General features: G+C 45.3%; 3 pseudogenes; 1 reads left to right on the top strand and 2 right to left on the bottom strand.

Moving 5' to 3' along the window:
- The first annotated feature begins 18,884 nt into the window (after positions 1–18,884).
- Positions 18,885–20,719, top strand: LOC130857769 (cytochrome P450 4B1-like; annotated as a pseudogene).
- Positions 20,720–30,528: 9,809 nt separating this feature from the next.
- LOC130857704 (cytochrome P450 4A11-like) lies at positions 30,529–42,127 on the bottom strand (annotated as a pseudogene).
- A 4,050-nt stretch (positions 42,128–46,177) lies between these two features.
- LOC130837250 (cytochrome P450 4A11-like) lies at positions 46,178–58,526 on the bottom strand (annotated as a pseudogene).
- Positions 58,527–72,089: the final 13,563 nt, after the last annotated feature.

The raw sequence follows: 72,089 nt of genomic DNA, 5'->3' as shown, positions 1-72,089 counted from the left end.
CTAAATATTGGAATTCTAGCACTCACAGGCATACCATTCCTGACAGGCTTCTATTATAAATATAGGTCAACAGCAGTAAAGCCATTATTTCAAAACATCTTTATGTTAGGTAGATGAAGTAATCTTAATGGCAATAATAAACATTAGCTCTGCCCCCAAATGGGCTTGTTAAGGTAGCAGAGCCTGGAAATTGTATGACACTTAAACCTTTATATTCAGAGGTGCAACTCTTCTTCTTAACAATATGTTCATTATGAATCACTTGTTACTGGCTATTCTTATTTAATTAGCCATAGCATCCCTAATGTCAGTTGTACAAAAAGTTTTAGGGTATACCAGCTTCAAAAAGGACCTAGTATTATTGTCTTCTGGGGACTACTATAACTAGTTGCCAAAGCTGTAAAATTATGAAAGAATCATTATAACCATGAACTTCCTCTATATTAACATTTATCATTGCAACCACTCTATAGCTTGCCTTAATAGTAACAAGTTGAATTCCCTTACCCATACCAAAGCCATTAATTAATATAAAAGTAGGAATAAGATATGTTACAATAATGACAAATTTGCTGTGTACTCCAACCTAGGAAAGGATGAGTTTCAAATGCAAATTATACTTAAAGGACTGGTACATACATTAGAAGCAGCTACACAAGTTCATGTGAGGTAATTCCAGCAATCATTTTCTTATCAGTTACATTAATATGTGGGTCATGTACACTATCTTCACTACTAATTACCGAGAATATTTATGTTTCCCATCATGGCCACTTACCATAGTAAGATTTATTTCAACTGTGAAAGAAATGAATTGAGCTCCATTTGACTCAACTGAAGGAGAATCAGCTTGCATGTTCAATATGCAGTGGGACCATTTCCCTATTCTTCTTAGCTGAGTATGCTGATATCCTCTTGATCAATAATCCTATAAAGTTTCCATTTTTAAAGGTGAAGAGTAGTTGATTTACAATGTTGTGTTAGAGGCAGGAGTACAATAATGAGATTCAGCTCTACATACATATACATATTATATTTTAGATTCTTTTCTATTATAGGTTATTTAAAGATATTAAATATAGTTCCCTGTGCTATATAGTAGGACCTTGTTGTTTATCTGTTTTCTCCATATTTATGTGTGTTTGTTAAACCCAAACTCCTAATTTATCCCTCCCCCTCAAAATTCAAAAATTGTTTTAAATAAATTTATTTATTTATTTATTTTCTTGGCTGTGTTGTGTCTTTGTTGCTCCACACGGGCTTTCCCTAGTTGCGGCAAGAGGGGGCTACTCTTCCTTGTGGTGCACGGGCTTCTCATTGCGGTGGCCTCTCTTGTTGCAGAACAGGGGCTCTAGCCACGTGAGCTCAGTAGTTGCAGCACATGGGCTCAACAGTTGTGGCTCAAGGGCTCTAGAGCGCAGGCTGAATAGTTGTGGCACACAGGCTTAGTTGCTCCGCAGCTTGTGGTATCTTCCTGGGGCAGGCATCAAACCCGTGTCCCCTGCATTGACAGGCGGATTCTTACCTACTGCGCCACCTAGGAAGTCCCAAAATTCAATTTTTAGGAGCATTTCATAACCTCTGTATTCCAGAAATTTACACATTTGGTTTTACTTTTACACTTTAACAATTTTATTTCTATGAGTGCAAGCATCTTACCCACTATTTTGCTATGGCCAACTCACGCATATATTTTTCTTTTTCTTTTTTCCAGTAAATTTCTTTTATTTGAATGGTAAAACTTGAGGACAGCTTCGGGAGTAGTGCGAGGGACACAAATAGTGCTACAATCAGCTGCACACTGGTTTCAAGAACTTGACGAAATAGTACTATCAGCAATTTCAAAAATCATCTAATTGAATTAAAATAATATAGCTGCAGCAAAAACATACTCAAAAGAATGTGTTTTGCTTCCTTGCAGGGATGTCTTCGTCTTAACTGCAGAGGCATGATGATAAAATCTCACTGTGATTCAGCTTACAGAACACACACAAAAAATCTAGTTGATTGTTTTTCACAATCAGTATTAATGAAATGTTAAAACAAATTAGTTGTTTATTATTGTTTAGACCAAATTAACATATTGACTAAAGCATTCTTTTTTCAACTTATTTGGCATCTGTAGGCACAGACTCTGTAGTTTGATTGAGGTTATCAATATATTTCAATGAAATGTATTCTTTGAGATAGCATTACTTAATAAATTTTTATCTAAAATATAATTCAAAGGAGTCGACCAATCACTCTTTAGGAGGAATATGACATAAAAGAAAAAAGTGATATAAGAAAAAACTACTATTAGCTATTTTATCTTGGGCTTTCACGGGTTTGCTCATTGTATTCTCATTTTTTAAAAAAATCCAACAATTAAAGCATCATTTTAGTTGACATATGTACTTGTCACCGAGGAAGTCTTTTCTTCTGATGTCTAACCTGAGCCATATGGAACCAAACAAAACACCAAATAATCTGAAGGAGCATTACAAAGTCAGTTTCAAAGAATCCCTCTGGATTCATTTAGCTTCCAACAGTCTATATTTGACAGTTGACTAATGTGAGGTGTGTATTTTTTATTTTTTTTAATGGGAATATAATTGCGTTACACTCCTGTACCAGTTCTTGAGGTACACCAAGTTCAATCATCTGTATTTATACACATATCCTGTATACCTTCTCTCCCTCGACTCCCTCGCACCCTCCCTGTTCCGGTCCTCTAAGGCATCATCCATCCTCGACTTGAACTCCCTTTGTTATACAACAACTTCCCACTGGCTATCTATTTTACAGTTGGTAGTATATATATGTCTATGCTACTCTATCACTACGTCTCAGCTTCCCCTTCAACCCCCACCCCCCCAAAACCTCGAGTTCTCCAGTCCATTCTCTGCATCTGCGTCCTTGTTCTTGTCTTGTCACTGAGTTCATCAGTACCATTTTTAGATTCTGTATAAATGAGTTAGCATACAATATTTGTCTTTCTCTTTCTGACTTACTTCACTCTGTATGACAGATTGTAGTTCTATCCACCTCATTACATATAGCTCCATCTCATCCCTTTTTATAGCTGAGTAATATTCCATTGTATATATATGCCACATCTTCTGTAACCATTCATTTGTTGATGGGCATTTAGGTTGCTTCCATGTCCTGGCTATTGGAAATAGTGCTGCAATAAGCATTATGGTACATGTTTCTTTTGGGGTTATGGTTTCCCCTGGGTATATGCCCAGTAGTGGGATTACTGGATCATATGGTAGTTCTATTTGTAGTTTCTTGAGGAACCTCCAAGCTGTTTTCCATAGTGGCTGTACCAACTTACATTCCCACCAACAGTGCAGGAGAGTTCCCTTTTCTCCACAACCTTTCCAATATTTGTTGTTTCCAGATTTTGTGATGGTGGCCATTCTGACTGGTGTGAGGTGATACCTCATTGTGGCTTTGACATGCATTTCTCTGATGATGAGTGATGTTGAGCATCTTTTCATGTGTTTGTTGGCCATCTGTATGTCTTCTTTGGAGAAATGTCTATTTAGGTCTTCCGCCCATTTGTGGATTGGGTTATTTGCTTTGTTGGTATTAAGCTGCATGAGCTGCTTGTCTATTTTGGACTTTAATCCTTTGTCCGTTGTTTCATAGGCAACTATTTTTCCCCATTCTGAGGGTTGCCTTCTTGTCTTGTTTATGGTTTCTTTTGCTGTGCAAAAGCTTTTAACTTTCATGAGGTCCCATTTGTTTATTCTTGATTTTATTTCCATGATTCTAGGAGGTGGGTCAAAAAGATCTAGCTTTGATGTATGTCATAGAGTGTTCTGCCTATGTTTTCCTCTAGGAGTTTTATAGTGTCTGGCCTTACAGTTAAGTCTTTAATCCATTTGGAATTTATTTTTGTGTATGGTGTTAGGAAGTGTTCTAATTTCATTCTTTGACATGTTGCTGTCCAATGTTCCCAGCACCACTTATTGAAGAGGCTGTCTTTTTTCCATTGTATACTCGTGCCTCCTTTGTCAAAGATAAGGTGCCCATATGTGTTTGGGCTTACCTCTGAGTTCTCTATTCTATTCCATTGATCTTCCTTTCTATTTTTGTGCCAGTACTGTACTGTCTTGATCCCTGCGGCCTTGTAGGATAGTTTGAAGTCAGGAAGCCTGATTCCACCAACTCCATTTTTCCTTCTCATGATTGCTTTGGCTATTCGGGGTCTTTTGCGTTTCCATACAAATCGTAAGATTTCTTGCTGTAGTTCTGTGAAAAATGCCATTGGCAATTTGATTGGGATTGCATTGAATCTGTAAATTGCTTTGGGTAGTACAGTCATTTTCACGATGTTGATTCTTCCAATCCAAGAACATGCTATGTCCCTCCATCTCTTTGTGTTGTCTTTGATTTCTTTCATCAGTGTCTTAAATTTTTCTGCATACAGATCTTTTGCCTCCTTAGGCAGGTTTATTCCTAGGTATTTTATTCTTTTTGTTGCAATGGTAAATGGGAGAGTTTCCTTAATTTCTCTTTCTGCTCTTCCGTTGTTCGTGTATAGGAATGCAAGAGATTTCTGTGCATTAATTTTGTATCCTGCTACTTTACTAAACTCATCAATTAGTGCGAGCAGTTTTCTGGTAGAGTCTTTAGGGTTTTCTATGTATAACATCATGTCATCTGCACAGAATGACAACTTTATTTCTTCTTTTCCAATGTGGATTCCTTTTATTTCATTTTCATCTCTGATTGCTGTGGCTAAAATTTCCAAAACTATGCTGAATAATAATGGTGAGAGTGGACACCCTTGTCTTGTTCCTGTTCTTAGAGGGAATTCTTTCAGTTTTTCCCCATTGAGAACGATGTTGGCTTTTGGTTTCTCATATATGGCTTTTATTATGTTGAGGTAATTTCCTTCTATGCCCATTTTCTGGAGAGCTTTTATCATAAATGGATGTTAAATTTTGCCAAAAGCTTTTTCTGCATCTATTGAGATTATCATATGGATTTTATCCTTCAATTTGTTGATATGATGTATCACATTGATTGATTTGCATATATTGAAGAATCCTTACATCCCAGGGATAAACCCCACTTAATCATGGTGTATGTTTTTTTTATGTGCTGTTGGATTCTGTTAGCTAGTATTTTCTTGAGGATTTTTGCATCTATATTCATTAGTGACATTAGTCTGTAATTTTCTTTTTTTGTGACATCTTTGCCTGGTTTTGCTGTCAGGGTGATGGTGGCCTCATAGAATGTGTTTGGGAGTGTTCCTCCTTCTGCAATATTTTGGAAGAGTTTGAGAAGGATACATGTTAGCGCTTCTCGAAATGTTTGATAGAATTCACCTGCGAATCCATCTGGTCCTGGGCTTTTGTGTGTTGGGAGATCTTTAATCACTGCCTCAATTTCCGTCCTTGTGATTGGTTTGTTCATAGTTTCTATTTCTTCCTGGTTCAGTCTTGGAAGATTGTATTTTTCTAAGAATTCATCCATTTCTTCCAGGTTATCCAATTGATTGGCATATAGTTGCTTGTAGTAGTCTCTCATGATGTTTTGTATTTCTGAGGTGTCTGTTGTTACTTCTCCTTTTTCATTTCTAATTCTGTTGATTTGCATCTTCTCCCTTTTTTTCTTGATGAGTCCGGCTGGTGGTTTATCAATTTTGTTAATCTTCTCAAAGAACCAGCTTTTAGTTTTATTAATTGTTGCTATTGCTTCCTCCCTTTCTTTTTCACTTATTTCTGCTCTGATCTTTATGATTTCTTTCCTTCTGCTCACTTTAGGGTTTCTTAGTTCTTCTTTCTCTAATTATTTTAGGTTTAAGATTAGGTTGTTTATTCGATATTTTTCTTGTTTCTTGAGGTAGGACTGTATTGCTATAAACTGCCCTCTTAGAAATGCTTTTGCTGCGTGCCATAGGTTTTGGGTTGTTGTGTTTTCATTGTCATTTGTTTCTAGATATTTTTTGATTTCCTCTTTGATTTCTTTAATGATTTCTTGATTGTTTAATAGTGAAATGTTTAGTCGCCATGTGTTTGTATTTTTTGCAGTTTTTTTCCTGTAATTGATATCTAGTCTCATGGTGTTGTGGTCTGAGAAGATGCTTGATATGATTTCAATTTTCTTGAATTTGCCGAGGTTTGATTTGTGACCCAAGCTGTGATCTATCCTGGAAAATGTTCTGTGTGCCCTTGAGAAGAAAGTGTATTCTGTCGTTTTTGGATGGAATGTCCTATAAATATCCATTAAGTCGAGATGGTCTAATGTGTTATTTAAAGCTGTGTGTCTTTATTTATTTTCTGTTTGGAGGATCTGTCCATTGGTGTAAGTGGGGTGTTCAAGTCTCCCACTATTATTGTGTTGCTGTCGATTTCCCCTTTTATGGCTGTTAGCATTTGCCTTATGTATTCAGGTGCTCCTATGTTGGGGGCATAGATATTTACCATTGTGATATGTTCTTCTTGGATGGATCCCTTGATCATCATGCAGTGTCCTTCATTGTCTCTTGTAATAGTCTTTACTTTCAAGTCTAATTTGTCTGATATGAGTATTACTACTCCAGCTTTCTTTTGACTTCCATTTGCATGGAATATCTTTTTCTATCCCTTTACTTTCAGTCTATATGTATCCCTTGGTCTGAAGTGGGTTTTTTTTAGGTAGCATATAGAAGGGTCTTGTTTTTATATCCATTCAGCCAGTCTGTGTGTTTTGGTTGGAGCATTTAATCCATTTACATTTAAGGTGATTACTAACATGTGTGTTCCAATTACCATTTTCTTAATTGTTTTGGGTTTGTATTTGTAGGTGTTTTCCTTTTCTTGTGTTTCCTACTTAGAGAAGCTCCTTTAGCACTTGTTGTAAGGCTGGTTTGGTGGTGCTTCTTAACTTTTGCTTGTCTGTAAAGCTTTTGATTTCTCCATCGAATCCACATGAGATTCTTGCTGGGTAGAGTATTCTTGGCTGTAGGTTTCTCTCTTTCAGGACTTTCAGTATATCCTGCCATTCCCTTCTTGCCTGCAGAGTTTCTGTAGAAAGGTCAGCTGTTATCCTTATGGGTTTTCCCTTATATGTTATTTGTTGCTCTTCTCTTGCTGCTTTTAATATTTTTTCTTTGTATTTAATTGTCATTAGTTTGGTTAATATGTGCCTCAGTGTATTTCTCCTTGGGTTTATTCTGTATGGGACTCTCTGTGCTTCTTGGACTTGATTAATTATTTCCTTTCCCATGTTGGGGAAGTTTTCCACTATAACCTCTTGAAATATTTTCTCAGACCCTTTCTTGTTTTCTTCTTCTTCTGGGATGCCTATAATTCGAATGTTGGTATGCTTAATGTTATCACTGAGATCTCTGAGACTGTCTTCTAGTCTCTGCATTCTTTTTTCTTTTTCCTGCTCTATGGCAGTTATTTTCCCGATTCTATCTTCCAACTCACTTATTCTTTCTTCTGCCTCAGTCATTCTGCTGGTTATACCATCTAGAGTATTTTTAATTTCAGTTATTTTGTTTTCCATTGCTGTTTGTTTTTCTGAGTTCTTTTGAACTGTTTCTTGTACTTTCTCCATTTTGTTATTGAGGTTTTGTATCATTTTTACTAACATTACTCTCAATTCTTTTTCAGGCATTTCTCCTATTTCCTCTTCATTTATTTGGTCTTGTGGGTTTTTTTCCTGCTCCTTTGCCTGCATGGTGTTTCTTTGTTTCCTCATGGTTGTCCAAACTTCTGGGGTTGCTTGTCCCAGCGATAGAGGGGTTTATAGAAGACTATCCAAGCCCCAGACTAACGTTCGAGTGTTGGGTTACACAAGTACTAAGTGTAGGAAACACATACATGTATAAGACACACAATTACTGAATCCATTAGGACATAAAGCCCTGGAAAGACCTGACAAAAGAACCCCAGTATGCTATCAGATATTCAAAGAGAAACCCAACAGAAATTGAAAACCAAAACAGAACAAAACAGAAACAAAAGCAAAAATAAACAAGCAAACAAATAACACCTTACACATACAAACACTAATCCAGGGAGTTATTGTAAGCTAGGATCAAATATAAAAAAGAGCTAGAGTACAACCAGGCAGAATGGAGATTCTCAGAATGAAATTAGACAATTGTACTAAGAGCTAAGATAAAGACAAAAACCTAATATTAAATACCAAGACGGTGTGTCATCTGGAGAATAGAGCAAGGAGTCTGAGCAGATCGATAGTGTTGCTGCTAAGTATGTTAAGATAAAATAAACTAAAAATGGGTGGAAGACAGAGGAACAGAAGAGCGTAGTGTGACTGGAAATATGCAAATAAAAAGAAAGGAATAGAAATGTATAAAAGATAGAGATGAAAGGAAGGTAGGAGAGATATATAGTCCATACTACCAAAAACTTAGCTAGAAATAGAAGTATATAAAAAGGCAAAAAAATAAAAATAGAATAAAAAATAGAATTAAAAAAATGTGTTATAAAACTTGTAGATCCCTTAGGACTAAGATCGTAATTAATAAAGGGGGAAAAAAAAAAACCAGAACTGATTCCAGAATGCACCAGTTCAATAGAATTGATAATAATATTTCTCTTTCCTTAGAGTCTCAGCTGTAAGTGTCCTTCTACTCGCCTTGGGTTTTTTGTATTATTCTGTGACCAGCACAGCTTCCGTTGTTGTTCATCTGTAAGCGCTGGTGTGTGGGGAGGGAGAGGGTACAATAGTGGCTCCTTCCCCAGGGAGTGAGTGAGCAGTGGTGCACTGTTGTTTCAGTCGGGTTTGGAGGTGCCTGTTGCAGAGGGATGCTGGTGGCTCAGGTGTAAACAGAAACTCTCAGAGTTGGACCTCTCTCCAGGTTTTTTTTTTTTTTTTTTTCTTGGCAGCCTCCCTGCTGCTGGTGCTCCTAGCCTGCTCTCGGCTGCTTTCCGGCTCTTTATGCTAGGCCTGCCTGAGGGCCTGAAGGTACTTCTTATCCCTGAGTGCCTTAGGTGGCCCTCAGGGATCCCTCCACTGCCTGCTGCAGGCCCTGAAAGAGAGAGAGAGAGAGGCTATGCCGGCTGCTCCTCCGGCCCCGCCGCCCATGAGCCTGAAGCATCCAGCAGCCATCATGGCCGGGCAGCTCTCAGGGGCAGGCTCTCTTTGTCGCGGACCTCTTCCCTCCTGTCCTCTCAGCGTGTCACCTTACTGGCAACAATTTTTCTCACCCAGAACCAGCTCTCCAGTTCCCACGCTCCCGCTGCCGGACCCTCTGTTCAGCTGTGAATCGATGTCTCAGTCTGGGAACGCTGAGCAGTGGTGCGGACCCTCCGTGTTCTTTTCAATCCCTCCTGTCTACCACAGCTGAGCCGCTTCACCCTCTTTGAGCCATCGTAGATGCCTCCTTACCAGTTATGTTGGGATCCTTGTGGTCCTCTCTGGTGTCCGAGGTCATCTGCTGGTGTTCAGTTGGTTCTCTGTGGCAATTATTGCGTCTTTTGGTGCATTCCCAATGCATCTGTGGAGAGGGATGCATTCCACGTTCCACTACTTTGCCGCCATCTTTTCTCCTTGTATGCATTTCTTATGAAAGAATTTCCTGCCACAAACCTTAGCCATATGTATGTGACAGGTTTCAATCTCCATTACATTATCACTAAGCCACCACTAACATAAAAAAAGAGTTACTCTAGTTTTAAGCCAATGATAGTGGAGAAGATTTTGGACTTGAGTTAATGCTGTAATGTGTTGAGGCTTTTAGAATGCTGGGAAGGGGTCAGTGTGTTTTGCAAGGGGATGAACAAGAATGTTTGAGAGCCAGAGGGCCGACTGCAGTAGGCAGAAAAATGACCCCCAAAGATATCAGGTTCTCATCCTGAGAACATGTGGATGTTATATTATCTGGGAAAAGGGTCTTTGTAGATGTGATAACTTAAGAATGTCAAGCTGGAGACATTATCATGGGTTGTCAAGGTGGGCCCTAAATGCAGAAAGAGATTTGGCCAACACAGAGGAGAAGACCATGCATGCCAAGATGGAGAAGAGAAAGACTTGAAGATGTTGGTCTTGAAGACGGGGGTGATGAGCCACAAACCAAGAACTGCTGGCAGCAGTGGGGAACAGATTCTCCACTGGAGCCTTCAGATGCATAGCCCTGCTGACACTTTGGCTTTGGTCCAGGATGCTGACTTTGGGCTTCAGGCCTCCAGAGCTGTGAGAGATTAAATTTCTGTTGTTTTTGGTAACCATGGTTGTCATAATTTGTCACAGCAGCCCTAGGATTTTTGTACCAGAGCTGGGGTGTTGTAAGAAATACCTAAACTGGGAATGGCTTCAGAATTGAGTAGTATGTAGAGGCCGGAAGAATTTTGAGGCACATGATAAAAAAAGGCTAGACTGCCTTCAGCTCATTATTAGTAGACCTGTGGACAGAAAACATGCTTTGGTGAAAATTCAGAATGACGTGGAAGCATGGGAGAAAATGCTTATATAGTCTTAGAGAATACATATTTCATCATAACAGAATGTTGGTAGAGAGGTAAACATTAAAGGCACTTCTGATGATAGCTCAGAGGAAATGAGGAACATGTCACTGGAAATTAGAAAAAAGCAAACCTTGCTATCTAGTGGCAGGAGATTTAGCCAAGTTCTATCCTACACTTAGGTGGAAAGCAGGACTTACAGCAATGACCTTTGGTATTTAGCTGACAAGACTGCCAAGCAAAATGTTGAAAATATGGCCTGGTTTCTTCTTGCTGGTTGTAAAAAGATGTGAGAATAAAGAACTAAATCGAGAGCAATGTTGAACGAAAAGAAAGTGGTTCTTTATGGTCTGAGAAATTGCCAGCCTATCGAGATTGCAAAAATTATGCTAAAATTAAGAGAATCACTCTTAGGAAATCATGTTGTGCAGAGAAGTGCAAAGGTGTCCTTTGCTGGTTCTGAAGAAGTCCAACGTGTGACTCATGGATTCTCTCAAGAAACTCGGAAGGCAGGAATAGAGATGGGATTATTCAGGAAAGGTCTTTGGAGGACCTTCTTGTCTAAGGGTATTTATCCCTGTGACATACCTGGCAGATCTACAAGATTTATGCGAATGCTATATTAGCAGAGCTAGCTTGTACTGAAAGGGATTGCGAGAGGACACAAATGAAGGAAGGCTGCTGGACTCCAGATTCTACAGGAAAGAAACAAGCTGACAAAACTACTCAGCTGCAAATATGTGCGATCCTTCAAGAGAAAGGAAGCATGACTGTAGGTAAAAAACCTTAGTGTCAGAGGGCAGAGCCATGAGCCCAGAGGATGGAACCTCAAGCCACAAAGGATTATTTGCAGGCCTTGAAACGTACTGACATTTGCCCTGCTGAATTCTGAAATTGCTACAAGTCAGAGACTCCTCTCTTCTCTTGTCTTCCTTTTGGAATAGGATTGTCTATAACTGTTATTCAAGGCTTGTCCCCAATATATTTTGGGAACAGATAAGTTGTTTTTCCTTTCATTGGTCCAGATATTTAGGGGAATTTTATTCAAGGATGGCTTATATCCAGGGTCACACGCATACCAAAGGGAGATGATTTAGGTGATAAGACGGAGACTTTTTAATCTTCTAATTTTATTGTATTTTTAAGTATTTATTTATTTGTTCATTTATTTATTGGCTGCATTGGGTCTTTGTTGCTGGGCACAGGCTTTCTCTTGTGGTGATGAGCGGGGGGTTCTCTTTGCTGCGGCACGTGGACTTCCCATTGCAGTGGATTTCTTGTTGCAGAGCACAGACTCTAGGCATGTGGGCTCAGTTGTTGTGGCTCCTGGGCTCTAGAGCACAGGCTCAGTAGCTGTGGTGCACAGGCTTAGTTGCTTTGAGGCAGGTGGGATCTTCCTGGACCAGGGATTGAACACATGTCCCCTGCATTGGTAGGCAAATTCTTAACCACTGCACCACCAGCGAAGTCCCGAGACTGAGACTTTTGAGCAGGTGATATTTCTATCAGACGTTGTACTTGAGCTGATGGTATAAAGGATTGAGGTTAGGGGGATTATAAGATGGAGTGAATGTATTTTGCATGTGGAACAGACATGAATCTTTGGAAGACAGAGGGCAGACATTGGTGCACTGAGTAATGACTCCCACAGATGAGAGATTCTAGGACCCTGTAAATATTACCTTATTAGAAAAACTGGTCTGGGAAGATGTGATTACATTCAGAATTTTGAGATTGGGAGAGTATCCTGGATTATCAAGGTGGCTCCCAGAGGAACTCATTGAATCCTGATAAGAGGGAGGCAGAGGTACATTTGACACACATGGGAGATGTGAAGGCAGAGGGAAAAGAGATTTGAAGATGCTGCCGTAGAAGAATGGAGACTTGTGGCCATTAGCCGAGGGATTCCAGCAGCCACCAGACGCTGGAGAAGAGAGGGAATGAATTCACCCCAGAGATTCCAGAGACAGTGTGGCCCTGCCAATATCTTCCTCTTGGCCCAGTGATACTGATTTCACACGATGGCCCCAAGAACCATGAGATAGTAAATTTATATTGTTTTAAGCCACCAAGGTTCTCATACATTGCTAGAATTAGCCCAGGAAACTGATAGAGGTTGGATTACTAATCCTTTCTCTGAATATTTCATAGATTTATTCATTCAGTCAGTCATTCACTGACTCAAAGATTACTACCTCTTAAGTTCCCAGTTTCGTGCCTAAAGGCAGAAAAATAAATTAGTGCAATAAAATATGACACAAGATGTAGTGAAGGAACGAATAGTAGGCTTAGGCGAACTAGGAAAAGAGAAAATTAAAAAATAAAGAGGTCTTGGAGGATGGATAGAACACCAGTTGGCAAACACTAGAAAAATGTTAAAAGCATTGGCACATCCATGGTTGTCATACATAAAACAGCAGGGGATGGGGACACTGTCGACAACTCCACACTCCTCTCACATTTCTCATGATTATCTCCTTCCAGGTCAGGTCCAAGGCTCATAACGCAGAAAGTAAACCAATACGTATTTCAGGAAGAGTTCCTTGGAAGGCATCCTCCGAGGGGCCCCATTTCCTACAGATCTGCTCTCTCACCCAGTTACCCCAACACCCTCCCCCTCTGCCGTCCGAGTGACAGGTTATTCATTACACAACCCCTGAGGCCACAGCTCTCTTCGTTCTCCCCTGAACCCTGGGCTCTGTCTAAACGCCAGGGCACGTAAGCACTTACATTCATTCCTCTCCACTTTCCCCCAGTCCTGTGGTTGCCTTCCACCCCCCTCTGCCCCCCACGCAGGGACGCTTGGACTCTGACTCTTTGACTCTTTCCCTCACTTGGCTGATCTTCTTGCCCACAGCATAGGGGCAGTAAGGGAAAGAGCTTTGAAGTGGGAGAGCCTGGGTTTGAATTCGGGTTGTAACTCTTTCCTTCCCTCCCTCAGTTCTCAGCTGCTTCTATGTAGTTGGGCTCATGATACACAGTAGTAGCTAACTCTAGTGAGCACTGCCTACGTTCTAGGCACTAAGAAAAGAACACTATATGTTTTCTCCCACAACAATCCTACAAAACAGATTTTTTAAAAAAAATCCCCATAATCGAGGGAAGAAAACTACAGCACAAAGAGGTTAGCTGCTTGCCCAGGGTCACTCTTGGTAAGAGGCAGAGCCAGGATTCAAAGCCAGGAGGTCTGGTTGCAGAGACTTTGCTGTTAACCATGAATGTAAGGAGATGATTAGTGGGTTGAGCCTCTGGTCCACACATGACAGCCCTCTGATTTTCCAGGGGAGTTTCATGTTTGATCTGTTTCCCAGTGTTTCCAAGCAGCAGGAGAGTGTCTCAGGTGATCAAGTCCATGTACTGGTATAAATGCAAGCCTCATGGTCCAGGGCTGCTGTTGTGAGAAAGGGTTGGGCAAACCATGTGCTTAGATGTAGCAGTCATTGAAAATGATGTTTACAGAGAATTTTCAATGAGCTTATGACAAAGTGATCAAAGAAGACTGTACAATTGTCTGTAGCGTCTGAGCTAAACTCTTTAAAAGAGTTGTCAGCTGTGGTCAACATCTATTAAGCAGTAAACATTTTTCCTATTCGTTTGGGACCCACACGACCCAACCAAGGAAGGACTGCTTGAAGAGTGTCACGAGGCGCTCTCCGTCCTTGTACTTTCCATAGCCTGGACCAGAGGACTGTGCCTGCTGATGATGCCCAATAAATGCTTACTGATTTGAAGAACGGATGAAGGAGGGAGGAAGCACCACTTTGCACTGGTTAGATCATCATCTTCAACAGACTGGGGTCAGTCTGGGGAGTCATATTTTTAAAAGGAAATTAATATTTTTATTCCAGGACGCTTCCTGGCTCAGTCTATGGGCAACAGAAAGGCAGAAGAGGGGATGTAGTCAATTCCCAAGGCAGCAGCTTGAAGTTGTTACTGCTGTAGGGAGATCGCTCCAGGCACTTCCTGTTTTCTGCATTTGATAAAGTTGGGTTTGATGCTGATGCAATTTGTCATATCTTGTTTATTTTACTCTCCTACGACAACCAGGCAAGAGTCTTTTAAACCTATTTGCTTGCTGTTCCCATCTAGTGGAAGGCACAGAACTATTCTGTTTATTTTCCCCTGGGGTCAATCTATATCACCACTTTCTACCTGGAGTGAGATACAGAAGTGATTCTGAGACAGTGAGGTACCTTTCTTTGTACCCTGCACGATGCTGGCTGTAAAAGCAGGAAAGGTTTTAAAACTATCTCCTTGATGTTTGCGTAGTGCTTGTGCTTTCCAAAGCACAATCAGAACTACTCCTCAATTTACCAGGTGTTAGTAACCTTGTTTTGTGGACAAGAAAACAGGGCCAGAGATGTCAGTTGACTTTTCAAGACACAAAGCAAGTACGTGTCAGAGATAAGACCATTGCCTTAAATTTCCAGCTCCAAGTTTGCTACTACCTGACCCTCACTCATTTTGTAGCTACTTGCTGTGTGCTGGCATTGTGCTAAGTGCTTTCTCTGTGATGTCCCTCAGCCTTTCAATCCTCTGTCCTAGTGCACATACCACCCTCCTGATGACCTCGCCAACCTTATCTCAGGCCACTGTTCCCCCTGGTGGCAACTCCGGGGAGACACCACACTTTTTCCTACTCCAGACACTCTGTGTTTGCTGTTCCCTCTGCCTGGAGTCTCTTCCCTTACTCTTCACATGGTCAGCTCCTTATTCTCCTTCCGGTTTGACCGTGAGTGTCCTCTCAACGAGAGTCCATCCTGGGTGACACTATCTCAGCAGGGCCTCCCTGGTAGTCTCTCTCCCAGGGCTGTGTTTATTTCCTTCTTAGCAAATAAACTGCAAACATTTTACAACTGCCTGCAAACATTTAACTTCGTTGCTTACTTGTTTATTATGTCTTCCCCGCCTAGAATGAAAGGACAGCACCATGTTTATCTCATTGTCCTAAGGTGGGGATCTGCACATAGTAGGTCCTCAATTAAAAAAGGGGCACATGACAACAGGAGAGGAATGGAGGTGGTTCCTGTATTAAATAACAAGCTGGAATTCTCCTTCAAATGAAAAACTTTGGTGCTGAAATGGAATCTCTTTCTGGCTGTAGTGGAGATAGAGGGTTGGTGACAGGCACCAGATAGATGTAGGTTGGCCAGTTTGGGGTTGCTGAGCTCACCCAGGGGCAATAAGAGGGTGGCTTGGCCTAGAGCAGTGGCCATGGGACGGGAGAGGGGACTGAGCCCAGAGATGTGTAGGACTGGGTGACTGACTGGGAGAGGGGGTGCAGGAGGAGGGCGGGGCATTGACTGGGCCTTCCTGGACAGCCTCCTGTCTTCCCTACCGGCCTGGCTGGTGACACTGGGTTGCTGAGTGGCCTGGCCTCCTGTTGCCATTTCAGGTCCAGCAGAGAGGAAGCCTGGGCAAGGTGGTGTCCTGGTCCCACCAGTTCCCCTTTGCCCGCCGACTCTGGTTGGGACAGGTCCTTGGCTTCCTGAACATCTATGACCCTAACTAGGCAAAGCTGTGTACAGTCGAGGAGGTGAGGGCTCCTGGGAGAAGGTGGAGCTGCCTGAGAGCACAGGGTTCAGGCCACCATGTGGGGAGGGGTCCTGGGCCTGTCCCCTAAGTTTGGGCAGCTGAGGTCCCCACCCTATTCATCACCAAGCATCCTCCAGGACTCTCCAGTGCCCACTTCACCTGAGCTTCTCTGTCTCCTGCAGACCCCAAGGGCCCGGATGTGTGTGACTTCTTCTTCTAGTGGATTGGTGAGTGGGCACCTGCCTTCCCTGCCCGTGGTGCTGGGTGAGCAGGCGCCTTCCCTGCTCCATCCCTCCCTGCCCAGTGCCCACTTCCATAGTTATTCCATCCCCCGGACCACCTGGCCCGCAACAGCCCATCCTAAGCTTAGCTGCAGAAGGCTGCCTTGTGTGCTGGGTCCCTCTGCTGGCAGAACCTGACTACCCTTCTGGGTTCCTGGGTAGAGCAGGGGGCACTGAGAGACAAAGATTTGGAACCTGAGGATGCACAGAGCTGGGGCGGCCAGGGCAGTGGGTTCCCCCCCACCTGCCTTTGGATGGCTGTGTGCAGCCTCAAGACTCCTCTGATGAAGGAGAAAAGGCTGTTTCCCCAACTCCATCACTTAAAAACTTGCATTGTTTTCTGTTTTTCGGTTCCAGCTTGAACTCACTAACAGGACACAGGCTGACGCTCACCTCTCTTTGCGGAATGATCTCTGGGCATCTCCCTCGGGCCCCTCTCCCGTCTGTGCCCTGTGCAGCCCCCTCTCCCTGCCTCCTCCCCTCAGGCCTTGGAGTCCTGTCACCTTTCTCTCTAGGCTCCTGAACAGGGATAGGCACACAGCAGGGGCACAGAAAATGCTCAGTCGAGGGGAGAAACTTTAACTTCACTGAGGGGGACTGGCTGAGAATTGCAGGACCTGAGATACAGAGGATGTGGTTTTACTGGTCGGGCCATGGAAACCTCCCAGGGTGTCTGGCCCTGTGCCAGGTGCTGTTAGGGTTGCAGGTGCGGAGGGGGAGGAGCCAAGTTACTGCCCTTGGGGAGTTTTTAGAAGGACAAACTCACGGAACCAAAAAGCTAGAGGAAACCACAGAATGGGGTAAGAGTGAGTGGCCCTGTGGTGAGAGCAGACAAGTCAAAAGGGATGGGCCTGAGTTGGCTTCCTAAGGAGGCGTGACAGTCAGACAAGCAAAGGGAGAGAGCTGGGCACCCCAGGTTGGCAACCACGTGAACACAGCCTGGAGGCAGGGAGTTGAAACCTTTCTTTAATTTTCGTTTCATTCATTCTGTCTCAAAGCTGAAGCAACGTGAAGGACACATTCAATGAAATGTAGAACTCCAGTGACCAATGAGGACGGGGGAATAAACCCTAGAGTTGGGGGCTCTGTCATAAGGTGTTGCACAGTAGTTATAGTTGGACCACATTTGGGTCTGAGCTTCCTAGTGACAATAGATTCCTATATATACAAAATCACTCACCCTCCTCCCAGCTTGGCATTGTTTATGCATTTCTTTCTACATTCGACCAGTGTGCTGAGTGTGAGTCAAAAATTATCCGCACTCTGACTGTAGAATTTATTTTAATTAACTTTTAGAAAAGGCAGATGCATCATTTTCCAACATAATCGCCTTGCTTTTCAGTACACTTGTCCATCTGTCAACAAGCTTTTGTATTCTCTCATTAAAACGTGTTTTAGGCTGAGCTCTGAGCCACGAATGCACTGCTGGCACTTCTTCATCAAAATCTTTGTCCTCTTAGGGCTGTTTTCGGGGACCAAAGAGGTGAAAGTCTGATGGAGCAAGATCAGGACTATAGGGAGAATGTTTTAACACCTGAAACTTAAGTAATCCACGCTAGACAGGTTTCGAAAAGTGTGTGGGAGACGGGTACCAAAACAACTCACAAAAGAGCATGAACAGAAGCATTTGGGTGTCTGCAAACAAAATGTGGACCAATCCGCTCAGCAAGGTGAAAGTTTCTTAAAGAGGATCATTACTGGTGATGAGACATGGATTCTTCACTATGAGCCTGAGAGTAAACGGCAGAGTATGGAATGGAAACATCCTTAATCACCGACCAAGAAAAAGTTCAAAAGTCAACCATCATCTGGAAAATTGATGATTACAGTTTTCTGGGATTCTCAAGGGCCAGTATTGGAACTTCATCAGGAAAAATGTTCCACGATCAGTGGTGTTTGTTACAGTGAGATGCTTATTGAGGAGCTGAAGCCTGAACTTCAGATTAAACGCAGAGGACTGTTATCTAAGGGCGTTGTGATCGTCCACGACAGTGCACGTCTGCACACTTCTGCCCATACTGTCGACACTCTGCAAAAATGTCATTTTGAAGTGTTAAATCACCCTCCCTATAGTCCTGATCTTGCTCCATCAGACTTTCACCTGTTTGGTCCCCTGAAAGCAGCCCTACGAGGATGAAGATTCACTTCTGATGAAGACATGAAGAGAGTGGGGCATTCATGACCCAGCGCCCGGCCTAAAACATCTTTAAATGAGGGAATACAAAAGCTTGAGACAAATGGACAAAGTGTCTTGACAGGCAAGGAGATTATGTTGAAAAATGATGTATTTGTCTTTTCTAAAATTTAATTAAAATAAACTCTACATTCAGAGTGTGGATACTTTTTGACTCACCCTCATATATCAGCCCCTGTTCCTTTTGATGCCAGCTTCGCAGGGAAACCAAGCAGAACCAAGACACTGTCCCTCCTGGGGTTTCTGTGGGGCCCTGAGAGACACAGGAGTGACCTTGTCTTTGATGGCCCGGTGTACGTACACCCCTAGGATCCTGCGCTCTCCCTTCCTAGCAGTGAAGATGAGGGAGGGATGGATGGAGAAAAATGAAGCCAGACTCCTGGGTCTGAGTGGCCACCTCATGTGCAGTCTGGCCTGAACAGCTGGAGCACTCGTGTCCCTCTGGCTCTCGGGTGTGGGATGGTGGTGAAGGGAGGAGCTGGGGCTGGGCCTGCCTTCCCTCAGGACCTGATGCTCCCCAGCCCAGAAAGGCCTGGCTGTGTTGCCAGCAAGGATGATGTAGGGAAGATGACCTACCTGACCATGTGCATCAAGGAGAGCTTGCGGCTCTACCCGCCTGTGCCCCAGGTGTACCGCCAGCTCAGCAAGCCTGTCAGCTTTGAGGATGGTCGCTCTCTACCTGCAGGTGGGTGGGGTGGATTTCAGGGTGGAACCAGAGTCCTTGCGGGTGCTCTGTGTCCCCCTGCACCAGTGGGGAAGAGGCCAGGCTTTGTCTTTGGCCTTCATCCAAGTCCTAGCTCCACAATGTATGGGTAAATACTTCTACCTCTGAGAACTGCTCTCTGTCCTGTAAACTGGGGGTGAGAAAAGTCCCTGCCTTACAGGGTTGTTGTCAGGATTAGAGACAGTATTTGCCAGGGCTGTCATGTCCCACCATGCAGGATGTGCCCTGAATAACTTCAGGAGGCGTCATTCACTTAGATTGTGATGCTGTACAGTGTGCAACCTGTGCAACTGGGTGTGGCAGCTTTGTAAGGAGTGTTTAACTCTGGATCTGATGCACAGTGAGCACCAATGAATGGTGGCTGCTACTACTGATTGCATAAAATTGTGAATAACCACTTCCCTTGAGGGTCGGTTAATGGAAGGCAGAAAGTGTGTAATAGCCCTTCTTCTTCTACCTCATGGTGCGGTGGGTCAGTCCTCTCTCCCTTTTCCTTTCTACAAATGTCTGTGTCAGGTGCTGTGCTCCGTGCTGGGGCTACAGGAAGCAGGTGTGAGGATGCTCAAAAGCACGTTGCTGTGTTGAGGGTGGTCATGAACCCTCTGGCACTGGCAGTGCTCAGGGAGGGGCTGGTGCCCAGTTAGGGGGATGCTAGGGGATTCTGGCCTGTGAGGAGGCGGGCCTGGCTGCCCCAGGACCACCTGGTCACCAGGCCTCTGCTCCTCCCACAGGCAGCCTGATTTCTCTGCACATCTATGTCCTCCATAGGAACAGTGCAGTGTGGCCCGACCCTGAGGTACGCCATCCCAGGGCCCAGAGGTCAGATGAGGTGGGCAGCTGCGGGGTCAGCCTGCCCTAGGACCTGGCAGGTAGTTAAGCCAGGCCTGTCCCCTTAGGTCTTCGACCCCCTGTGCTTTTCCGCTGAGAATATGACCAGACCCCACCCTTTTGCTTTCATTCCCTTCTCTGCTGGTCCCAGGTAAGGAGAGCCTAACATCCCTGGTCCTCTGGGCTGGGGAGGTGAGGACGGAGGATGTCGTGGGGGAGGCATCATTTGGGGGAACTGTGGGATGAGGGGGACCATGCTGGGTGTGTAGTGACCCTGATGTGGGGGAAGTTCCAGCTATTAGCATGTTCTCGTCCATGGCAGTTGGGGTGGGTGCATCATTCCAAGAGAGACCCCTAAGCCACAACCCACAATATGAACCTACCTAGTCTGGGACCCTCACCATGCTCCCAACATCTTTCTTAGGCCCAGGTCAGTCAATCGATCAGCCAGTTATCCATCCAAAAAGAGTTCCTGGTTTCTGTGGGCCACTGGGAGCACTGGTTTTCATCCGTCTGGACACCCAATAGCCTGATGTCATTTTGTGTGGCTCCTCACAGGAACTGCATGGGGCAGCACTTTGCCATGCACGAGGTGAAGGCGGTCACAGCCCTCTGCTTGCTCTGTTTTGAGTTTGCCGCGGACCCCTAGAGGCCACCCATCCTGTTACCCCAGCTGATCCTGCGCTCCAAGAATGGCATCCACCTCCACCTGAAGCCACTGGGCTCAGGCTCTGGGAAGTAGCTCTGCTGAGAGTAGGGCCCCAGCCAGCCCAGGCTGTGGCCTCTCCCTGGGCGCTGCCCTCTCCAAGCCGGGCTGTAGAGTAGCTGTGTTCCCCTGTCTTCCGCAGACTTGTGGGTTAGAAGGGGAGTAGGCACCTGCACAGATAGTCACCTCCAAGGCAGCACCATGTAAACAAGTGTGTCTCTAAATGCTTATTATGCACGTGTTCCAGAGCTCACTCATTCATTCAACAAACATATGGTGAACACCTACGGGCTTCTAGATGCTCCAGTTATGACCCATAATTGTCCCTTTTCCTAAAATTTATACAGCATTGGCAGTGGAAGCTGTGCCTTGGGACTGGCGGTTATGACCAGGCACTCGCTCACTCCATGTGATGGAGAGATGGCTTTCGGGGCTTGCCCTTCACGGAGATCTGTTTCTTTGTTTAACTTTTCATGTATGTGTTTGGAATGTAACAGACATAAGGACAAGACGCTTAAACCAACAATACACAAGACAATGAATTTTTCATCCCTGGTAACCACTGCTGAGGTCAAGGAATATGGAGGATGGTTTCATGGGTGTATCTTCTGCCCTTCCTGAGACAGGTCTCTGTGGCACTCCTGCCATTGTCACCATCTGTGTCACAGTGACCCGGTGCACTGGACATGTGGGGTTTTGCTGGGGAAGGTGGCAGAGTGGCATTAGAGGGCGGCTTCCTGGAAGAGGTGGTGCCTGAATCAGGCCTTGAGGCAGGGAGAGGTATGAAAGTGCGAAGGGGGACTTTTGGAGAGGGACTCAGGCTGGGGCCGTGTGGGGAATTAGTGCTCCTTCCCCAGTAGTCCCTGTAGCAGCTACCTGAGGGCTGGGGGTACAGACACCTCTAGGGTTCAAGTCTAAGGCCATTAGTGGGCTCCAATCCAGGAAATGGACAACTGTGGCAGGGAGCGCACTGGATGCTTGGCGGAGGGGCAAGAGAGGGGAATTGTAGCCCTGAGAATAGGAGATGTGTTTCTGTTGCCCTGGGGATACACCATTCGGAGACACATCCTTCCTGTTAGTGATGCCTCCCCTCTGGGAAGAAGGTCACAGCCTTGGAAGCTTGGCCAGGGCCACATGCTCCCTCCTGCAAAGCCCTGTCGAGTTACAGATCTCCTTGCTCTCCTGAGACTGGGATGTCCGGGCCTCAGGCAGAGTGTCCCCCATGCCACCCACTTTCCCTCTGTCCTGGCCCTGGACAGACCTTTCTCTGCACAAGTGAAGAAATGGTTTCAATAGGCAGCACCAGGGTGCAGAGCGCAGGGTCATAACCGTGTGTGGCCCATGGGTGGCATCAAGTCTAAGCTGTGTCTACTTCCCTGATGTCTGGATCCTCAGGAGGCCAGTGAGGCAGGACGGAGGAGGCTGTTATCCCGCTTCAATACTAAGCGAAGGAACCTGCCCAGGTGCTCATCAACAAGGAGCTTGAGCTGAGGCCTGACTCTGGCCTCTTTGGACTAAGGCTCCATGGGCAGAACTGCCTCTCTCTCTGAGGACACGTGGGCGCTCTGGAGCCAGAGGGAAGGGGGAGGCTGCATGTGAGCGGGGAGCTGGGCCAAGCGGGCACCGAAGGGGAATTCCACTTAATCCTACCAGCTCGCACAACAGACCTGCTGCCTCCCAGCATCCAGGGAGTGTGTGCGTGTGTGTGAGCAGAGTGTGGAGTGTGCGAGGGGCACACGCAGGTGAGGCTGCACAGAGGTGGTGTCTATGTATGTGTCCTGGGGTGTGCACAGGAGTGTGGACACAGCTGGGGTCTTTCCTACTGCCTCGAGCTGGGAGGGTCCATTGTCACTCTCTCAGCTCCTGTAACATCCTGTGGTTAGAGCTCCCACCCATGGCTGGCCACCCAGAAGACCAAGTTCCCATCATCCCATGCTCTGAGAGTGACCAGCCAGAGCGCTTGTGCACCACCTGACGCCAGGGGACCTGCCAAGCTTCCTGTCCAGGACACTCCCAGCTACCTCTCCTGCCCCACCCCCGGTCAAGCACAGAGTGTCCACCTGGCCCCTTCTTGGAACACAATGAACTACTCCAGTGACCTAGGATCTGGGGTGAGGGGAGGGCGGGTGCCTAGTCCTGGCTGCAGGCAGTGGCAGGGGGAGATGCCCCTCCAGGAGGCACATGGCGGCATCGCAGCCCAGCACAGAGCTGAAGGGAGGTCTCCTCTGGCATCCGGGGCCCTGTGCTTAGGAAGGACAGGGGTGGGATGGGAGGAAGACCTCTTGTGCAGAAGCAGCAAGAGAGCAGCACTGGGTGCAGAGAGGCTGGTGGAGGAGTGCAAGGGGCCTGGCGCTGGTCAGGGCCCAGGGTCAGGAGGACCAGTCCACCTGTGGTCTCCAGGAGTGGCAGGGTTGAAGAAGCCCCTCCTTACTGAGATCCCCAGGCAGACATGCCCAGGACGGTATGAGGCTCTCCTGTGGGGTGGTGCAACCTGCTGATCCCAGCTTCGGGTCTGCCATCCTGTCCCAGCAGCCAAGCCTCGTGCCCAGCTGGTTCCTCCGAGACCCTCCTGCACAGCTTCCCATCTGTGGCCTCTGAGGAGCCTGCAGGCCCTGAGTGTGAGGAAGGGCTGTCAGGGGGCTGGTGACATGGCCAGGTTGGGCTCTTCTCAAATCTCATTTGGGGTGAAGGATTTGGTCCCCGAGGCCCTCGTGCCAGACCAAGTCTGTCAGTCTTTCCTGCTCAGCACAGGATGGGCTCTGGCTGGGCTCTTCTAAAGATATAGTGAGGAAGATACCATGGAATAGCAGGGAACCTCCTTCCCCGACAGGTGCCCGGTGTGAGCTTCCTCCCTCTGAGCCTTTGGAGATGCTGAGCCGCCTGAGCCAGTTGCATATTTTGGAGATTCATCTTTGTCAGTTGCTTCATTTGCAAATATTTTCTCCCATTCTGAGGGTTGTCTTTTCCTCTTGTTTATGGTTTCCTTTGCTGTGCAAAAGCTTTTAAGATGTATTAGGTCCCATTTGTTTACTTTGGTTTTATATTCATGACTCTAGGTGGTGGGTCAAAAGTCTTGCTGTGATTTATGTCACAGAATAGAGTGTTTTCCTTATGTTTTCCTCTAAGAGTTTTATGGTGTCCAGTCTTACCTTTAAGTCTTTAATCTATTCTGAGTTTATTTTTGTGTATGGTGTTGAGTGTTCTAATTTCATTCTTTTACAAGTAGCTGTCCAATTTTCCCAGCACCACTTATTGGAAAGACTGTGTTTTCTCCAGAGTTTATTCTTGCCTCCTTTATCGTAGATTAGGTGACCATAGATGCGTGGGTTTATCTCTTGACTTTCTATCCTGTACCGTTGATCTCTGTTTCTATTTCTGCACCAGTTCCATACTGTCTTGATGACTATAGCTTTGTAGTATAGTGTGAAGTTAGGGAGCCTGATTCCTTCAGCTCCACATTTCTTTGTCAAGATTTCTCTGGCCATTTGGGGTCTTTCGTGTTTCTGTAGAAATTGTAAAACTTTTTGTTCTAATTCTGTGAAACATGCCATTGATAATTTGATAGGGATTGCACTGAATCTGTAGATTGCTTTAGGGAGTATAGTCATTTTCACAATATTGGTTCTTCCAATCCAAGAACATGGCGTACGTCTCCATCTGTTTGTTGCATCTTTGATTTCTCTCATCCGTGTTGTATAGTTTTCTGAATACAGGTCTTTTGCCTGCTTAGGTAGGTATATTTCTAGGTATTTTATTCTTTCGTTGCAATAGGAAATGGGACGGTTTCCTTAATGTCTCTTTCTGATCTTTCATTGTTAGTGTATAGAAATGCAGGAGATTTCTGTGCATTAGTTTTGTATCCTGCAACCTTACCAGATTCATTGATGAACTCTAGCATTTTTCTGGTGGTATTTTTAGGATTTTCTATGTGTAGTATCATGTCATACAAACAATGATTGTTTCACTTCCTCTTTCCTAATTTGTAGTCTTTTATGTCTTTTTCTTCTTTGATTGCCAGGACTAGGACTTCCAAAGCTATGTTGAATAATATTGGAGAGAGTGGACATCCTTGTCTTCTTCCTGACCTCAGAGGAAATGCTCTCAGTTTTTCACCATTGAGAATGATGTTTGCTGTGGGTTTGTTGTATATAGGCTTTATTATGTTGCGGTAGGTTCCCTCTATGCCCACGTTCTGGAGACTCTTTATCATAAATTGGTGTTGAATTTTGTCAAAAGCTTTTTCTGCATCTATTGGGAGGATCATATGGTTTTTATTGTTCAGTTTATTGGTGTGGTGTATCACACTGATTGATTCATTTGTATTGAAGAATCCTTGCATCCCTGGGATGAATCCCACTTGATCATGGTGTATGATCCTTTCACTGTCTTGTTGGATTCTGTTTGCTAGTGTTTGGTTGAGGATTTTTCGCGTCTATGTTCATCAGTGATATGGGTCTGTAATTTTCTTTCTATTCTTTTGTATTATCTTTGTCTGGTTTTGGTATCAGGGTGATGGTGGCCCTGTAACATGAGTTTGGGAGTGTTCCTCCCTCTGTAATGTGTTTGGAAGAGTTTGACAAACATAGATGTTAGCTCGCCCCTAAATGTTTGATAGAATTCACTGGTGATGCCATCTGGTCCTGGACGTTTGTTTGTTGGAAGATTTGAAATCACAGTTTCATTTTCATTACTTGTGATTGGTCTATTTATATTTTCTAATTCTTCCTGGTTCAGTCTTGGAAAGTTGTACCTTTCCAAGAATTTGTCCATTTCTTCCAGGTTGTCCATTTTATTGGCATATAGCTGCTTGCAGTAGTCTCTTATGATCCTTTGTATTTCCACAGTGTCAGTCCTAATTTCTCCTTTTTCATTTCTAATTTCATTAATTTGAATACTCTTCCTTTTTTTTTCTTGATCATTCTGGCTAAAGGTTGACCAACTTTGTTTATCTTCTCAAAAACCAATTTTTAGGTTTTCTTTTCAGCTCTTTATTGGAGTAAAATTGCTCTACACTATTGTGCCAGTTTCTGCTGTACAATAAAGCGAATCAGCTGTATTTATACATATATCCCAATCTCCACTCCCTCCCACGACTTCTTCCCACCCTCTCTATCCCACTCCTCTAAGTCATCACCAATCACAGAGTTAATGACAATGAAAAAGAATAATGACCCAAAACCTATGGGATGCAGCAAAAGCAATTCAAAGAGGAAAGTTTATAGCAATATAATCCTACATCAAGAAACAAGAAAACTCCCAAATAAACAACCTAACTTTAGACCTAAAGAAACTAGAGAAAGAAGAACAAAGAAAATCCAAAGTTAGTAGAAGGAAAGAAATCATACATATCAGAGCAGATATAAATGAAAGAGAAACAAAGAAAACGATTGCAAAGATCAATAGAACTAAAAGTTCATCATTTCTATTTCATTTTCTTTGTTCTTCTTCTAGTTGCTTGAGGTATAAGTTTCAAATGTTTATTTGAGACTTTTCTTGTTTCTTGAGGTGAGATTGAATTGCTATAAACTTCCCTCTTCGAACTACTTTTGCTGCGTCCCATAGGTTTTGGGTCGTCATTTTTGTTATCATTTGTTTCTCGGTATTTTTAAAGAGATTTATTTATTTATTTATTTATTTATTTATTTATTTATTTATTTATTTATTTATTTTTGGCTGCATTGGGTCTTCATTGCTGCACGTGGGCTTCCTCTAGTTGTGGCTAGCAGAGGCTACTCTTCATTGTGGTGTGCAGGCTTCTGATTGCTGTGGCTTCTCTTATTGCGGAGCATGGCTTCTAGGCCTGTGGTCTTCAGTAGTGTGGCACATGGGCTCAATAATTGTGACACATGGGCTTAGTTGCTCCACGGCATGTGGGATCTTCCCCGACCAGGGCTCGAACCAGTGTCCCCTGCATTGGCAGGTGAATTCTTAAGCACTGTGCCACCAGGGAAGCCCCCTGTTTCTATGTATTTTTTAAATTTACTCTTTGATTTCTTCCGTGATCTCTTGGTTATGTAGTAGCCTATTGTTTAGCCTCCATGTATTTGTGGTTTTTTCAGTCCTTTTTTCCTGTAATTGATTTCTAATCTCATAACATTGTGGTCAGAAAAGATGCTTGATGTGATTTCAATTTTCTTAAATTTTTCCTAGGCTTGATTTGTGACCCAAGATGTGATCTAAACTGCAGAATGGTTTGTGTGCACTTGAGAAGAAAGTGTATTCTGCTGCTTTCATGTGGAATGTCCTATAAATATCCATCCAATCTATCTGGTCTAGTGTTTCATTTCAAGCTCGTGTTTCCTTATTTCTTTTCTGTCTGGATGCTCATTGGTGTAAGCAGGGTGTTAAAGTCCCCCATATTATTGTGTCACTGTTGATTTCCCCTTTTATGGCTGTTAACATTTGCCTTATGTATTGAGTTGCTCCTATGTTGGGTGCATAAATATGTATAATTGTTATATCTTCTTCTTGGATTGATCCCTTGATCATTATGCAGTGACCCTCCTTATCTCTTATAACAGTCTTTATTTTAAAGTCTATTTTATCTGATATGAGTATTGCTACTTCAGCTTTTTTTTCATTTCCGTTTGCATGGAATATCTTTTCCCATCCCCTTCCTTTCAGTCTGTATGTGTCCCTAGGTCTGAAGTGGCTCTCTTTTAGACAGCAGATGTATAGGTCTTGTTTTTGTATCCATTCAGCCAGTCTGTGTCTTTTGGTTGGAGCATTTAATCCATTGACACTCAAGGTAATTATCGATATGTATGTTCGTATTATCATTTTCTTAATTGTTTTGGGTTTGCTTTTGTGGGTGTCTTTCTTCTCTTGGGTTTCCTGCCTAGAGAAGTTCTTTAGCATTTGTTGTGAAGCTGGTTTGGTGGTGCTGAATTCTCTTAGCTGTTGCTTGTCTCTAAAGCTTTTGATTTCTCCATCAAACCTGAATGAGATCCTTGCTGGGTAGAGCAATCTTGGTTGTAGGTTTTTCCCTTTCATCACTTATACATATCCTGCCTCTCCCTTCTGGTCTGCAGAGTTTCTGCTGAAAAACCAGCTAGTAACCTTATGGGGATTCCCTTGTACGTTATTTGTTGCTTTTCCGTTGCTGCTTTTAATAATATTTCTTTGAATTTAATTTTTCTTAGTTTTATTACGATGTGTCTTGGTATGTTTCTCCTAGAGTTTATCCTGTATGGGACCCTCTGTGCTTCTTGGAGTTGGGTGGCTATCTCCTTTCCCATGTTAGGGAAGTTTTTGACTCTAATCTCTTCAAATATCTTCTCAGACTCTTTCTCTTTCTCGTCTTCTTTTGGGACCCCGCAAATTCTAATGTTGGTGAGTTTAATGTTGTCCTGGAGGTCTCTAAAACTATCCTCAGTTCTTTTCATTCTTTCTCTTTTATTCTGCTCCTCAGCACTTATTTACACTCTTCTATCTCCCAGCTCACTTGCTTGTTCTTCTGCCTCAGTTATTCTGCTATGGATTCTTTGTAGTGTATTTTTCATTTCAGTTACTGTGTTGTTCATCACTGTTTGTTTGTTCTTTAGTGCTTTTAGGTCCTTGTTAAACATTTCTTGTATTTTCTCAATCCATGCCCCCATTCAATTTCCGAGATATTGGATCACCTTCACTATCATTACTCTAAATTCTTTTTCAGGTAGGTTGCTTATTTCCTCTTCATTTATTTGGTCTTGTAGGATTTTACCTTGCTCCTTATCTGTACCATATTTTTTTGTAGTCTCATTTTTTTGATGGATGGGTCTGTGTTCCTGTCTTACTGGTTATTTGGCCTGAGGCATCGAGCACTGCAGTTTGCAGCCAGCTGTGTAGAGGAGCATCTTGCTGCTGAGATGAGGACCTCTGGTAGAGCTCACTCAGATTATTATTCCTTGGAGTCTGAGGTTCTTTGTTAATCCAGCATTTTGGACTCCACGCGCCCACCAAAGGACACCCAGTCTGGGAACCAAGATCCTACATGTCTTGTGGCATGGTTAAAAAAAAGAAAAAAGGGAACATACAGAAAGGAGCAAAATAATAACGAAGAAAAAAATAAAACTAGAAAAATTAAAATTTATTGGAAAAAATATGAATATAAAGGAAACAACAACAAGAAAATATTCCTATTTCAAATAGAAATAGAAATGCAATATGAAAAAGGAAATGGGCCAGAAAAGGCCTTGGCTGTGGGTGGGGGTGCAGCTCAGGCAGGCGCAGGGCTTGGAGTGGGGGTTGGGTTTCGGTTAAGGGACTCATGGGGCCAGAAAGCCAATGGCGGGGTGTGGTTTGGGCTGAGATGGCCACAGGTGGCCTTGGAGGGAGGAAAGTTTAGGCCTGGGACCCCAGCAGTCTCGCTGGGTCTGAGTAGGCAGGGGAAATGCTGGGCATGTTCCCCTGCAATCCCCCGATTCCCTAAATGTCTCTCCTCGTGCCCCGTTGATCCCCTCACTGTGAGTGGGCCCCTATGGCCATGGGAACCCCTCCCCTCCCTCAACTGCCCCTACAGGGTGCTAGTCCGATCCCAACCCCACTTCTCCCCCCTTCCCGCCCACCCACAACCTACCTGGTCACTCAGAGGTACTTACTGTAACCTTAGGCTTCCGAGGTCCCCCACCAGTGCCTGGTAGGTATCATAATTGTCCAGACCAAGTCTTAAGTCTTCACTGCTCAGCACCAGTTGGGCCCTGGCTGGGTCCTTCTAAAGATGTTGAGGGGAAGCTACCATGGAGTAGCAGGGAGGCTCTTTTCCTGACAGGTGCCTCATGTGTGTTTATTCCCTCTGAGCCTTTGGAGATGAGCCCTTTCTCCTCACTCAGCTACCATGAGAGCTTCAGGTGACAGACAGGGTGTGGGGCATGAGGGACCCTAGAGTGAGAGGCTGCAGGGTCCGTGGAACCTAATTGCTCTGCTGGGGACATGGCCCCACAGAGCAGGTGTCATCTCCCCTCCTGGTCTCCTCTGCCTTCCCTCCCCTTCTCTCAGTCTTCCATTCCATCCAGCTCCTTTCAAGGGAAGACACACACCCTCCATGTGACATTGTGAATGTATCCAGGGAGTGGGAAGGAGGGGAAGCCATGTGAGTGACAAACAGGTAGACCCAAGACACATGGGAGAGATCAGGGCCCAGGGCATTGGCAGTGACACGGGACTTAGCAGGTAGAGTCATGACTGCCCAAGGTGTCCTTGTCCTAGTCCCTGCAAGAGGGGAACAAGCCTGTTTTATCTGAGTGAGCCTGTGTCCTCACAAAGGTCTTTATGGAAGAGAAGGCGATGTGAAGACCAAAGCAGGGGAAACGCTTTGAAGATGCTGCTGGTTTTGATATGAAGGAGGGCCCAGGAGCTAAGGATGGCAGCTCTAGCTGTGGGAAAAGGCAAGGAGAGGGATCCTCTCCTAGATCCCTGGATGGGTGACCCTGTCAACATCATGGTCCTGTTCAGGGAAATTCATTTCAGACTTCTACTCCAAAGCCAACAGAGAATCACTTGGTGTCGTTCTAAGTCACTATGGTTTTGGTCAAATATTTTGGCAGTGAAAGGAAGTGACTCCAGGGAGAGACAGGCAGGCAGAAGGGGAGAAAGACAGGGAGAGAGTAGACAGACTGGAGAAGGGCAGGTGATCAGGGTTTAGGTGGACAGTCAGAGATACGGGGGCAGGGGGCGGTCAGAGACAGATGGAGAGATAACAGATAGGCAGCCTGGAGAAAGGTGAGAGGAGAAGGGAGAGAGTGTGATATCAGTGCAGGAGGCAGGAGATGAGGTAGGCTGACAGGTGGGCAGAGAGAAGCAAGAAGTGTGCAAAGAGGCAAGGATAGGACAGAGTGACAGGGAGACAGAATGGCAGGAAGGGGCCTTCAGAGCTTGTCCTTGTCCCCACAAGGATTACAGGAGCTTCCTGAGCTGCAAGTGGATCCCCTTTTTGGACTTCAACACAAGGCTTGGAATGGGAACAGTGGCCCTGGAGGGATCGGGTGCCAGCTCAAAGGGAAGCAAGGTCAGGGCCACGGCCACTGTCATCTCACCCATGGCAAGCTGCTTCCCGATGCAATTCCTGAATCAGGGAGGGAAAAGAAAGTGAGCAGAGGCTTGTAATCCCTGCCGGGCACAGGGCATCCAGGGCTCTCCTCCACGGGCCCAGCCCCCATCCCTTCCTTACAGGTCACACTGAACGTACTGCCCAAGCCTTGGTCCACACCTCTCCCTCTGACCTTTATAAAGCACACCTCTCTCCAGGACTAGCTCCTAACTCCTACCTCTACTCTAAGTAGCAGGAAATCCTGCTGGGCAGGGTCAGTGCTCTAGGCAACAGAATCAAGTCAAATGAGGCAGTAAATGTGAATTAGTACTTTGTTCACTCAGCCACAGGCAGTTTCTGCCTTCAGGCCAGGTCAGGGTCCTGTGTGGGGTGGGGTGGGCCACACCCTTGGGCCCTCACCATCTGTGGCAGAGAAACAGGGGCCCTAATCCCCAGACAGACAGGACAGAGTGGTGTAAGGAAGTCAGAATGGCAACAGGGTGGCTTCCTGCAGGGGCCACGGGTTAGCCACCCTCAACCTCTTGGACCACTTGCCTCCCAATTAATGGTCTGACCTCCTGTCTCCCCTCAATCCCTCAGTCAACCTGCCTCTGGAACCTTCCCTTTCTATGCCGGAAATGACCCTCCTCCCATCCCTTGGGCTCCTCACGGGCCTTTTCAGTCTCCCTGTCTCCCTCCCTTAACAGAAGCCACGACAGCTCCAGGCCTGCTGTGTCCGCCATCACAGGAAGGACACGTCCCAGGGCCTCAGCCGGCATCACTGCCCTCTCTGGGTAGTTCCTCACTTACCTCACACCCGTCCAGCTCCTCCTCCTCACTCAGCTCCTGTTGAGGACCCCGCCCCCCACCTCTGCCGGCCACATGCTCAAGCCACTATCCATTGACCACCAGTCCTCTCCGCCTCTGCCGGCTGCACCTCTTCCTCCCTGGACCCCCAAGGCACCATTAGTGTTAACTCAAGACACATCACCGTCCAGGGCCCAGGACAGTGCCAGAAACATGGGACATTCAACTATCTGCTCAACGAACGAATGAGTCAGTGAAAGAGAAAATGAGTGTACGATGTCTGTCTTGTAAGGCAAATGTACTGACCACTACACATGGAAACGTCACATGTCTTCCTCTTGACTGAGAACTCTTGGAGTCAGGGAGAGTGTCTTTGGTCTCTGTGCTCCCATGTCCTAATACATGACTTGGCACACAGAGACAGGCCTCATAAATAGCTTCATATTTAAACAAAGTTAACTGAATTGAAAGATAAAAGGATTGGAATAAAGTTAGTCATTATTTCTGAGCTAGGATTTGAGTTGCCAGGTACCCTGTGTCCTCTAGAGGCAGCCACATGATGTGCAGCCAATGTCTACAAGGAAGAACAGGACCCTGGCAGAAACCAAATCCTAGAGCTAATCCTGGAAGCATGTTTGCTTCAAGCCTGTTCTGTGAAGGTTGCTTCACCAACTGCAAAGTTCCCAGAATTATAGATTCAGCAAAAACTTGTTTTACGAAGTAGTTACCAAGTAATGGAAATTACTATTTTAGGGGAGGCTCTATAGCCTTTGAGATTGTCACAGCAGTCATTTTGGAGTCTATCACCCAGCTTAACAGCTATTTCCAGTGTGGTTTATATTTTACATGCCATGAACTTCTTAAATGCATGTGGTCAAACACAAAATGGTGAGTTTTCTCGCAAAAGCACCTGATTACCTTCCATTTTATGCTCTTTTTTGCCAATGTTACGTGCTATAGATTCTGGGATTATGTTATATAATCCTCACTATATGTAAAGACTTTTGGCAGTTAGAAAAGATGTCATGTTTCTGTGAATACACAGTCACAGCTGTTGGCTTTGACCAGAGAAGCCGAGAAACATATGGTTGTGTAATTTTCTTCAAACGGCCACTGTAACTGATCACACAAGTGGCTTGAACCCTCAGGACAAGGAAGGCAGCTGGTAATCTAAACTCATGAAAATACCACAATGCAGTGAAAGGCTGGTTGGTGAATTGAGTAGAAGAGGCAGTGGGCTGGTTAGGAATGTGCATAGAGAGAAAACCACCTTTTTAGATGACCGATAGTTGAGAAAAATAAACATCTGAAACATAACTTTCATGAAAATTCTAATCCTGAAAAGTCAGATTCTTAAACTGAGGAAAATCCCCAAATGCTTTGGAATGGCCACTGATATGGAACTGTGGCTGGCCACATTTGTGGGAGTCAGGAGATCAAGGTCTCTGTGCCGTGCCCTGAAGACCTTCTTACACATGGAGACCCATGCCTTCTTCTCAACACACCACCATGCAAGGACATAACTGCATACACCGCAAACGAATGTAGACAGTCACATATATCAGGTAGCACCCTGTGACACCCAGCTGTCCCAAATACAAAAAGTCACCTCTGGATCCTCCTGAGATGGGCAGGAAAGAATGGTTGTGTCGAGAAGAACCCGGGGCAAAGCGGGATGCCTCAAACTCCTGCAGAGAGAGCACTGGGGCCAGGACAGGTGGGGTCACACTCCTCGCACCAATCCACCAGGGGACAAGAATCCCAGAGGGGGGAGCAGGAGGAGGTGTTGGTGTGGAGAAGAGCATCCCATCCCCTCCTCCCACAGCCATCATACCTCTGGGTTTGGCCACACGTTCGGGTTGCGGTGAAGCCCAAAAAAGGAGAGGGAGACTGTGATTCCTGTGGGGGATGGAGGAGAGAGAGAAGCCTGATGGGACCCAGAGCAGCAGGGGGCATGTGCAGCACAAAGGCCTGGGAGCCACCATGACAGCCAGCCTCCATCACTCTGAATGCAACGATGCTCTTGCACAACAGATGAGCTGGGCGTGACAAAGCACATGAGCACCGGTTAGGAGTAGGGAACCATGGCCCAGGATTGAAAAGTAAAAGGAATTGGAGGCTTACATTTGAGAGCACCTCACATGACAAGTCACATTTATCAAGTGTCATCATGAGCCCTTGGGGGAGGTGCATTAACTCATTCAATCCTCAGAGCAGCCCTCAAGGAAGGCACTCACATCCCCTTGTGCAGATGGGGCACCCGAGCCTCCGAGATGTTAAAGGGCATGACCATGATCCCACAGTTAGGAGGTGGCCGGGCTGGGATTCACACCCACCGGGAGGTGAGCCCGTGGATGGCCTCCAACCACAGCAGGGCTCTCAGGCCTGGGCATCAGCTGCTCTCTGGCATCTGCCTGAGGGTTCCTCAGAGGCTGGACCATCTGACCCAGGACAGTGGATTCCCTGAGCTCCCTTGTTTAATGAGACACCACATGAGAAGAACCGCATCTCCCTCTGCTTCTGTCTGCTTTGCTCTAAAGCCTTCACATCTCAAGGAATTAGAATTGTAGGGCTCATGTATAAGACCACATTTGGCAGCCAGCATTTGTTTTTTGAGTTTTGGTTGAGTTCAAGTTCTGGGTCAAGCATTTTTTAAAACTCATCCAAAGTATAGAGTAAATGTCAATTATACTGAGGCTGAAATAACACAGCATCACGGAAGTGGACAAGCACATGCGTATTCCTGATCTTCCATGTGGTTTTGCAGAATGCATAGGTTACTGGGTGTGGTGAAGTTCATACCTGAATGTAAGGAGAGTCCATTATGGAAGGTAATGGCCTTGCTGAGCTCTCGGAAAATGAGTGTTACTGGCAGCGAGAGTTGCAGTGCCTCCTTGATACATATGGTGGTGTAGGGATTCTGATCCAGGCGGTTCCTGAAACAAAGCCCATGCTAAGGCCAGGCAGGGCCAGACAACCAGGGGTTCTCCCCTAGCTGAGGGCCCGGGCTGTCCCATTTGTTGGATGCTCCCCAGGTGATGGAGGCGTCCTCCCCAGGAGGCCCTGGATCTCTTCCCAGCACCTCTGCTGATGTTCAGGGTGGGAGGCCAGAGCACAGAGGATCCAGGAGATGCCACTGGCTGTGGTGTCATGACCTTCAAACATGAACATGTCCGTTTTGACATGCAGGTCCATGTCAGACAAGCTCTTCCCTTTCTCCATCTGTGGAGTCCAGGTGAGGGTACTGGGTTTGCCAGTCTTCTCTACTACTGGACAAAGTCGCAGGCCTCCCTTGCCCACACTCACTCTGGCAAAGAGCAGGATGTCCAGGAAATTCAACTGCCTCTCGCTCCTCACCTTCTCCAGCTCTCCCTCCTCACCTTCTCCAGCTCTCCCTCCTCCTGCATGTGAGCCTTCCTCAGCTGGATCACTCCGTCTGTCCCAGAACAGTGGTTCCCACCACAGCCGGGGTCTCTGGGGGCCCAGATGCAGCTCCCACTGTAGCCCCATCTGCCCCTCAGGCTCAATCTGTGTGCCAGGTGGATGAGGATGAGGGTGGGAATGGGTGTGCATGGCGGGGCGGAGAGCTCCAGCATTGTCTGATCCAGGTTGGGCAAACCCTCAATAGCACAGGCCGGGGAGCCTCTGCCTGAATGCTGCTGGGAGGGGGCCTCATTCACTCATCACCAACGTGGTGCCACATGTAACTCCCTGCACAACACATGGCCCCCTGACATCTGGGCCCCAATCCCTGCCCCAGGGAAGCACCCAGCATTGGTGTGTGTGACAGCTCTTGTAGAGGAAGCAGGATTCTGGGCTCTGCCTCAGGGGTCAAGGCCAGGCCCTTTCACGTGTGCCTGATGAAGTTGGGGGGGAGTGTGGGGGAAGGCCAGAAGGAGGAGCAGAACCTGTGTTTTGATGGATGAGCTGGCAGGCCCGGTGTCTCCAGTGGCCTTGGGGGTCAGCCTGTAAATGACATCATTCTGGCAGAAGATAGTCCTCATTCGGGAAAATATCAGACTTGGGAGGTCCCTGATGGACTGGATGTAGGACTGGGAGTTCCTGAAGGGAGAGGGTTCAGAAGAGACTGGCGTGGAGGGAGCCTCTAACCTGGAGACGGAGTGGGGCTCTGCGTGGGGATTCCTCAGTCAGTGGGGACAGGCAGCACTGAGGCTTTGTCATTTTTGCCTTATGGCCCTGGAGACCCTCAGTGATTCACAAGTAGCCTGAGTGGCTAGGCTTGTCCCTGTGCAGGAGTCAGGGACCTGTGACTGCGGCAAGGTTGGTCTGGGTGGCGTTTGACTGTGGCACATGGCTCTCTGCACAATGTTGCCTTTTTGGCTAATAAACATTCTCGCTGCCCTACCTGCCTCTCAGCTGAGTCCCCTGCAGCTGGTGAAATCAGGACCCTGCTCTTGCAGGGTTGTTGCTGACCTTTCTGTCTGGATGCTGCCCTGGTGGCTGAAGGTGCACTTCATGATGGTGTCCAGGGTCAACAAGGAGACGTGTCCAAAGATCTGCAGGTGTGATGAAGTTGACGAGCTCCTCCCACTTGTCCTGTGGTGGGAGGGGGACATTGACCCTGCTCTCCTCCCCAAGAAGGCTTGTGCTGACAAGACCAGACTCTCTCTCTAAATCTTTGGTGGAGATTTTCTCACTTTCTAAGCAGCTGTGTCATTTAAGACTGTCAAATAAGTGTGTAATGTGATGGCTATTTTCCCAGAAAGTTCCATTTTGTAATTAATCATCATCTCTTATAGATCGGATTAGGTTTGAATTTTAGAAATTATTTACTATGCTAATCAATTTTTACCAACCAGAAAACACTGCTTCTCAACTGCTAAAGGGGTGTGTGTTTTGTTGGGAGATGAGTTGCACATTTTGCACAGCGACGTTCACCTGTAGGGAGTAAACATCTCCAGTCCACAGAAGGGCTAAGGGGATGATATTGGGGATCCTAAGGAAGGGCCACCAGGGACTTTAGTTCCTTTTGCTCAGCAAATGTTAGCTGAGCACACTTGGGCGAGAAATCCGAATCCTGATGGGAGGCGATGCGTTGGCAGGACAAAGCTCTATGTGGATTGTAGACCTGGTTTCCAATTCTTCCCATCAGTGGCTCAGTTCCATGTAGAAACCTGCATCCTGGGCAGAGCCCTCCTGAACGCCATCCTGGGATGCCTCACCTGCTACTGAAACTGACCCTGCTCAGCCCAGACAAGGGCAGCCTGTCCTGCCGTCCAGGGAGAGTGACAATTATTCAGCCTACCCTGCTGAAGACTTGCAAGCAGGGGGTGAGTGAACCCTATATCCACCATGGCCCTCCTTTCCCTTGGCAATGAGCAAACTGTGGATTTTGACCAATTCATTTTATGTGGAGCCCTGCGTCATAGTCAGGACCTGAGACTCTGCCTTTGGAAGCATCTTAGAGGGACTTTCCATCCAAGGAAGAGGGATTAATTTATAGCAATTTGAGAAGGAGGCTTCTTTCTAAGAGATGGAAAGTTAGTGTATTTGGACATGCATATTGTGAGTGTGTAAATGCATGTCTGTGTACATCTGTCAAGTACGTCTCAATGTGTCCAAGTATGTGTGTATGTATTGCAATGAGTGTGTCCAAATTCTTACCTGCATATGGCAGTAGTACATGTGTGTTGAGGTGTGTGAGTCACATAGGGTGTGTGATAATATGTCTATGAGTCTGCAAGAGGAAACAGGGCCTGGCTGTACAGGGCAGTCTGAGCACTTGACACTGTGTGTGTGTACTTCTAATGTGTGATGTGCCTGTCTGTTTGCATGAGCACATTATTCTGGGGGCTGTGCCTGATGGATGGCTGAGGCACACAAGTGTCTGAGAGTGGACTGTGAATTGAGCTTGGTGTGAGCGTATGCAGGGGAGAGAGAGATGTACTCACCAGCATCATTCGGACAGAGTCAGTCTTGAGACCCATGCAGGGCTTCCGGATGTCATAGTGGAAGGCTGGGCTCAGGATCTGCTGGTGCTGGAACCATGTCTGCCCCTCCAACACGAGCAACCTATTTCCTGGCCCACAGATGTGTATGTGTTTGTATCAGGGAGACTGGAGCGGAGAGAAGACTGGGGACAACTTGGGAAGAACCAAGTGTGTCAGAAAGAGGTATGTCACAGAAAATTCAGGAAAGGCCGGTACATGTCAGGGATGTGAATTTCCAAAATGGCTGTTCCAATAAGACGTGACAGTTTGAAATAAAGGTCGAAAAAAAGTAGGGGGAACAAGGACCTATTGTATAATACAAGGAATTATACTCAATATTTTGTAAATACTTATAAGGGAAAATTTTTGAAAATTGTGTCCTACACCTGAAACTAACAGAACATTGTACGAGGGTGAATCAAAAATTATTGGCACTCTGGCTGTAAAATTTATTTCAGTTAACTTTGAGAAAAGACAAATACATCATTTTTTTGGATATAATCTCCTTGCTTTTCAATACACTCTGTCCCTCTGTCAACAAGCTTTCATATTCCGTCTTCAAAAAGTGTTTTACACCATACCCAAAAATAAATTCAAAATGGATTAAAGACCTAAATGTAAGGCCAGACACTATAAAACTCTTAGAGGAAAACATAGGCAGAATACTCTATGACATACATCCAAGCAAGATCCTTTTTGACCCACCTGCTAGAATCAAGGAAATAAAATCAAAAACAAACAAATGGGACCAAATGAAACTTAAAAGCTTTTGCATAGCCAAAGAAACCATAAACAAGACAAGAAGACAACCCTCAGAATGGAAAAAATAGTTGCCCATGAAGCAACTGACAAAGGATTAATCTTCAAAATATACAAGCAGCTCATGTGGCTTAATACCATAAAAGCAAATAACCCAATCCACAAATGGGCAGAAGACCTAAATAAACATTTCTCCAAAGAAGACATGCAGATGGCTAACAAACACATGAAAAGATGCTCAACATCACTCATCATTAGAGAAATGCAAGTCAAAGCCACAATGAGGTATCACCTCACACCGGTCAGAATGGCCATCATCACAAAATCTGGAAACAACAAATGTTGGAGAGGGTGTGGAGAAAAGGGAACCCTCTTGCACTGTTGGTGGGACTGTAAGTTGGTACAGCCACTATGGAAAACAATTTGGAGGTTCCTTAAAAAGTGAAAAATAGAATTACTATATGATCCAGTAATCCCACTACTGGGCATATACCCAAAGAAAACCATAATCCCAAAAGAAACTTATACCATAATGTTTATTGCAGCACTATTTCCAATAGCCAGGACATGGAAGCAACCTAAATGCCCATCAACAAACGAATGGATAAAGAAGATGTGGCATATATACACAATGGAATATTACTCAGCGATAAAAAGGGATGAGATGGAGCTATATGTAATGAGGTGGATAGAACTACAATCTGTCATACAGAGTGAAGTAAGTCAGAAAGAGAAAGACAAATATTGTATGCTAACTCACATATATGGAATCTAAAAATGGTACTGATGAACTCAGTGACAAGAACAAGGAGGCAGATACAGAGAATGGACTGGAGAACTCGAGGTATGGGAGGGGGCGGGGGGTGAAGGGGAAACTGAGATGAAGCGAGAGAGTAGCACAGACATATATATACTACCAACTGTAAAATAGATAGTCAGTGGGAAGTTGTTGTATAACAAAGGGAGTCCAACTCGAGGATGGAAGATGCCTTAGAGGACTGGGGCGGGGAGGGTGGGGGGGACTCGAGGAGGGGGAGTCAAGGAAGGGCGGGAATACAGGGATATATGTATAAAAACAGATGATTGAACTTGGTGTACCCCCCAAAAATAATAAAAATAAATAAATAAATAAAAATTAAAAAAAATAAATATAAGAAAGCTAAACTAAAAAAAAACAAAAAACAAAAGAACAGTGTTTTACACCATACCCAAAAATAAACTCAAAATGGATTAAAGACCTAAATGTAAGGCCAGACACTATAAAACTCTTAGAGGAAAACATAGGCAGAATACTCTATGACATACATCCAAGCAAGATCCTTTTTGACCCACCTCCTAGAATCATGGAAATAAAATAAAAAACAAACAAATGGGACTGAATGAAACTTAAAAGCTTTTGCATAGCCAAAGCAACCATAAACAAGACAAGAAGACAACCCTCAGAATGGGAAAAAATAGTTGCCCATGAAGCAACTGACAAAGGATTAATCTTCAAAATATACAAGCAGCTCATGTGGCTTAATACCATAAAAGCAAATAACCCAATCCACAAATGCACAGAAGACCTAAATAAACATTTCTCCAAAGAAGACATGCAGATGGCTAACAAACACATGAAAAGATGCTCAACATCACTAATCATTAGAGAAATGCAAGTCAAAGCCACAATGAGGTATCACCTCACACCGATCAGAATGGCCATCATCAAAACATCTAGAAAGAATAAATGCTGGAGAGGGTGTGGAGAAAAGGGAACCCTCTTGCACTGTTGCTGGGAATGTAAGTTGGTACGGCCACTATGGAAAACAGTATGGATAGTCCTTAAAAAACTAAAAATGGAACTACCACATGATCCAGTAATCCCACTCCTGAGCGTAAACTCAGAAAACCATAACCCCAAAAGAAACACGGACCACAATGTTCATTGTAGCAGTATTTCCAAAAGCCAGCACATGGAAGCAACCTAAATGCCCATCAACAGATGAATGCATAAAGAAGATGTGGCACATATATGCAATGGAATATTACTCAGCCATAAAAAGGAATGAAAATGATTTATTTGTACTCAGGTGGATAGACCTAGAGCGAAGCCAGAAAGTGAAAAACAAATATCATATGCTAACTCATATATATGGAATCTAAAAAAATGGTACTGAAGAACCCAGTGACAGGGCAAGAATAAAGATGCAGATGCAGAGCACGGACTTGAGGACATCGGGTGGGGGGGTGGGGGGGGTGGTGGTGGGGGCGAAGGGGAAGCCAGGATGAAGTGAGAGAATAGCATTGACATGTATACATTACCGAATGTAAAATAGCTAGTGGGAAGCAGCTGCATAACCCAGGGAGATGAACTCAATGATGGATGATGACTTATGGGGCTGGCATAGGGAAGGTGGGAAGGAGCCATGGGAGGGCGGGGATGTGGAGATGTATGTATACATACAGCTGATTCACTTCGTTGTACAGCAAAAACTGGCACAACAGTGTAAAGCAATTATATTCCAATAAAGAGCTTAAAAAAAAAAGACAGTGTGGCCAACAGAAGTTTTAATATAACCAGAGTGCAGATAATTTTTGACTCACTCTTGTAAATCAACTACACTCCAATAAACATATTTAAAAATGTGTTATAAAAGACTAATGTGTGTTTGAAATAAGTTCACAATCTGAAAACATGGAATAATTTATTTCCTTGGATAGTCAAAATTAATTATTTCTTGTTCAGTGAAAATAAGACAAACAAGACATTTACCTCAAAAATTTTGTCCATAATGATAGGTCATGAAATATCACCTCCTCCTTTGTAGTGTATGAAGAACACTATGTTACTTGCAGGGCTTTTTTAAAGATTAAACGAGGCAATAAATATACGTTGTATAGACCCTATCTGGCACTTAATGAGAAGAGGTCACGTTAATAAGAGTTCTCGTTACCTCTTAGGCTAGAGACCTGAAAAAACACTTCAGAGCGTTATTGCTACTATTTTATTGCTACTACTTTTCATAATACTCATGCCACGGGCTGCCTTCCCTTTTCTGATGCTTGTCAGCTGGCAGTCCGTCTCCAACCACCTCCCACTTGCCTCCCATCCCCGACTCTCTTAGGCTGACGTGTGGGCTGCAAGGATGGCTGGGAGAGGCGGAACTGCCGCTGTCTTCTGGAATTTCACAGACCTCGGGGCATGTACCCAAGAGGGAAGATTTGCTCCAGCTGGGATGTGGGTTTCTGTCCACCTGATCTCCCCAGGACCACCTCCATGTACTCAGGGTCAAAGACCCACAGGGCTGACCTTGCTCCCCGCTAGTCAGTGAGGGCAGACACATGGGAATTTCTCTATGCTTTTCAGCAGCTGTTGCTGTTTCTGTTCCTTTGGAACTACAACGAGAGTAACAAACTAAAAAAACCTTATTTTAAGGTCAAGTGCTTTGGGTGGTGGTGAAAGTTTGAATAGGCATGGGGAGATAGTTCTGAAACTATCCCCAGAGATCAAAGATTAGAACTGATGAGCTGGGCTCTGATCCAGACTCTTGATATCTCTCCAGAATTGGCCTAAGATCAGATTCTGTCTGCTTGTGTGTTTCTCACTCAGAACTGCCATTTGACCTTTACACATAGTTGATGCTTGACAGATGTTCAGAGATTAACTGCCTGGTATACAAGGCATTTTCATAGACTTCTGTAATGCTCAAGGCAAACCTGCATAAGGGAGGGATTATTACTTGATCCTGTCTCACTGAAGAATGGGGAGACCCATGTGAAAGGGTATGCCCAGGTGAGCTGCATTAAAACCCAAACCTGCTGACCCCAAGGCGTCCTTCCCCAGGGTTCCCAAGGCTCCCTGGGGGCCTCTATTATCACGTTTCAGCTCAGAGTTCTCATTGCGGGCACCGTGTTGGCAAACTCACCTTTCACAGCTGTCATCCCTGTGTTCTTAGAGGCAGCACAGAGCCTGGTCCACAGGGACTATTCCTCACTTTTAAAAGAAAGGGAAGCTGAGACGAAGCGAGAGAGTAGCACAGACATATATACTACCAACTGTAAAACGGATAGTCAGTGGGAAGTTGTTGTATAACAAAGGGAGTCCAACTCGAGGATGGAAGATGCCTTAGAGGACTGGGGTGGGGAGGGTGGAGGGGACTGGAGGGTGGGGGAAGTCAAGGAAGGGAGGGAATATGGGGATATGTGTATAAAAACAGATGATTGAACTTGGTGTACCCCCCAAAAATAATAAATAAATAAAAAAAAGAAAAAGAATCAATAAGGTCATGAAGGAGAGAATGAGTACGTGCAGGCTTGTGAAGGAACACGTCTTGAGGAACATCCTTGTTGCAAGGCACAGGTAGAAGCAGAGCGAACATAAGCAAGAGGAAAAGGACAAAAAGAAAGCTGGGGGCCCAGGGGCGTCTCACGGAGCCCAGGGCAGGGGGCAGCCGGGGTTGGAAGGGCAGCACCAGGGGCTGGAGGGCTGCCAGGGCGGCGCCTCCCGCTCTTCCTCTCTGTACGTCCACGCATTCGGCTCTCAGCAAATGGTTGTGGAGGCTGTACCTCGTAGCAGACGCCTTTCTCGAAGCTGGTGACACAGCCGCAAATAAACAGACACAGTCCCCGTCCCTGTGCAGCTGGGTGCAGGCAGTGGAGGGGGGAACACCTACCCTTTCGGGGCTGGCACGTTACCACTCGGCCACCGTCGTGCCCGAGTGGCACTGCTGAATCCTTTCCTAAGAATCTGATTCTAACATCATGGCCAAGGTGTCCAGCTGCCACAATCAGCTCTGGCTGGGGGGGTGAATAGAGCTTTTGAAAGCCCACCCTTTGCAGGGGAAGAGATCTCAGAGCAGATGTCACATAATTGTTCCACTACAGTGAATGTCAAATGCGTGAATGAGATGGTAGATGAACTCAGTTACTCATTTACTTGGCAACTGTGTGTTGAGTACTTACTTTGGGTCGATTGGCAACCCAGGAGCTCGAGATTTAGCAGGGAACCACAAAAGTCCCTGCTATTGTGGAGCTCCTGTGCCAGTGGCGGTGCAGGTGGGGCTGACAGTCCCGCCCTGGACTGAGAGGTCTCCTGCTTGAATTCATTCTGGGGGCTGCCCTGTGCTCCCGGGTCTTGTCCTCATTGGGACTGCCCTGCTCTGCTGATCCAGTGCAGGGACTGACTGGTGGGAGCCCCTTGCCACCCCAGCTATGTCACCTACTTTTCTTGGATTTCCTCTTATTGGCCCAGAGGACCTGGGGTGTCTCTGTTTCTGCGCAGCTGCATGCCTCCTTTCTGATTGCGTGGTGCCCAAGTCAGCCAGCTGCCTGCAAATCCTTCCGGGGCACTGCCTTTGTCCTACCCAATTATGTGTGGCATTCTAATTCTTGATTCTGCCAATGAGTAGAGGTGTTGAAAAAACATCCCAGTGTTATAAGAGCTAGAAATATTTGGTTGTGATTGCTATCCTAGGCCAGTAGAAATGGAGAGGTGATTAAGCACCACGAGTAATATAATTTACATAAGAGAATTGATCTACTTATTGAGTCTATAGATCATCCTCTGGTCATCAGTGTAATGAGAACATCACTGGAGGTGTTTTAGTGCTTCCATGTGTCAACTCTTAGCTGAGAAAAGTGACACCTGCAGCAATTTCTCAAAATCAAAATAATCAGGAAATCGAATACAACAATTTGCATGAACAAACTGGGCTTTGGCTGTTTCTCCGGGGCTGATTCTCATAGTTGCCGTCTTAGCTCCACTCTGCGGACTCTTGCTTGGCCTCCTTCTCTTGAGAAAAGACTGGCCTCCCTGTGGGCCCTCACCCCCTGCGTCCCTCCAGGGCTGTGTGCTGGCTCACTCAGCGGGTAGGCGCTGCCCTTCCCCAGCCTATAACGTGCTCCTTTTTCTCTGTCCTCTCTCATTCCACACACCTGGGCTGAGCATCCGTCCAGGTCAAGCTCTGTGCTGGGTGCTGGGGCACTGGAAAGGGATGATACCTCAGCCCCCGGGAGCTCATAGTACCGGGTACAAGGGAAGAGACCCCAGTGATGAACAGACCCTATTGAATGGCACAAGTCAAATGCCAGTAGCCTTTGCTTCGAGGCCATCCTTGAGAACTGACTGATCAGTTTCCTGGGAAGGTCAGAGCTTTAAGCATTCAAAGCCCTGCGTTCCACCCAATTGAGCCAGTTGGCCCCCTGATACCTAAGATAACCCCCCACCCAGCAGGTGGGCCTCTTATCCTGCCACCTGCCACCTTCTTAGATTCCTGTCGGTCATCTCCACAGACAGTGATCCCACAGGACAGCATCCATCAGTCTGATGTCTGTGCACCAGGCAAGCTCAGGGCCAGGCAGAGAGGATGGGATTGAGGGATGGGGCAGGGAAGCTTCTCATAGCCTGTTCTGTGAGAACAGCTGAAGCCTCTCAGCCTGGAGAGCGGGGAGAGTCAGGAATGAACTGCCATTGTCCTCGAAGTGCAGGGTGGAAGAAGCCCCAGTTTGGTCAGGGTGACTGGGATTGTAAGGGGCTGTCCTGTGGGGGAGATGCCACCGGCTGGTCCCTGCTTGGGGTCTGCCATCCTGTTCCAGCAGCCAAGCCTTGTGCCCAGCTGGTTCTGCCCACACCTTCCTGCACAGCTGCCCACTCGTGGCCTCTGAGGAGCCTGCAGACCCTGAGTGAGGAAGGGCTGCCAGGGGGCTGGTGACATGGCCAGGCTGGGCCCTTCTCAAATCTCATTTGGATTAAAGTATTGAGTTCTGAAGGCCCTTGTGCCCGACCAAGTCTGTAGGTCTTTCCTGCTCAGCACAGGATGGGCTCTGCCTGGGCCCCTCTAAAGATGTCCTGAGGAAGCTACCACGGAACAGCAGGGGGGCTCCTGCCCCAGCAGGTGCCTGGTGTGAGCTTCCTCCCTCTGAGCCTTTGGAGACGAGCCCTTTCTGCTGACTCAGCTGCCATGGGAGCCTCAGGCGACAGGCAGGGTGTGGGGCACGAGGGACCCCAGAGTGAGAGGCTGCAGGGGCCCTGGGATCTCACAGCCCTGCTGGGGTCCTGGCCCCCAGAGCAGGTGTCATCTCCCCTCCTGGTCTCCTCCATCTTCCCTCCCTTCCCTCGGTGTCCATTCCATCCAGCTCCTTTCAAGGGAAGACACACACCCTCCATGTGACATTGTGAATTTATTCAGAGAGTGAGAAAGAGGGGAAGCCATGTGAGTGACAAATGGGTAGACCCATAACACCCGGGAGAGATCGGGGCCCAGGGCGCTGGCAGTGACACGGGACTTAGCAGGTACAGCAATGGCTGCCCAAGGTGTGCTTGTCCTAGTCCCTGGAAGAGGGGAACAAGCCTGTTCTATCTGAGTGGGCCCGTGTCGTCATAAAGGTCCTGATGAAAGAGAAGGTGATGTGAGGACAGAACAGGGGAACATTTGAAGATGCTGCTGGACTTGAATGTGGACGAGGGCCCAGGAGCCAAGGAATGCAAGCATGGCAGCTCTAGATGTGGGAGAAGGCAAAGAGAGGGATCCTCTGCTAGATCCCTGAGGTGGGGCCCGGCCACCATCGTGGCTGTGTTCAGGGAAACCCATTGCAGGCTTGGACTCCAGAGTCAGATACTTCTGACTCACAGAATAACTTTCTGCAGTTCTAAGTCCCTACGGCTGTGGTCAATTATTTTAACAGCACCAGGAAGTGAATCCAGGGACAGTCAGGCAGGCAGAAGGGAAGAAGCAGAGAGAGAGAGTAGAGAGTGGAGGAGGCAGGCGGTCAGGATGTAGGTGGACCGTCAGAGATACAGGGGGTCAGAGACAGACGGAGAGATAACAGAGAGGGAGCCTGGAGAAAGGAGAGAGGAGAAGGGAGAGAGTGTGATAGCAGGGCAGGAGGCAGGAGATGAGGTAGGCTGGCAGGTGGGCCGAGAGAAGCAGGAAGTGGACAAAGAGGCAAGGCCAGGAGACAGTGACAGGGAGACAGGATGGCAGGAAGGGGCTCTCAGAGCTTGTCCTTGTCCCCACAAGGATTACAGGAGCTTCCTGAGCTGCAAGTGGATCCCATTTTTGGACTTCAACACAACTCTTGGAATGGGAACAGTGGCCCTGGAGGGATCTGGTGCCAGCTCAAAGCAAAGCAAGGTCAGGGCCACAGCCACTGTCATCTCATTGATGGTAAACTGCTTCTCAATGCAGTTCCTGGGTCAGGGTGGGAAAAGGAAGTGAGCAGAGGCTTGTAACCCCTGCTGCGCACAGGGTATCCAGGGCTCTCCTCCTTGTGGCTCAGCCCCGATCCCTGCCTTACAGGTCACACTGAACTTGCCTCCCAAACCTTGGTCCTCCCAAACACTCTCCCCCTGATCTTTACAAGCCCATCTCTCTCCAGCACTATCTCCGAAGTCCTACTTCTGCTCTCAGCAGAATGAAATCCTATTGGGGAGGGTCAGTGCTTAAAGCCACAGAGTCAAGTGAATCAGTAAATGTGAATTAGAACTTTGTTCACTCACGCACAGGCAGTTCCTGGTTTCAGGTCAGGTCAGGGCACTGCAGGTGGTGGGGTGGGCCAGCTCTCAGGCCGTCACCATCTATGGCAGAGAAGCAGGGTCCCAAGCCCCAGACAGGACAGGAGAGAGTCATGTAAGGAAGACAGAATGGCAACAGGGAGGCTTCGTGGAGGGGTCACAGGTTAGTGACACTCAACCTGTTAAACCATTTGCCTCCTAATTAATGGTCTGGTCTCCTGTCTCCCCTCAGCCCCTCAGTCAACTTGCTTCTGGAGACTTCTCACTCTACTCCAGGAATGACCCTCCTCCCATCCCTTGGGCTCCTCACGGGCCTTTTCAGTCTCCCTGCCTCCCTTTCCTGTACTGAAGCCACAGCAGCTGCAGGCCTGCTGTGGCCTCCTTCACAGGGAGGACACGTCCCAGTGTCTCAGCTGGCATCGCAGCCCTCTCTGGGTTGCTCCTCACTCACCTTGCACCTGTCCAGCTCCTCCTCCTCACTCAGTTCCTACTGAGGGCCCCTGCCCCATGTCTGCTGGCCACATGCTCAATTCAGTGACTGCCTGCCCTCACCCCCTCTGCTGGCTGCACCTCTTCCTCCCTGGATCCCCAAGGCACCAGAAGTGAAAACTCAAGGACACATCACCGTCCAGTGACCAGGACAGTGCCAGGAACATGGAATGGTCAACAATCTGCTCAATGAATGAATGCATGAGTGAAAGAATGGATGAATGTATGAGGTCTGTCCTGTGAAGCAAATGTGCTGACCAGCACACTATGGAAATGTTGCTTGTCTGTCTTGAACAGAGGTATTTGTTTCTTGACTGTGAAACTTGGAAGGAGGGAAAGTGTCTTTCATCTCTACGTTCCCATCTCCTAGTGTAGGACTTGGCACACAGAGACAGGCTTAATTAGTAGCTTTGTATTAGGATGAAGTGAACTGAATTGAAAAAAAAAAAAGGATTAGAATAAAAGTAAATATTAATTCTGACCTAGTACCTAGTACTGAGTTGCCTAGTACCTCCTATCCTCTCGCGGCAGCTGCGTGACGTGTAGCCAATGTGCAGGGCCTCGGCAAAAACCAAATCCTAGAGCAAATTCTGGAAGAATGTTCTGTGAAGTGTGATTCAGCAACTGAAATTTTCCCAGAAATATAGATTCACAAAAAAACTTGTTTTACTACGTATTTACAAAGTTATGGAAGTTACTCTTTCAGCGGGGGAACTGTAGCCTTTGAAGATTTTCACAGCAGTCATTTTGGAGTGTATTATCCAGCTTAATTTCAAATGTGCTTTATATTTTACATGCCAGGAACTTTTCAAATGCTTGTGTCAAAACAAAATCATGAGTTTTATCTCAAAAGCACTTGACTGCCCTCCATTTAATGCCTTTTTTTTTTTTTTTGCCAACGTTAGACTCTGTAGATTTTGGGACTGTGGTATATAACCCCCACTTTATATAAAGAATTTTGGCAACTAGAAAAGGTGTCATGTTTATATAAATACTCAGTCAGAACTTTGTTGGGATTGATTACAGAAATTCAGAACACACACATTGGTGTGGATTTTTCTTCAAATGGCAACTGTAACTGATCACACATGTGACTTGAACCATCAGGACAAGGAAGGCAGCTGGAAATCCAAACCCATGCAAACATCACTGATACAGTGAGAGGCTGGTTGGTGAATTAAGTAGAAAAGGCAGTGGGCTGGTTAGGAATGTGTGAAGAGAGAAAACTGCTTTTAAGATGACTGATAGTTGGGAAAAGCAAACATCTGAACTATAACTATCATGGAAAATTCTAATGCTGAAAAGTCATACTTCTAAAGTGAGGAAAGTCCAAGAATACTTTAGAATGGCCACTGACATGGAAATGTGGCTGGTTGTTGCAGAGGTTAGGAGGTCAAGGCCATGAAGGCCTTCTTTTACGTGGAGACCCACGCCTCCTTCTCAAGACATCAACATACTAGGGCATAATGCATACACCACATATAAACGTACACAGTCACACACATCAGGGAGCACCCAGTGACACCTGGCTGCCCCAAGTACAGAAAGCCTCACCTGGATCCTCCTGAGAAGGGCAGGAAAGCATGACTGTGTTGAGAATGACCCTGTGCAAAGTGGGATGGATTAGACTCCTGCAGAGAGAAAACAGGGCCCAGGACAGGTGGGGTCAGTCTCCTTTCACCAATCCACCAGGGGACAAGAATCCCAGAGTGGGGAGTAGGAGGAAGTGTTGATCGGGAGAGAGCATCCCATCCCCTCCTCCCACAGCCATCATACCTCTGGGTTCGGCCACACCTTTGCGTTGTGGTGAAGCCCATAAATGGAGAGGGAGAGTGTGATCCCTGTGGGGCGGGGAGGAGAGAGAGAAGACTGATGGTGCCCATGGCAGCAGGGGGCGTATGCAGCACAAAAGGCCTGGGAGCCACCATGAGAGCCACTCTTCATCACTCTGAATGCAGTGATGCTTTTGTAAGAGACATGGGCTGGGCATGACAAAACACATGGGCAAGGGTTAGGAGTAGGTAACTATGGCCCAGGATTAAGTAAAAGAATTGGAGACTTACGTTTAGGAGCACCTCACATGACAAGCCACATTTATCAAGTGTCATCATGAGCCCTTGGGGGAGGTGCATTAACTCATTTAATCCTCAGAGCAGCCCTCAAGGAAGGCACTCACATCCCCTTGTGCAGATGGGGCACCTGAGCCTCTGAGAGGTTAAGGGACGGGTCTACGATCCCACAGTTAGGAGGTGGCAGGGCTGGGATTCAGACCTACTGGGAGGTGAGCCAATGGGTGGCCCCCAACCATGGCAGGGCTCTCAGACCTGGTTCTCAGCTGCTCTCTGCCATCCACTTGAGGGACCCTCAGAGACTGGACCATCTGACCCATAATCATGGATTCCCTGAGCTACCTTGTTTACTGAGACCGTGTATGGAAAGAACCACCTCTCCTCCTGCTTACGTCTTTTCTCTTAAGCCTTCATGTCTCAAGGAGTTATAATTTTAGGACTCCCTTACAAGACCACATTCAGGGGCTAGCATTTGTTTATTGAGCTTTTGTTCAAGTACTATGCCAAGCAATTTACAGAAGTTATCCAAACTACAGAGTAAATGTTAATTTCTTGAGGTGGAAACAATATTCAAAGTATTCCAGAATTGGGCAAGAACATGTGGATTTCTGATCTCCCATGTAGTCTTGCAGAGATCTTAGGTTACTGGGTGTGGTCAAGTTCATACCTGCAGGTAAGGAACGTCCATCATGGAAGGTGATGGGCTTGCTGAGCTCTCTGCCCATGAAGGGCACTGGTGGATAGAGTCACAGTGCCTCCTTGATGCACATGGTGGTGTAGAATATCTGTCCAGGTGGTTCCTGAAACAAAGCCCATGCTGAGGCCAGGCAGGGTCAGACAACCAGGAGTTGCCCCCTAGCTGAGGGCCAGGGCTGTCCCATCTGTTGGGCACTCACCAGGTGATGGAGGCACTGTCCCCCAGGAGGCTCTGGATCTCTTCCCGGCACCTCTGCTGATGCTCAGGGTGGGAGGTCAGAGCACAGAGGATCCAGGAGATGCCACTGGCTGTGGTGTTGTGACCCTCGATCATGAACATGTCTGCTTCGGCACGGAGGTCCATGTCAGACAAGCTGCTCTATCTGCAGAGGCCGGGTGAGAGTGCAGGGTTTGCCCATCTTCTGTGCTTCTGGCCAAAGCCACAGGCCTCCCTTGCCCACACTCACTCTGGCAAAGAGCAGGATGTCCAGGAAATCCAGGTGCCTCTTGCTTCTCACCTCCAGCTCTCCCTCCTCCTGCAGGTGAGCCTTCCTCTACTTGATCACCCTATCTGTCCCAGAACAGTGGTTCCCAGCAGAGTTGAGGGCTCTCGGGAACCAGATACAGTAGCCCATCTGCCCCTCAGGCCCAAGCTGGGTGCCAGGTGGAGGAGGATGAGGGTGGGGATGGGTGTGCATGGCGGGGCTGAGAGCTCCAGCATCATCTGAGGCAGGTCGGGCATCCCCTCAATAGCACAGGCCAGGGAGGCTCTGCCTGAATGCTGCTGGGAGGGGGCCTCATTCACTCATCACCAACGTGGTGACACATGTACCTCCCTGCACATCACCTGACCCCCCGACATCTCGGTTCCCAACCCCTGCCCCAGGGAAGCACCCAGCGTGGGTGTGTGTGCCAGCTCCTGTAGAGGAAGCAGGAGTCTGGGCTCTGCCTGAGGGGTCCAGGCCAGGCCCTTTCACATGTGTTGTATGATGGGAGGGGGCAGGTGGAGCAGTCCAAAAGGAGGAGCAGAACCTGTGTGTTGATGGGTGAGCTGGCAGGCCCGGTGATTCCAGCACCCTTCAGGGCTCAGCCTGGAAATGATGTTCTGGTAGAAGACATTCCTCATCTGGAAAAAAACCAGAGTTGTTGAATTCCCCAATGTCCTGGATGTAGGACCGGGAGTTCCTGAAGGGAGAGGATGCAGAAGAGACTGGCGTGGAGGGAGCCTCTGACCTGGAGACAGAGTGGGGCTCTGGGTGGGGATTCCTCAGTCAGTGGGGATAGGCAGCACCGAGGCTTTGTCATTTCTGCCTTACAGCCCTGGAGACTCTCAGTCCTTTACCAGTGGCCTGAGTGGCCAGGCTTTTCCCTGTGCAGGAATCAGGGACCTGTGACTGAGGCAAGGTTGGTCTGGGTAGAATGTGATTGTGGTCCATGGCTGTCTGCACAATGTTGCCTTTTGTGCTGATAAGCATCCTTGCTGCCCTACCTGCCTCTCAGGGGAGTCCCCCGCAGCTGGTGAGATCAGGACCCTGCCCTTGAAGGGTTGTCACTGACCTGTCTGTCTGGATGCTGCCCTGGTGGCTGAAGGCGCACTTCATGCTGGTGTCCAGTGTCATCAAAGAGACGTGTCCAAAGATCTGCAAGATGTGAGTCCTGGCTGACGAGTTCCTCTCAGTTGTCCTGTGGTAGGAGGGGGACATTGACCCTGCTCTGCTCCCCCAGAAGTTCTGTGCTGACAAGGCCAGGGTCTTTGTCTCTCTCCCTTTCTAAATCTTCCCATGAATTTTCCTCACTTTCTAAGCAGATGTGTTTTAGCAACTTAAGGCTGTAACACACATGTGTAATGTGATGCCTATTTTCTCAGAAACTTTTATAATATAATTAATCTCATAATATTCTGAATTAGGCCTGAATTTTTGAGAATTTATGATGATAAGCACCTTTTGGAAGGTCAGAAAGCATAGTTTCTCAGGAGCCAAAGGGGGAAACTTTTCCATCTAGAGATCAGCCCTGGACAGGCAATGTCCAACACTGGTAAGCAAATTTGTCAAAGTGAGAGATAGTATAAGGATTCAGTACTAGGGTCCCTAAGAAAGGGACATCAGAGACTTCCTTTCCTTTCACTCATTAAATGTTTGGTGAAAAATCAAAATCCTGATGGAGGGTCTCGTGACAGCAGGACTCAATTTTTAAATGTATACTAGAACTGCTCCCATTTCCTCCCATGAAGAGCTCAATTCTACATAGAAGCCCTGGGCCCAGGCCAGAGACCACCTGAGTGATATCCTGGGATGTCCACCCTGCCCCTGCAGCTGGCATTGCCCAGGCCAGCCAGGGGCCGTGTGTACTGCTGTCCAGCGGAATAACGCTCCTCTAGTCCACTGTGTTGAAGACATGGAATTGGAAGGAGAGTGGACCCTGAATACACCATGGCCTGCCTTTCCCTTATCGATGACTAAAATGTGGATCTAAGGTGGTGCCTGGGTCCCATCCTCTCTTGGAGAGTCCTGTCTTCTAGTAGGGTCTGAGTGCATTATTCTGGGGGGCTGGATCTGATGGATGTCTCAGGGCACATGTTTCTGCGAGTGGACTTTGTCAGCTGTGCTGGCTGTGAGTGGGTACAGGTGACGAGGGATGGACTCACCAGCATCGCTCGAACAGAATCAGCCATGAGACCCATGTAGGCCTTCAGGATGTCAAAGTGGAAGGCTGGGGTCAGCATCCGCCGGTGCTGGAACCACGTCTGCCCCTCCACCACGAGCACACCATTCTCTGGGGCACAGATGGGTATGACTGTGGGCCAGGCAGACTGGATCAGAGGATGACTGGGGATGACTTGGGAGGAACCAGGGGTGTCAGGAGAAGGCACATCATGGGCAAAGGTAGGAAAGGCCAGGACAGTTCAGGGTTGTGCATTTCCAAAATGGCTGGTCCAAAGGATGTGACAGTATAGATGAAGATTGAGAAAGAGTATGGTTGGGGGCGGGGAGGAGAAGTTGATAGAAATATTTAACTAAAAGTCAGGCTGAGAATATCACAGGGGGTTGAGAAGTGATGAAAAAGAGGCTGAGCTTCAGGAGGGCTCTCATTACATGTAAGAAGGCATGGGGGCTTTACTAGAAGAAGATAAATGAGGCTTGATTCAGAGATGAGGGTGGTGACAGGGTGGTGGGGACTTGTTCTTTGTGAGTCAGAAAGGCAACCCTTGGTAAACCTAACTGGGAGTGTAACAGAGTACTAGTTTAGATGTACTTACCAATCCAGGGGGTCAAGAATCTGTAGGTACCTGCAAACTTACGGTCTGAAAGGAAAGGCATTTTGAGGAAAATGGACAGGACCAAACAAGGCAGGTAGCTGTGGTCCAGACCCTGGGCTGCCCTCCCTTCCCAATGCTTGTCAGCGGGCACTCTGTCTCAAGCCACCTCCCACTTGCCTCCCATCCCCGACTCTCTCTGTCCAGATAGTCACTGTGGGCCCAGGAAGGCAGACTCAGTGTCCCGGCTGCAGAACACCCACCAGATTAAGACAGTGAATCGGCAAGAAATATAGGCTCTGTTCAGTGCTGCAGATTAAGACAGAAGCCTGTGGTTTTCCTCCAATATGAGATGATTTAGCCATCCCATGACCCAGGATAGGCAAATGCAAGTCAGTGTGCGTAAGAAATTGTCTTTCAGATCTGGGGCTATTTACACAAAAATCATCTCAATAGGGTTAAAGAAGAAAGAATGAAAATATGTAGCTGTTTAGCATTCAGTTTAAGTGAACAATGTTGTTCTTTGACTGGGATGTGGGCTGGTGTTTGGACGGCAGAGAGTCAAGTATTGACGACTGAACTGCCAGTCTCCTGGAATTTCACAGACCCAGGTGCATGTACACAAGAGGGAAAAGATGCTCCAGCTGGGATTATGTTTTGTCCTCACCAGATCTCCCCAGGACCACCTTCATGTAGTCAGGGTCATAGACCACCAGGTGAATCTTGTTCCCCCACAGCCAGTGAGGACAGACACATGGGAATTTATCTACCCTTTTCAGTACCTCTTGCCGCTCCTGATCCTTTGGGTACCATAACAGAGGGAAGGACAAATTAGTAAAATGTTCTCTTTAAGACCAGTGCTTGGAGGGATGCTAGAAGTTAGGACAGCAACAAAGAGGTAGTTCTGGATCTATCAGCAGCAATTCAGGAGTTTGGAACTCTTTCTGATAAGCTGGGCTCTGATCTGGATTCTTGCTCTCTTGCATCTAGAACTGCCTTTAGAATCTTACCCACAGTAGGTGCTTGATAAATGTTTAGTAATGGACTCCCTGGTGTACCAGTGTTTTTCACAGACTTATATTAGAGTTATTGGTTCAATTGTGTCCCCTCAAATCAAGTTTAAGTGAGATATTAGGATAGGCCCAATCCAATGCGACTGGTATCTTTATAAAAGAGAGAACATGCGGACACAGAGACAGACACTCATAGAGAGAAGATGAAGTAAAGAGATATATGGAGAAGTGATTTACCAGCCAAAAAGAGAGGCTGGGAATCAACGCTTTCTACACAGCCTGCAGAAGGAACCAGGCCCATCATTACCTTGATTTTGGGATGTAGTCTCTAGAACTATGAGACACTAAATTGTGTTGTTTCAGCTTTCCAGTTTGTGGTACTTTGTGGCAGGCCTTACACACTATTACAAGTATGCAATGCTCAAGGTAAACCTGTATAAGGGAGGGATTATTACTTGATCCTGTCTCACTGAAGAATGGGGAGACCCATGTGAAAGGGTATGCCCAGGTGAGCTGCATTAAAACCCAAACCTGCTGACCCCAAGGCGTCCTTCCCCAGGGTTCCCAAGGCTCCCTAGGGGCCTCTATTATCATGTTTCAACACAGAGTTCTCATTGCGGGCACCATGTTGGCAAACTCACCTTTCATAGCTGTCATCCCTGTGTTCTTAGAGGCAGCACAGAGCCTGGTCCATAGGGACTATTCCTCACTTTTAAAAGAATCAATAAAGTCATGAAGGAGAGAATGAGTACGTGCAGGCTTGTGAAGGAACACGTCTTGAGGAAGATTCTTGTTGCAAGGGACAGGTAGAAGCAGAGCGAACATAAGCAAGAGGAAAAGGACAAAAAGAAAGCTGGGGGCCCAGGGGCGTCTCACGGAGCCCAGGGCAGGGGGCAGCCGGGGTTGGAAGGGCAGCACCAGGGGCTGGAGGGCTGCCAGGGCAGCGCCTCCCGCTCTTCCTCTCTGTACGTCCACGCATTCGGCTCTCAGCAAATGGTTGTGGAGGCTGTACCTCGTAGCAGACGCCTTTCTCGAAGCTGGTGACACAGCTGCAAATAAACAGACACAGTCCCCGTCCCTGTGCAGCTGGGTGCAGGCAGTGGAGGAGGGAACACCTACCCTTTCGGGGCTGGCACGTTACCACTCAGCCACCGTCGTGCCCGAGTGGCACTGCTGAATACTTTCCTAAGAATCTGATTCTAACATCATGGCCAAGGCGTCCATCTGCCACAATCAGCTCTGGCTGGGGGGGTGAATAGAGCTTTTGAAAGCCCACCCTTTGCGAGGGAAGAGATCTCAGAGCACACATCCCCAAATGTTTCCATTACAGTGAATGTAAATACGTGAATGAGGAGATGGTAGATGAACTCAGATACTCATTTACTTGGTAACTGTGTGTTGAGTACTTACTTTGGGTGAATTGCCATCCCAGGAGCTAGAGATTCAGCAGGGAACCGCAAAAGTCCCTGCTATTGTGGAGCTCCTGTGCTAAGTAGGAGTGCAGGTGGGGCTGACAGTCCTGCCCTGAACTGAGAGGTTTCCTGCTTGCATTCATTCTGGGGGCTGCTCTGTGCTCCAGGTCATGTCCTCATTGGGACTGCCCTGCTCTGCTGATCCAGTGCACGGACTGACTGGTGGAAACCTCTTACCTCCGCAACTGTGTTACCTAGTTTTCTTGGATCTCTTCTTGCCTGCCTAGCGTGGGCTGGGCATAGGGGTGGCTGGGGGGGTGGGGGGTGGGGTGGGTTGTCCCTGTTTCTGCACAGGAGCATGCCTCCTTTCTCAATGCCAGTCAGCTCCCCCACATCCTGCGCCTGGACAAGGAGCTAAACTACGTTCTACCTCTCGATTCTCCTCTTGGGGTCATCCTGATGCCCACTGGTCCGTGAGCTCACCCGTCACCTGGCTGGGGCTGCCATCTGTCTTGAGCATATATGTCCAGAGCCAGTTGAGATTCTCATAGAGGTCATGGTGCCCATGGTGGCACCGGTGTTGACCCTGTAGGCAAAAAGCCAGTGCCATCTGGCCTCCAGGCTGTAGCGACTCAATGCGGTCCGGGCTCCAGTGGAATGTCCTTCTGGGAACTGTAGCCACAAAGGAATTTCCCCAAAGGAAGACACAAGGTGAGTAGGTGGACAGGTAATAATACTGTCTGACAATGCAGTTGTTAGATGTGTGGATTCTGTTGCCATGCAGGTACTGTTGAGTTAGGAGGGAGGACATAGGGAAAGATGGGGCAGTTTGGGGCTATTTGAATCCCAAAGTTGTAAGTTCCCTTTTTCATATTTCTTGTTGGATTTCACTCCTATTTAATGCAGGGAGTTTCTTAAATCTCCAAAATGTTTGTCCTTCACAGGCATTGATATTATTTTAAATTCATATGAATTAGAGTGAGTGTAACTGTGGCCTCTGCTCTGTGCCAGGCACCATTCTAAGGTTATAATATGTCACTCGTGTAGTGCCATTATTGTCATCACCCCATATTACAGATGAGGCAACTGAGGTATGGAGAGGGTATTTAAAGTACATGGCAGACATGAGAAATGAATTTAGGTAACTTGGCAACAAAGCGCATGTGCTTTACTGTCCCACTTTGTCACTTGTCATCTGGCCTGAAAGATTAGCTTCAACCTAATTACATGTGGCATTCTAATTCCTGACTTAGCCCATAACAGAGATATTGAATAAATGGAAATCTCAGACGGTAATAAAAGAGTAAGAAAAAATTGGCTGCAATAACTTTTAGGCCACGGAAGTTGAGAGATGATTCAGCACCATAAGGAATATTAGTTATGTAAATAAAATCATCTACTTAATGAAACTACATATCATCTAATGGCCATCACTGTAATGAGAAAGTCACCAGAGGAATTTTTAGTTGTTCCTTATGGCAAATCCTAGCTCAGAAAGGTGACAACTGCATCAAACAAAAGGTCATAATTTCTCTAAATCAACAAATAATCAGCAAGTCAGTACAACAATTTGTATGAACAAGCTGGTGTTTTGGCTGTCTCTGTGGCTGATATTAATGGTTTCCTCTGTCTTTGGCTCTACTCTGCTGATAGTTGCTTGGCCTCTTTCTTTGAGAAATAGAAGCCTCACCTCTCTGCAACACCCCACCTCCTAAGGCTTGTTCAATCCACACACCATTAAGAAGCCCCTCTACATGTGCCCCTTCACCTAGCTCTGCTCTATCCCCTCTGGGATCAGAGCTAACAGAGCTGCTGGGTAGGCACTGTCCCTCACCAACATGTGAGCTGCTCCCTTCTCCATCACTCCACACACCTGGGCCAAGCATTCCTTTGTGTCAGGCTCTGTGCTGGGTACTGAGGTACAGGAAGGGGATGATACCTCAGCCTCATGGAGCTCATAGTCCAGGGGTTTGGGGTATGGGAGCTGGGAGGTAAACAGATTCTGTTTAATGATGCAACTCAATTGCCAGTACTCCTTACTTGGTGCCATCCTGGAAACCTTCTTGCTCATGTGTGCCAGCTACTAGTTTTAGCACTGAAATCATAAGCTTTGAAAAATCCCTCAAAAAAAACAAGCTGCCCGTTTGTCCCTACACCCGACTTCACCCCCACCCAGCAGGTGGGCCTCTTTTCCTGTGACTTGACACCTTCTGAGATTCCTGTCTGTCATCTACCCGGACAATGAACCCACAGGACAACATCCATTAGACTGATGTCTGTGCTCCCAGGCAAGCTCAGGGCCAGGCAGAGAGGATGGGATTGAGGGATGGGGCAGGGAAGCATCTAGAAGCCTGTTCTTTTAGAACAGCTGAAGCTTCTCAGCCTGGAGAGTGGGGAGACTCAGGAAGGAATAGCCATTGTCCTCAAAGTGCAGGGCTGCCAGCACAGCCTGCAGATCTACCTAAGGAAGGAGTGTCTGACAGACCCGAGGACACCCTCACAGGGTCTTGGGAGGGAGGAAGATTCCCGGACTGGGATGAGGAGACAACACCTGAGAGGTAAGCTGGGTTCTTTTGTGGGGCCACGTGCTCGTCACACAGCAGGACTCTGTCCCATGGACTTGCTGACCAGGACCATGGTCTGAGAGCCTGGCCCTCCCTGCCCTCCCACTCCCCCATTCTGCTCCATCCCACCTCCTGCCTGTGCCCAGAGAGCCAATGGGAAGGAGGAGACGGGAACTGCTGGAGGGCTTTGAGCAGCCACTGTCTGCGCAGGTAGAGCCGTGCTGCCTTGAGCAGAAGCAGAAGCAGAAGCAGGCCGAGCAGGGCGGCCACCTGCAGGAGCCCAGAGACGCCGCCCAGGGCTCTGGTGGGGCTCAGCGCAGAGACACTCATGGTGCAGCGGCGTCTGGATCGCGGACTGTCCCTGACTGTGGCTGACCATCCTGAGCACCCAGCCTGGTGAGGGAAGATCACCCCACTCACCTGGGGGAGGAATAGGGTGAAGGCAGAGCTCAGACCTGGGCCTCCGGGGTTGATTAACTGTCAAGGATCCACCTTGGGGTGGGCACCAAAAAAGTCAGGTAGATCAGATGTAGAAGAGCAAGGATGAGGGCAAATTTGTCCTCGAGTCTTTCACCCTCACTTTTTGCATGTTTATCTCCCTCCCAGGCAGTCTGGCTCCAGAGATTTTGCTGTTAACCATGAACTTAAAGAAATGATTATTGGGTTGAGACTCCAGTCCCTACATGGCAGCCCGTAAACTTTCCTGGGGATGTTTCATGTTTGATCTGTTTTCCAGAGTTTCCAAGTAGTTGGAGACTGTTTCAGGTTATCAACTCCACGTACTGACATAAGTGCAAGCTTCATTATGCAGGGCTGCTTTTGTGAAAAAGGGTTGGGCAAACCATGTGCTTAGTTGTAGAAGTCATTGAAAATGATGTTCATGAAGATTTTCAATGATCTGAGAAAAGTTTATAACAAACTGATCAAAGCAAAATGTACAACTGTCTGTAGAGTATGAGTTTAACTCAGAAAAATTGTGTCAACCATGGTCAACATTTATTAATCAGTAAATATTTTCCCCATTCATTTGGTACCCACACAACCCAACCAAGGGCTCCTCTAAGGTTGTCACTAGGCTTTCTCTGTCCTTGTACTTTCCATAGCCTGGACCAGAGGACTGTGCCTACTGATGATGCCCAATAAATACTTACTGATTCGATGAATGAATGAAGGACAGAATAAGGATAACTTTGGATAGGTTAGATCACCACCTTGTACAGACTAGGTTCAGTTTTGGGTGCCAAATTTTAAAAAGGAAATTAAAATTTTTTATTCCAGGATGCTTCCCGGTTCATCTTATAGGCAACAGAAAGGCAGAAGAGGGGATGTAGTCAATTTCCAAGGCAGCAACTTGAAGCGATTACTCCTGTGGAAAGTCACCACAGGCACTTCTGGATTTGATAAATTTAGGTTTGATGCTGCTGTGATTTATCCTATTGTGTTTACTTTTACTTCCCTACAAAAACTGAATTTGCCAGGTAGAGCTCTTTTATTTTAAAAAAAATGAACAGCCTTATTGATATATAATTTATATACTATACAATTCATCTATTTATCATCAATGATTTTTAGTATATTACATTTTTTTAAATTAGTAAAATATATATAATATAAAGTTTGCCACTTTAACCATTTTAAAGTATACAATTCAGTGGTATTAATTACATTCATTTTGTGTGAATGTAATAGCTACACATAGTTGTGTAGCTATTACAACTGTGTATTTCCAAAATTTTTGCATCATGCCAAACAAACTCTGTAACCATTAAGGATTAACTTCCCATTCTGCCTTCCCACAACCTAATCTCAATCTACTTTCTGTCTCTATGAATTCGACTATACTAAATTCCACATATAAGTGGAATCATACAATATTTTTTGTTTTGTATCTTGCTTCATTTACTTAGCATAATGTTGTCAAGTTTCATCCATGTTGTAGCACATTTCAGAACACCGTTCCTTTTTATGACTGAATAATATTTCATTGTATGTATATACCACATTTTGTGTATCCATTCATCTATCAATGGACACACGTTCTTTCTACCTTTTGTCTATTGTGAGTATGTTGCAACAAACACTGCCTTACCAATATCTATTTGAGTCCTTGCTTTCAATCCCTTTGGCTATATATCTAGGAGTAGAATTCTATGTTTAGCTTTTTGAGAAATTGCTAAGCTGTTTTTGATGGTGGCTGCACCCTTTCACATTTACCAGCGATACACAAAATTCCCAATTTTCCCATATCCTGTCCAACATTTGTTATTTTTTATTTGCTTTTTTAAAAAAATAGATAGCCATCCTGAAGGGTCTGAGGTGGTATCTCATTGGTTTTGATTTACATTTCTGTAATGACTAATGATGTTGAGCATCTTTTCATGTGCTTTTTGGTTATTTGCATATTTTCTTTGGGGATGTGTCTATTGAAATCCCTTGCCTATTTTTGAATGAATTGTTTTTTTGTTGTTGAATTGTAGGAGTTCTTTTTCATTCTGATATATATGAATATTTTCTGCCATTCTGTGAGCTATCTTCTAACTCTTTGATCCATTTTGTGCTATTTTTTTTTTTTTTTTTTGTATATGGTGTAAGGTAAGAGTCTACTTCATTCTTCTGCGTGAGGATATCCAGTTTTCCCAGCATCACTTGCTGAAAAGACTGTCTTTTCTGCCATTGAATTGTCTGGATACCCATGTTGAATATCAATAAACCATATTTGGTAGGGTTTACTTCTGATTACTCTGTTTTTCCCTTTTGTCTATACATTTATCCTTATGCAAGTACCACAGTTGTTTGATTATTGTAGCTTTGTAGTAAGTTTTGAAATCAGGAGGTATAAGTCCTCCAACTTTGTTCTTCTTTTCTAGTTAGTTTTGGCTGTTTAGAGTCCCTTGAGATTCTATATAAATTTTAGGATAAGTTTTTCTATTTCTGTTAAAATATCATTGAAGTTTTGTTAGAGATTGTATTGAATCTATTGATTGCTTTTGGTAGTATTTTCACCTTAACAACATTAAGTGTCTCAATCCATTAACATGTCTTTCCATTTATTTGTGTCTTCTTTAATTTCTTTCAGTAACATTTTATAGTTTTCAGTGTACCAGTCTTCCACCTTTTTGGTTAAATTTATTCATAAGTGTTTTATTCTTTTTGATGCTGTTGTAAATGGATTTTTAAAATTAATTAATTAATTAATTAATTAATTTTTGACTGTGTTGGGTCTTCATTCCTATATGCGGGCTTTCTCTAGTTGTGGCGAGTGGGGGCTGTGCTTCACTGCGGTATGTAGGCTTCTCACTGCAGGGGCTTCTCACTGTAGGGGCTTCTCTTGTTGCAGAGCATGGGCTTTAGGCACATGGGCTTCAGTAGTTGCAGCACACAGGCTCAGTAGTTGTGGTGCACAGGCTTGGTTGCTCCATGGCATGTGGGATCTTCCTGGACCAGGGCTCAAACCCATGCTCCCTGCATTGGCAGGCAGATTCTTAACCACTGCAGCACCAGGGAAGTCCATAAATGGATTTTTAAAAGTTTCTTTTTCAGATGTTCACTGCAAGTATCTAGAAATACAACCAATTTCATGTGTTGATTTTATATCCTGCAACTTTGATGCATTAGTTCATTAGCTCTAACAATTTTTTTGTTGATTCTTCAGAGTTTTTTATATATAAGATCTTGTCATATGCAAAGAGATAATTTTACTAGTTTCTTTCCAATTTGAATGCATTTTATTTCTTTTCCTTGCCTAATTGCTCTGGCTAAAACTTCCAGTACTGTGTTGAGTAGAAGTGGCGAAAGCAAGCATGCTTATTTTTCCTGATCTCAGCAGAAAAGTTTTCAGTCTTTCACTATTGAGTATGTTGTTACCTGTGGATTTTCATATGTGGCCTTTATTATTTTGAGTGAGATTCCTTCAGTTTCTAATTTATTGAGTATTTTTATCATAAAAGGGCATTGAATTTTGTCAAATACTTTTCCTGCATCAATTGAGATGATCATGTGGTTTTTTTCCCCCTTCATTCTATTAATGTGGTGTATTATATTTATTGATTTTTGTATCTTGAACCACCCTTGCATTCCTGGAATACATGCCATTTGGTCAAGATGTATAATCTTTTTAATATACTATTGAATTAGTTTGCTAGTATTTTGTTAAGGAGTTTTGCATCTATAATCATAAGAAATATATTGACCTGAAGCTTTCTTTTGTTGTGGTGTCTTTGTTTGGTTTGGTATCAAGGTCATGTTGACATTACAGAATGAGAAAGGAAGTGTTTCCTCCTCTTCAACTTTTTGGAAGAGTTTGAGAAAAGTTGGTGTTATTTCTTCTTTAAATATTTGATGCAATTCACCAGTGAAACCATCTGATCTGGGCTTTTCTTATTTGGGAGGTTTTTGATTACTGATTTGATCTCCTTATTAGTTCCAGTTATATTTGGATCTTCTATTTCTTCTTAAGTCAGTTAGGTTGATTATGTGTTTCTAGGAACTTGTCAATTTTATCTAAGTTACCTAATTTGTTAGTATACAACTTTTCATAGTATTCTTTTATAATCCTTTTTATTTCTGTAAAATCAGTAATCCCCACTTTCATTTCTGATTTTTTAACTTGTCATCTCTTTTTTTTTCTTTAGTCAATTTAGCTAAAGGTTTGTCATCTTATTGATCTTTTCAAAGAGCCAAATTTTGGTTTCATTGATTTTCTCTAATTGCTTTTTTATTCCCTATTTTATATATCTCCATTCTAACCTTTATTATTTCTTTCTTTCTGTCAGCTTTTTAAGTCATTAAGGTGTACAGTTAAATTATCATTTGAGATCTTTCTTTTGTTTTTTCTTCAATGTATGTGATTGCAGCTATAAATTTACCTCCTAAAGTTGCTTTCACTGTATCTCATAAGTTTTGACATATTTTGCTTTTGTTTTCATTTTTCTCAAGGTATTTTCTAATTCTCCTGTGGTTTTGACCCATTGGTTGTTTAAGTGTACTGTTTACAGTTCGTAATATTTAGATGTTATGTTTTGCCACAATGATTTTACCATTTTCTCCTGTTCCAAACATACCTGTACTTATGCCATCTCTATAGATAGACAGAATATAGATAAATCTAAGCATATACACATATATGCATATGTATTTATTTTTGACAAACTTTTGGGAGTAAGTTTCAAAAAAGATATATAATTTTAATGAATTTTCCTTTTCAATTATGTAGAAATAAGAAATGACAAACCCCAAAAGAAAAGTACAATAATACTGGCTTTTATAGTTACCTATGAAGTTACCTTTTACTAGTGTTCTTTAACATATGTTTTATGTCTTCAAGTTACTGTTTAGTGTCCTTTCATTTGAGGCTGAAGAACTTTCTTCAGTATTTTTTTTGTGTGTAGGGCAGGTACACTGGTATTAAATTCCTTCAGCTTGTGTTTATCTTGGAATGTCTTAATTTCTCCTTCATTCTTTAAAGATAATATTGCCAGATATAGAATTCTTTTTTTAATTAATTAATTAATTGATTTAATTTATTTATTGGCTGCATTGGGTCTTCCTTGCTGCAAACGGGCTTTCTCTAGTTGTGGTGAATGGGGGCTACTCTTCATTGTGCTGTGCAGGCTCCTCATTGTAGTGGCTTCTCTTGTTGTGGAGCATGGGCCCTAGGCGCATGGGCTTCAATAGTTGTGGCACACGGGCTCAATAGTTGTGGCTCACGGGCTCAATAGTTGTGGCTCATGGGCTCTAAAGCACAGGCTCAATAGTTGTGGCGCATGAGCTTTGTTGCTCTGTGGCATGTGGAATCTTCCCAGAGCAGGGCTCGAACCCATGTCCCCTGCATTGGCAGGCAGATTCTTAACCACTGCGCCACCTAGGAAGTCCTAGAATTCTTGATTGACATTTTCTTTCAGGACTTTAATATATTATTCCACTGCCTTCTGGTCCTCATGATTTCAGGTGAGAAATCAGCTGTTAATCTTATCAAGGATCCCTTGTATGTGATGAGTCACTTCTCTCCTGTGGCTTTCAGAATCCTCTTTCTGTCTCTGGGTTTTTATAATTTGACTATAATGTGTCTCAGTGTGGATCTCTTCAAATTTATACTGCTTGGAGTTCATTGAAATTCTTAGATGTGTGTGATCTTTCATCAGATTGGGGAAGTTTTTGACCATTATTTCTTCAAAGATTTCTTTTCCTCTTTCTCTTCACATGAGATTCTCAAAATGCATATATTGATATGCTTGATGGGTCCCACAGATCTCAGGCTCTGTTTTCCTTCATTCCTTTTTCTTCTGTTCCTCCAACTGGCTAATTTCAAATGTCTTATATTCAAGTTCACTGATCATTTCTTCTGCTTTCTTAAATCTGTCAAATCTCTTTAGTGAGTTTTTTTCTTTTCAGTTATTGTACTTTTCTATTTGGTTTATTTTTATAATTTCTATCATTTATTGATAATCTCATTTTGTTCAAACACAATTTTCCTAATTTCCTTTAGTTCTTTGTCCATGGTTTCTTTTAACTCACTGAACATATTTAAGACTGTTGATTAACATCTTTGACCAACAATTCCAATGTCTGGTCTCCCTCAGGGATGGTCTATGTCATATTCTTTATTTTCTTTGAGTGGGCCATATTTTTCTGTTTCTTTGTATGTTTTATAATCTTTGTTGATAACTGGACATTTTGACTATTATGTTGTCATGATTTGGAAGTCTAATTCTCTGACTCCTCAGTCATTACTTTACTTGTTGAGGGTTGGATCCATCCTTTTGTGACTCATCCAAACTATTTTTGCAAAGTATGTATTCCTTGTTGTGTGTGGTCAACCAGTTGTTTTCCATTGTCTCTGTTGTCAGCCAGTGACCTGGCAAGTATTTCTTTAAGTGTCTGGCTCACAAGATGGGGGGGGGGGTCCCTGTCACTTAAAATTCCCTCTTAGCTGGGAAGCTATTTCAGCCTGTGAGGGCCAAAATATATTGTGCTGTTCCCTTAGTGACGAAAAGCAGCAAATTGGCAACTGAAATGCTCAACTCCAGCCTTGGGAGGACAGGGCCTTATTGTCAACCCTGGATCCAGAAAGTTGCACTGGAAACACATGCCACTGTCCCCACAGCTGCCTGCTCTGGAGATAATAGCCACCAATGCAAGAAATCTGAAACTGACTGAAATTTACCCTGTCCCTTCATCAAGCTTTCCCTTAGATGCTGTGAGTCTTCTACTAGACTCAGAGTTCCAAAATAGTTGTTTAGGACAGCTCCTGCTAGCTCAAGTGTTTTTATGGAGATATGCATTCCTGGGGCTTCCTACTTTGCCATCTTTCCTAATGTCTCTTTGGCAGAAGCCTTCTAATATTCAAATATTTAAATATTTGCCTGTTTTTCCCATCCAAGGCAAAGCACAGAACTGTCAGTTTTCTCTTCAGCTGGGAACATTGTGTATCACCACTTCCTATCTGGAATGAGAGTCAGAAGCAAGTTCTAAGAAAGTGAGATCTTCTTTCCTCAGTACCTAACACAGTGCTGGCACAAGTAGCACAGCAAAAACAAAACAAAACAAACAGAAAAAAAGGACTTCCCTGGTGGCGCAGTGGTTAAGAATCCACCTGCCAATGCAGGGGACAAGGGTCCCATCCCTGGTCCGGGAAGATCCCGCATGCCATGGAGCAACTAAGCCTGTGTGCCACAACAACTGAGCCTGCACTTTAGAGCCTGTGAGCCACAACTACTGAGCCTGTGTACTGCTACTACTGAAGCCCATGTGCCTAAAGCCTATGCTCTGCAACAAGAGAAGCCACGGCAATGAGAAGCCTGTGCACCCCAAATGAAGAGTAACCCCTGCTTGACGCAACTAGAGAAACCCTGTGCAGGAATGAAGACCCAATGCAGCCAATAAATAAATAAAATAAAATAGAAAAAAAAAGTCTACTCTATCTTTGCCTAGTGCGTAACTTTTCCAAAATACAATCATGTCTACTCCTCAGTTTATCAGGTGTTATTAACCTTATTTTACAGATAAGAAAACTAAGGCCCAGAGATATCAATGGACTTTCTCAAGGTTACAAAGCAAGTACATGTTGGAGTCAGGACCCACACCTCAGATTTCTAACTCCAGTTTTGCTACTACCTGCCTATCATTTATTTGGCACAATACTATATTCTCAGCATTGTACTAAATTAGCTTCCTTAATACTTATACTACCCTGTAAGGTAGTTTTTAGGAAGTGCTCTATGGAACAACACCTGTGAGGAAACAAAGGCAGTAGGGATTGGGTAGGGGGAGAATATGAACTGTGATACTCTTGAACTAGTTGGCTCAGGCAATCTCATGGTAAGCACTGAATCTGGGATGTCCTTTAGAGTTGTTCTGAAAGGAGGTAAAGGGAATAACCATTGTATCTCCACACTGACCAGACATTGGTTGCAGGCTGCTCCTAAAGGGAGAATGTTACCTTAGGCAAGGCAGGCTCATGTGGCCTAGGGAAGTTCCCAGAGAGGAACACGGATGTGAGCCATCAGCAGCTAATACTCCTACCGGTTGGGGGACTGTGTATCTCATTCCTAAAGGGGGAACTCAGTGGAACACCATAATCTCCCTTATAATCTATACTGTTCACTGCTTGGATCCACTTACTTCATGTGGTAAATTCCTTGGGAAAATTAGAAGGCTAATGAGATGGCCATTTGTGGTCTCAAAGTCACAAATGATACCCATTATCTCCCTCCTCTACTTCTTCTAAATTTCCCTCATCTTCAGCTAGCATCTCTGCTGGTCTAGATGGGGTGACTCAGCTCCTTATCTCTGAGGGACTGAGCCCTGATCACACATGATCATCTCAGGATGCACTTGTCTGTCTACTGTCAAAATGGGGTAGGGGAATACCAGAAGATTTCTTAATGGGTCATTTGGATGCCAAAGTAATTTACCCCACTCCCATCATGAATGGCAGCCATACCTCCTCCTAATGATCAGGGTCACTTACCCTTTACAGGATGGGACTTCTTTTCTTGCCTGCTTGTCTCTTGGTAAAAGGAACCTGAAGTAACTGGGTGGAAGCCATAGCTTAATGTTTAATGGGACTTTTGCTGTGTACCCCGTAGAAATATCTTCCCCTAGAAGTCTTTAGATCCACAGAGCCTGTTGTTGTGCATAAGGGGAGCACTAATTCCCCAAAGTGAATCACAGAGAGTGATGGTGAGCAGAGTCCACTTTTCTTCCACTTTTTGGTTTCTAGACCGATGTGGTCTATGCATTGAAAATACAGAACCATTAGGTCAAGGAGTAGGTCGTATATTAAATTCATGGGGCCCCATCCTCACAAGGTATTGTCTCCAAGTTAGAGCCTCAGTATGCTTTCAAAAGGCCATTTCATTACCTTTTCAGGAAGAACTTTTTGGTGGGGAGTATATCAGGGATCCCATGGTTCTCTGTTCACTATCATACCTCCTTTCCTGTAAAGCAGGTCTCATAGCCTGAGATGATGCTGTGTGAAATCTTGCGCCAGTGGGCCAAACACTGTGTAAGCCCTTGGACAGTGGTGTTAGTGGAAGCCCTGCAGGCAAGAATGATAAACCAATAACCAGAACTTGGCCAAATCCAGTTAAGATTAATTCTGTCTCTTTCAGGATACATCTAATGTGTTTATCTTCTCAGGGGATGTCCTATTCCAGAGGCTTAGCATTGGTCTCTTTTGTGGGCAGCTTGAACGTTTCACAGTGGCAGTAGCTAGGTAAAACTTCACGAGTAGGAGGGAGTCCATGTTATTGGGCCCATTCATAGCCTCCTTCCCTGCCACTATGGCTACCTGCTCATGTACCCTTTGTGCCAGTACTGGAACATATGATGACAGAGGCTGGCTGATGTTAACTGATTGAGTCACTTTGTCTACCAGGTTTTTCATGCCTCTTTTGTGATAGAAACTCTTGGGTGGGTATTAGGATGCAGTACAAAGATCTTCACACTTCATGCCCCTTGCCACTTTTCCATCCACACACCTGTTTCCCAGACCTTCTTGTCTCCTATTTTCTAATCTTTCTCCCTCTAGGTCCCAGTCAAACCAGCCAAGCCACTCACCACTGCTCATAATTCTGTATATATTCTTATTCTATTTCTCATTGGAAGTATGATCAGATGCACTTCTTAAAACTCTGTCCACTGGGAAGATTTCCTCTCACTGCTGCCCTTCAGAACTGCTTCTGAATGGGTCCTTAGCGCAGCAACAGTGCATCATCAACTTACACCCATAGACTGAATCGACTCATGTGGGCACCACACTCAGCCTTTTTTCCCTTCCATCAGTGAGTCATAAAGGACCCCACCTACAGCTATTGGTATGAACTGAGGGAAAGTGTGCCAGGCGACAGCGGTGGACAACGTGAAGGTTTAAGCCACTTAGCTCATGCATAAAATGAAGCTCATGCAGCTTATTTGTGTTCTCTGGTCCTAGTTGCACCAGGTCCTGGGTATACCACTTCCATCTTATGATCTGTTTCTGTTGGGCCTGCCCAAATTTATGACTTAGTAGGTCTGACAGAACCAGCTCAAACAAATGTTTGTGACTACGTGGTCACTCATGCCCCATGGTTAGGTATCCTGTGTGTACGGGGCCCCAGGAGCATGACAGGAGTTGATTTGCAAATGGCTGGAATCTTTCAAGGGGGATTGGGGACCCAAGATTTTTAATTGCATTGACTCAGATGTCCTATCTCACATATTAGGGTCCCATTCTTCCCAATTGGTACCCTGATTTTGTTGTGGCAATCCTGCTGAGGTTGAAAGTTTAATCTCCTCTGGACCTTTCCTCTTCTTGGAATTAAGTCCTAGGGCTGATCTTCAGTCCTTTCTGCCCTTTGGCTGCAGCGGGGCAATCCCTGGAGAAGGATGAATCTTTGAGCCATTAGCAGCCAACACACCAGGGAGCTAGAGGAATGAGTGCCTTGGTTCTGCAGGGGGATCCTGAAGGTGAACAAGGGCTTCTGCTGCAAGTCCTATGAGTAAGCGCTAGAAGAATGCCCATTTTATGACAGAGGAAACAGTCTCCAAAGTGGCAGAGTAACTAGCTCAAGGCTACACAGCTAGCAAATAGTGCCCCATTATTTGAAACTGGTTTGTTCTGAATATTGAGCCAGTAATCTTAACCAATATGTTGTATTATATCTCATGAGTGTGTTTGCCAAATATCTTAGCTTCGAAAACCTGCTTAGTCACTTGGACGAAGCCCTCAGTTAACTTTTGGATTACTTTCTGTGATAGGCAGAATAACAGCCCCTCCAAATACCCCCATGTTCTTATCCTTAGAACCTGTGCATTCGTTACCTTACATGACAAAAGGAACTTTGCAGATGTGATAAGTTAAAGACTGAGATGGGGAGATTTTCCTGTATTATTTGGATGGGTCCAAATTGAATCACATGGGTCCTTAAAGCAGAGAATATTTCCAGGCTGTGGTCAGAGGGAGATGTGACTACAGAAGGGTCAGAGATCCAATGTTGCTGACTTTGGAGATGGAGGAAGGAGTCTGTGAACCAAGGAATGTTGGTGGTCTCTAGAAGCTGGGAAAAGCAATGAAATGGATTCTCTCCTAGAGCCTCCAGAAAGAAGTGCCAGCCTTGCTGACGCCTTGATTTTAGCTCAGCGAGACCCATGTCAGACTTCTGGCCTACAAGACTGTAAGATAATAAATGAGTGTTATTTTAAACTACTAAGTTTGTGTACTTTGTTACAGCAGCAATAGAAAATGAATACACCTTCCTTTGAAATTATTCCTGCTTCCCTCCATTTGGGTAGCTATAAGAGTTGCACAGTCTTGTAAATATACTAAAAACCACTGAATTGTGTACCTTAAAATGGTGAATTTTGTAGTATGTGAATTTTGTCTCAATTTTTAAAGAAAATACACGTGCTTCTTAACAGGGTTATCACTAGGAGGCAGAGAGCAAGGGGACACAAAATCTTTGTAAAGCTACAAAGTGCCATTTTCAGTGAGGATCAGATGTATTAGTTGGGGGTTTCATTGTTGTTGTTGTTTGCTTGTTTGTTTATGTTTCAGTGGAAAGTAATAGAAACCTAACTTGAGACTTTACTGGTACACATCAGCAAACCAATTCCACAGGCCTGAAATTAGAGATTCGAAGTGGGCCACATTCTCTCCACCTCTCATGTTGGCTTTTCTTTTTTTTAATTTAATTAATGAATCAATCAGTTTTATTGAGGTATAGTTGATCTACAATATTATATAAGTTTTGGATGTACAGTGCAGTGATACACAATTTTTAAAGACTGTTCTCCATTTATAGTTATTATAAAACATTGGCTATATTCCCTGTGCTGTACAATATGTCCTTGTAGCTTATTTATTTTATATATAGTAGTTTGTACCTCTTAATCCTACCCCAATCTTGCCCCTCCCCACTCCCCTCTCCCCACTGATAACCACTAGTTTCTTCTCTATATCTGTGAATCTGTTTCTTTTTGTTATATTCGCTAGTTGTTTTATTGTTTAGATCCCTCATGTAAGTGATAACATTCAGTATTTGTCTTCATCTGTCTGATTTATTTCACTAAGCATAATACAGGTCCAACCATGTTGTTGCAAATGGCAAAATTTCATTTTTTCAGATGGTTGGTTAGAATTCCACTGTGTATATCCATACTGCATTTTCTTCATCCATTCACCTGTTGATGGACACTTAGGTTGCTTCCATATCTTGGCAATTGTGAATAATGCTGCTTTGAATATTGGGGTGCGTGTATGTTTTTAAATTAGTGTTTTTATTTTCTTCAGGTATCTATCCAGGAATAGAATTGCTGGATCATATGGTAGTTCTATTTCTAGTTTTGTGAGGAACTTCCATACCATTTTCCACAGGGGCTGCACCGAGTTAACATTCCCACCAACAGTGCAGGAGGGTTTCCTTTTCTCCAAAGCCTCACTGATATTTATTATTTGTTTTGTTTTGCTTTTTTCTGGCTATAGCCATCCTGACAGATGTGAGGTAATGACTCATTGTGGTTTTGATTTCATTCCTCTGATGATTAGTGATATTGAACATTTTTTCACATGCCTGTTGGCCATCTGTATGTCTTCCTTGGAAAAATGTCTCTTAAGGTCTTCTGCCCATTTTTTAATGGGGTTGTTTTTTTGACATTGAGTTTTATGAACTGTTTATATATTTTGGATCTTAACCTAAATGTAGAATCAGATGTACACCTTGAAGCTGACTCTCTTTGTCCTATGAGAGTTCCTTGAGTTGTAGGGAAAATAGATATCCATTTTCTGGGACAACTCAGGGTGTAATAGGACCTCCTGTTTGTGGGATTTGGCAAAAACTGTGTCTCTGAGCCAAAGTTCTTTACACAGACAGGTACAGAGGGGCAAACACTCCTTCCTCAGCTGCATAATTGGAAGTGAGGGAGATTTGGGAGGACCAAAAACGTGGTCCTGATAATCTCAGTGGCAGGGGAGGGCAATGATTTCATTAAAATAAAATTACCTTATGCAAAGGGACATTCTAGACTGGGCACTACATTCAACATAAGGCCCTAGGAGTTTTTAGGGGAAGGAATGATTTTTGCCTTGGCTTGTGGCTGGTTCTAGTAGCTTTTTCTGGTGCAGTGCTTTGAGGCACAGTGGCTGAAATGGGAGAGGCTGTCAACTAAAAAGAACTGTTACGTTAGCAATCCCCTAGGTGAGTCGCCCTGACTGAAGCTTGGGCAGCATCAGTGGTGCCTCAGCATCACCCCGCCATGGCTTTACACAGAGCAAAACCAGTTTCCAGCAGTGTCTCCTTGTGGCAGTGAGAACAATGATAGTGGTCAGGCTCCTAGACTCTGCTCTCGGTCTGGACTTGACTACCTCCTTTGGGACCTGGTGTAAGCCCCAGGGGTGGGGATGCGTGGGAAGGAAGG

Source organism: Hippopotamus amphibius, chromosome 1 (assembly GCF_030028045.1).
Source record: "Hippopotamus amphibius kiboko isolate mHipAmp2 chromosome 1, mHipAmp2.hap2, whole genome shotgun sequence".
Lineage (NCBI taxonomy): Eukaryota > Metazoa > Chordata > Mammalia > Artiodactyla > Hippopotamidae > Hippopotamus > Hippopotamus amphibius.
Note: the sequence above shows the minus strand (reverse complement) of the source record. Positions and strands in the feature narration are given on the sequence as shown.